Source organism: Ziziphus jujuba, chromosome 1, assembly GCF_031755915.1.
Source record: "Ziziphus jujuba cultivar Dongzao chromosome 1, ASM3175591v1".
Classification (NCBI taxonomy): Eukaryota; Viridiplantae; Streptophyta; class Magnoliopsida; order Rosales; family Rhamnaceae; genus Ziziphus; species Ziziphus jujuba.
The window spans coordinates 4,581,021-4,650,250 of NC_083379.1; the positions used below are offsets into that span (position 1 = coordinate 4,581,021).

At 33.2% G+C, this 69,230-nt stretch overlaps 9 protein-coding genes, 2 non-coding genes and 1 pseudogene across 18 annotated transcripts; all 12 read right to left on the reverse strand.

Annotated features, from left to right (window-relative positions):
- Positions 1 to 12,046: 12,046 nt before the first annotated feature.
- Positions 12,047 to 13,203, reverse strand: LOC112492816 (senescence-specific cysteine protease SAG39-like). The gene is made up of 2 exons (XM_025077219.2): positions 12,771 to 13,203; positions 12,047 to 12,639 (listed from the first exon to the last, which is right to left on the reverse strand). Exons 1-2 carry the CDS (start codon positions 13,201 to 13,203, stop codon positions 12,047 to 12,049), a joined length of 1,026 nt encoding a protein of 341 aa, XP_024932987.2.
- Positions 13,204 to 14,861: 1,658 nt separating this feature from the next.
- LOC112492808 (cysteine endopeptidase RepA-like) lies at positions 14,862 to 15,617 on the reverse strand (annotated as a pseudogene).
- LOC125418273 (senescence-specific cysteine protease SAG39-like) lies at positions 15,550 to 16,127 on the reverse strand. The gene is made up of 2 exons (XM_048466077.1): positions 15,729 to 16,127; positions 15,550 to 15,618 (listed from the first exon to the last, which is right to left on the reverse strand). Exons 1-2 carry the CDS (start codon positions 16,125 to 16,127, stop codon positions 15,550 to 15,552), a joined length of 468 nt encoding a protein of 155 aa, XP_048322034.1.
- A 615-nt stretch (positions 16,128 to 16,742) lies between these two features.
- LOC107411312 (uncharacterized protein YNL011C) lies at positions 16,743 to 23,160 on the reverse strand. Its single transcript, XM_060816948.1, has 14 exons — positions 22,887 to 23,160; positions 22,685 to 22,801; positions 22,457 to 22,589; positions 21,527 to 21,623; positions 21,354 to 21,397; positions 20,951 to 21,107; positions 19,967 to 20,038; positions 19,333 to 19,416; positions 18,964 to 19,065; positions 18,704 to 18,751; positions 18,421 to 18,546; positions 17,962 to 18,054; positions 17,223 to 17,415; positions 16,743 to 17,037 (listed from the first exon to the last, which is right to left on the reverse strand). The coding sequence occupies exons 1-13, from the start codon at positions 23,077 to 23,079 to the stop codon at positions 17,296 to 17,298; spliced, it is 1,386 nt and encodes a 461-aa protein (XP_060672931.1). The 5' UTR covers positions 23,080 to 23,160; the 3' UTR covers positions 16,743 to 17,037; positions 17,223 to 17,295.
- A 587-nt stretch (positions 23,161 to 23,747) lies between these two features.
- LOC107410678 (uncharacterized) lies at positions 23,748 to 28,133 on the reverse strand. Of its 5 annotated transcripts, XM_048470855.2 has the most exons (6): positions 28,034 to 28,051; positions 26,326 to 26,384; positions 26,169 to 26,242; positions 24,993 to 25,779; positions 24,248 to 24,420; positions 23,748 to 24,075 (listed from the first exon to the last, which is right to left on the reverse strand). In XM_048470855.2, exons 3-6 carry the CDS (start codon positions 26,238 to 26,240, stop codon positions 23,920 to 23,922), a joined length of 1,188 nt encoding a protein of 395 aa, XP_048326812.1. In that variant the 5' UTR covers positions 26,241 to 26,242; positions 26,326 to 26,384; positions 28,034 to 28,051; the 3' UTR covers positions 23,748 to 23,919. The 5 variants fall into 5 exon arrangements, with proteins under 5 accessions (XP_048326812.1, XP_048326808.1, XP_015873632.1 ...); XM_048470851.2 differs by having other exon boundaries at positions 26,169 to 26,384; positions 28,034 to 28,133; XM_016018146.4 differs by lacking the exon at positions 26,326 to 26,384 and having other exon boundaries at positions 28,034 to 28,117.
- A 1,343-nt stretch (positions 28,134 to 29,476) lies between these two features.
- LOC107411269 (UBP1-associated protein 2C) lies at positions 29,477 to 33,339 on the reverse strand. Of its 3 annotated transcripts, none has more exons than XM_016018821.4 (2): positions 31,974 to 33,339; positions 29,477 to 29,658 (listed from the first exon to the last, which is right to left on the reverse strand). In XM_016018821.4, the coding sequence occupies exon 1, from the start codon at positions 33,214 to 33,216 to the stop codon at positions 31,975 to 31,977; it is 1,242 nt and encodes a 413-aa protein (XP_015874307.3). In that variant the 5' UTR covers positions 33,217 to 33,339; the 3' UTR covers positions 29,477 to 29,658; position 31,974. The 3 variants fall into 3 exon arrangements, with proteins under 3 accessions (XP_015874307.3, XP_048327907.2, XP_015874301.3); XM_048471950.2 differs by having other exon boundaries at positions 29,477 to 29,727; XM_016018815.4 differs by having other exon boundaries at positions 29,477 to 31,635; positions 31,974 to 33,337.
- Positions 33,340 to 33,873: 534 nt separating this feature from the next.
- Positions 33,874 to 37,405, reverse strand: LOC107410964 (U-box domain-containing protein 4). The gene is made up of 2 exons (XM_016018470.4): positions 36,632 to 37,405; positions 33,874 to 34,982 (listed from the first exon to the last, which is right to left on the reverse strand). Exons 1-2 carry the CDS (start codon positions 37,141 to 37,143, stop codon positions 34,133 to 34,135), a joined length of 1,362 nt encoding a protein of 453 aa, XP_015873956.3. The 5' UTR covers positions 37,144 to 37,405; the 3' UTR covers positions 33,874 to 34,132.
- Positions 37,406 to 42,207: 4,802 nt separating this feature from the next.
- On the reverse strand, positions 42,208 to 42,293 carry LOC112490340 (small nucleolar RNA snoR114). Its single transcript, XR_003054590.3, has one exon. It is a non-coding gene; the product is annotated as a small nucleolar RNA snoR114 (small nucleolar RNA).
- A 9-nt stretch (positions 42,294 to 42,302) lies between these two features.
- TRNAG-GCC (transfer RNA glycine (anticodon GCC)) lies at positions 42,303 to 42,373 on the reverse strand. The gene has a single exon. It is a non-coding gene; the product is annotated as a tRNA-Gly (tRNA).
- A 371-nt stretch (positions 42,374 to 42,744) lies between these two features.
- Positions 42,745 to 47,282, reverse strand: LOC107411233 (ubiquitin-like modifier-activating enzyme atg7). Of its 2 annotated transcripts, none has more exons than XM_016018786.4 (14): positions 46,879 to 47,282; positions 46,205 to 46,422; positions 45,864 to 46,055; positions 45,710 to 45,764; positions 45,474 to 45,568; positions 45,147 to 45,336; positions 44,941 to 45,046; positions 44,689 to 44,833; positions 44,458 to 44,616; positions 44,147 to 44,335; positions 43,746 to 43,946; positions 43,543 to 43,658; positions 43,210 to 43,369; positions 42,745 to 43,113 (listed from the first exon to the last, which is right to left on the reverse strand). In XM_016018786.4, the coding sequence occupies exons 1-14, from the start codon at positions 47,012 to 47,014 to the stop codon at positions 42,943 to 42,945; spliced, it is 2,133 nt and encodes a 710-aa protein (XP_015874272.3). In that variant the 5' UTR covers positions 47,015 to 47,282; the 3' UTR covers positions 42,745 to 42,942. The 2 variants fall into 2 exon arrangements, with proteins under 2 accessions (XP_015874272.3, XP_015874266.3); XM_016018780.4 differs by having other exon boundaries at positions 45,474 to 45,577.
- A 701-nt stretch (positions 47,283 to 47,983) lies between these two features.
- On the reverse strand, positions 47,984 to 52,028 carry LOC107411250 (transcription factor bHLH106). Its single transcript, XM_048467554.2, has 3 exons — positions 51,558 to 52,028; positions 51,160 to 51,460; positions 47,984 to 48,783 (listed from the first exon to the last, which is right to left on the reverse strand). The coding sequence occupies exons 1-3, from the start codon at positions 51,674 to 51,676 to the stop codon at positions 48,307 to 48,309; spliced, it is 897 nt and encodes a 298-aa protein (XP_048323511.1). The 5' UTR covers positions 51,677 to 52,028; the 3' UTR covers positions 47,984 to 48,306.
- A 6,711-nt stretch (positions 52,029 to 58,739) lies between these two features.
- Positions 58,740 to 61,260, reverse strand: LOC107410513 (cytochrome P450 714C2). Its single transcript, XM_016017948.3, has 5 exons — positions 60,940 to 61,260; positions 60,587 to 60,813; positions 60,128 to 60,381; positions 59,404 to 59,758; positions 58,740 to 59,180 (listed from the first exon to the last, which is right to left on the reverse strand). The coding sequence occupies exons 1-5, from the start codon at positions 61,235 to 61,237 to the stop codon at positions 58,755 to 58,757; spliced, it is 1,560 nt and encodes a 519-aa protein (XP_015873434.3). The 5' UTR covers positions 61,238 to 61,260; the 3' UTR covers positions 58,740 to 58,754.
- Positions 61,261 to 69,230: the final 7,970 nt, after the last annotated feature.

Sequence of the window (69,230 nt, forward strand, 5' to 3'; positions counted from 1 at the left end):
ATTCTTTTATGCATTGCCTGTTACCATGATTTAAAAAAAAAAACAAATTGTTAATTTAATAAGTTGCTTAAATATTTCCACAGGGCTTTTGATGTTATAAAGAAAATCAAATTGAGTTAAAAAAAAAAAAGAAACAAAAAAAAATTATATTTGATTATAGGCAATGCATAAAAATGATTCCGCGTCGCCTATTACTTATAATTAAGAAAAAAAAAACCCTAGTTTATCTTGTTTAAATATTTTCAATGGTGATTTGATGCTGAAAGAAAATCAAATTGATTAAACAGAAAGATCACACAAAAAAAAAATTTATTATTTTCTAACAAGCGACGCATAAAAATATTTATGCATCGCCTGTTACCATGAATTTAAAAAAAAAAAATCATTAATTTAATAAGTTGCTTAAATATTTCCACAGGATATTTGATGTTGTAAAGAAAATCAAATTGAGTTAAAAAAAAAACAAAAAAAAATTATATTTTATTATAGGCGATGCATAAAAGTGATACCGCATCGCCTATTACTTATAATTAAAAAAAAAAAAAAACCCCTAGTTTATCTTGTTTAAATATTTTCACTGGTGATTTGATGCTAAAAGAAAATCAAAGTGATTAAACAGAAAGATCACACAAAAAAAAAATATATTATTTGCTAACAAGCAACGCATAAAAGTATTTATACATCGCCTGTTACCATGAATTTAAAAAAAAAAGGTGAATTTAATAATTTGCTTCAATATTTTCACAGGATATTTGATGATGTAAAGAAAATCAAATTGAGTTAAAGAAAAGAGACCAAAAAAAAATTATATTTGAATATAGGCGACGCATAAAAATGATTCCGCGTCGCCTATTACTTATAAATAAAATAAAAAAAATAAAAAAAACCATAGTTTATCTTGTTTAAATATTTTTACTGGTGATTTGATACTGAAAGAAAATCAAAGTGATTAAACAGAAAGATCACACCAAAAAATTTATATTATTTGCTAACAAGCGACGCATGAATACTTTTATGCGTCGCCTGTTACCATGAATTTTAAAAAAAAAAATGTGAATTTAATAATTTACTTCAATATTTTCACAGGATATTTGATGTTATAAAGAAAATCAAATTGAGTTAAAAAAAAAACAGAAAAAAAGGTATTATATTTGAAAACAGGCGACGTGGAAACATTCTTATGCGTCGCCTATTACTGATAATAAAGAAACAAAAAAAAACACTAGTTTATGTTGTTTAAATATTTTCACTAGTGATTTGATGCTGAACGAAATCAGATTGATTAAATAGAAAGATCATACACAAAAAAATAATAATAATAATTTTTGCTAACAAGCGACGCATAAATTCTTTTATGCGTTGCCTGTTACCATGATTTAAACAAAAAAAAATGTTCATTTAATAAGTTGCTTAAATATTTCCACAGGATATTTGATGTTGTAAAGAAAATCAGATTGAATTAAAAAAAAAAAACAAACAAAAAAAAATTTATATTTGCTTATAGGCGACGCGGAATCATTTTTATGCGTCGCCTATTACTTATAATAAAAAAAAAAAAAACCCTAGTTTATGTTGCTTAAATATATTCACTGGTGATTTGATGCTGAAAGAATATCATATTGATTAAACAGAAAGATCACAAACCCAAAAAAACAAATTATTTGCTCATAATATTTTAATGCTTCGCTTGTTATTTGAAATGAAGAAGCAAATGTAATCTATTATTTTATTTGAGTTCAAATAAACTATCACTAATAGCCAAAAACATGAAAGTGCAACTCGTTGAACATACTTACGTCGAGCAATTGGACTATGGGTCCTTGCTTTAGATCAATTTACAATTGTTATATCCTATCTCAAATTATGTCGTGAGATGTGTTTTTGTGTTTGTGTATACTCATATATGTGAATAATTGAAAAGAGCATTGATAGAACTGTTTTCTATTTTTAGATTAATTGACTTGGTGTTCATTGGAATGCTATGTGGAAATATTTTTAGATGTAATTTTAAAAAAAGTAACTAAAATTAAAAAATAAATTTTAATTACTATTGGATAAGGCGACCCTTTTATATGTAAATGCGTCGCCTGTTTATCTCAATGAGTCGCTAGATCATCTAGTTTTTTAAACGAAAAATTACAATTTTAGAGTTATTGCCAAAAGTTTAAGAAGGAAATAAACAGTACTTGGAGAAACTTTTTTGTTTTAAAAGAATTAAAAAAAGGGCATCTATGAAACTGTTTATCCTTTAGCGACACAGTTTATCTCAATACATTGCCTGTTTATCCATTTTCTTAAAATTTTTGGCGCGTTTTCAAATTTTACGTGGGATTTTGAATACCATTTCTTTTCACAAAATATGTGTTAGTACACTTCATAATAGGTGTTAGAATTGGAAGCAATCTAAAAGAGACTTAAAGAGTGGGATATTTCGTGTTTAATTTTCCATTTGCTTGTGTTGCTATCTGGAAGTTGGATTTCTCTGTGTCGCCCTTGTGGTTAGCTTGGCTTCTTCTTTCTTCGTCTCCATGGTTTCGGTGAGTTTCTTTTCGCTTTATGATTGGCGGTGACATGTGGTGGATTGGGTTATTTTTTATTTATTTATTTATTTATTCATTATAACCGAAGGTTAGGTTCGCTGGGTTTTCTTAATCTTGTTTTTGTGGATAATTTGTTTGCGATGGGTTTTTTTAATCTTGCTTTTGTCGATAATTTGTTTGCGATGGTTTTCTTAATCTTGCTTTTGTCGATAATTTGTTTGCGATGGGTTTTCTTAATCTTATTTTTGTCGATGATTTGTTTGCGATGGGTTTTCTTAATCTTGCTTTTGTCGATAATTTGTTTGCGATGGGTTTTCTTAATCTTGCTTTTGTCGATAATCTTTTTTGTGATATTGTTTGATATTGTTCTGCTTAGATTGGTAGGGAAATGGATAAATCGTGGATAACAAAGTATAGAACCTCAAGCGATTTTGCTAAGGGGGTGAGTGAATTTTTGAAATTTAGCATGGAGAATGCCAATGATTGTAATGCCATATGGTGTCCTTGCATACAATGTGGGAATATGAAAATCCATACTATTAGGGATATTAAAGGCCATATATATTGGAATGGGTTTGATGTCAACTATCGGCGATGGATTTGGCATGGTGAGTCATGTGCTGATGGGATTGGACCATCTTCTCATTTTGGGAATATTAATGTAGAATATAATGAAAATGATAGTAGTAGTAAGGAAAACGTGGCTTTCAATAGCTTAGACATGACCCGTGCTGCATTAGAAACTTTTGATAATGATCCTAATGAATTTGCTACCTTATTGGAGGATGCGGAGAAACCTTTGTACCTAGGTTGTACCAAATTTACCAAGTTGTCGGCCTTGGTTAAATTGTACAACTTAAAGGTAAGATATGGATATTCTGATAAGAGCTTTGATGTACTATTGCAATTGTTATCCGAGATGTTGCCCAATGACAATGTGTTGCCAACCTCCATGTACAATGTTAAGAAGACTTTGAGTGCTTTGGGAATGGAGTACATCAAGATTCATGCATGTCCTAAAAGTTGTATTCTGTTTAGGAAGGAATATGTGGACCTTAATGAATGTCCTAAATGTGGATCTGCTAGATGGAAAATTGATAAGAATGGAGTTGCTAGCAATATTCCAAATAAAGTTTTATGGTACTTTCCTATTATTCCCCGTTTTAAACGAATGTTTCGTAGTGTTGAAACAGTTAAGAATTTGACATGGCATGCCAATGGGAGAAAGGTTAAGACAGGGGAAATGCAACACCCTACAGATTCTCCATCTTGGAAGTTGGTTGATCGTTTATGGCCAAACTTTGCATCCGAATATAGGAATTTGAGACTTGGGACCACTGCCGATGGAGTTAATCGATATAATATGTTAAGTAGTAGGTATAGTTGTTGGCCTGTGATGACGGTTGTGTATAATCTTCCTCCTTGGTTGTGTATGAAGCGGAAATTTATGATGTTAAGTCTTCTAATTTCTGGACCGAAGCAACCCAAAAATCAAATTGATGTATACATGGAGCCGTTAGTTGAAAACCTGCAGCGGTTGTGGAATGAGGGTGTTACGGTCTTCGATGCTTACCGTCAAGAGAAATTCATTTTGAAGGCAGTGGTGCTATGGACAATAAATGATTTCCCAGCTTATGGTAACTTGTCCGGTCATGCAGTGAAGGGATATTATGCTTGTCCAATTTGCAGTGAAAATACTTTTGCTACAAGGCTAAAGCATGGAAAAAAAATGAGTTTTACCGGGCATAGAAGATTTCTTCCTCCAAATCATCACTATAGAAGGCAAAAGAAGGCTTTCAATGGATTTCAAGAATTTGGAGTGCCTCCAAAACCGTTGACTGGAGAAGAAATCTTAGATAAGCTTAATGCAATGAGATTTGATAACTCAAACAAGAGGAAAAGGACTGTTGATTCTGAAGAATGTTGGAAGAGGAAGTCCATTTTTTTTGAATTGGAATATTGGAAATTTCTCCATGTGCGACATAATTTAGATGTCATGCATATTGAGAAAAATGTTTGTAAGAGCATATATGGTACATTGCTCAATATTCCTGGTAAGACGAAGGACGGAGTTAATGCTCGCTTAGATTTACAAGAAATGGGTTTACGGAAAGACTTGTCCCCTAAGCCTCAAGGCAATCGAACTTTCCTACCACCGGCCTGCTATACATTATCAAAGCATGAGAAGAAATTGTTTTGTAAGTGTTTAGCGGACTTAAAGGTTCCAGATGGTTATTCTTCAAACTTTAGGAATCATGTTTCAATGGAGGACTTAAAGATGGTAGGATTGAAATCTCATGATTGTCATACATTGATGCAACAACTCTTGCCTCTTACAATTCGTGCAATCCTTCCTAAACATATGAGACATGCAATTGCAAGACTTTGTTTTTTCTTCAATGCAATTTGCAAGAAGTCTATCATTGTTGCTGAATTGGAAAATATTCAAAATGATCTTGTTACAACTTTGTGCCTTTTAGAGAAATTCTTTCCACCATCGTTTTTTGATATAATAGTTCATCTAACTGTACATTTGGTTCGAGAGGTAAGATTATGTGGACCAATACATTTCAGGTGGATGTACCCGTTTGAGAGGTACATGAAAGTATTGAAAAGTTATGTTCGAAACAAAAATCGGCCAGAAGGTTGTAGTACCAAGGGTTACATATGTGAAGAAGTGATTGAGTTTTGTAGTGAATTTCAGAGAGGATTAGATGCAGTTGGAAACCCAATTGGTAGATATCAAAAGTTAAATGATAAGGATGATGTTAGTGCCCCCATTAAAGGTGGAAAAAAATCAATCAATTGATCAACAACTTTGGAAGCAAGTCCATAGATGTGTACTTTCGAATACACCAGAAATAGAACCGTATGTCAGGTGCATATATACATGTTAATGTATAAATTAGTTGATATTTTTAATATATATAGATATATATATATATATCAACATGTATAATTTAGTTGATATTTTGAATATATTAATATGCATCAATAAGTTGATATGTTGGATATTTTTATTAATTACAACAACTTTTATTTGTGTTAGTATTCATTTAGAAGTCTTGAAGTCAAGCAAAAAAAATCGAGGAAAAAAAGCAAAATGGTTTCAAGACGAACACAAACGTACATTTATGTACTGGTTAAGTGATAAGGTATGGGAAAGTTAAATATTCAATATATAATATCATTGTTTCAGCTTTAATTTTTCATATTTTTTTCAATTGACTAGATTGCACAAGAGCGAAGTCAACCTAATCACACAGTTTCTGAAACATTAAGATGGTTAGCCCATGGTCCGCAATGGGTGGTAACGAAACATGAAGGATATGTCATTAGAGGGGTTAGATTCAACACTATAAATATGGATAATAAGAGGGTCATCCAAAATAGTGGTGTCAAACTTATTGCCAAAAGTGAGCATTTTGCTAGTGCTAAGGATAATAATCCAATTTTAGCTAAGATGGCATACTATGGGATCATAAGAGAGATTTAGGACGTTGATTACACTATGTTTCGAATTCCAGTGTTCAAGTGTGATTGAGTTGACAGCAGTGGTGTGAAAGTTGATGAGATGGGGTTTACATGTGTTAACTTTAGTAAAATTGAATATAAATCTGACTCATACATCATGGCTTCACAAGTTCAACAAATATTTTATGTTGAAGATCAACTTAATTCGAGATGGTCTGTTGTTTTAACTCCACCACGACATTGTACTTTTGTTGAAAAAGAATTGGTTGAAGAAGATGTTCTTGGCGATACTACAATGGCTCACAATCCATTTGCCATACAATTGCCAAGTGTTGATGAAAATGATCATGAGGATGAATGTGAGAGTGGCTATATTCGTAATGACTGTGAGGGGATATGGATAAACAATATCTTCTAAATAAATTGGTATGTATATTTATTAACTTATGTTTTAAGTAATATTTATTTATTCATTATGTGTTTTTCTCTTATGTGTTTTCCACTTTAATTAGGAGAAATGTGCCACGCCAAATCTTAAGAAGGTAAATATTCATTAAATTTTCATTTACCAAATTACAAATTAATTTATTAATGATTAAGTTTTTATTAATTTATTTTGTGTAAGTGTTAATAAATTTTTTTATTTTTCCATATGCAGTATGAGGGTGTAATATCGTCAACACGAGGACATCAACTTCCATCTTAATGAGTATGCATATCTAAAAATATGTCAATGAGATGATATTTAATTATATTGATAATTGTTTTGTTATGAACAAGTATTTATTTTAAATTTTTATATTCTAATTATTTTGGACGAAGCTAGTTTGGGTTTTTTGGTATTATAATTACTTTTATATTTTAATAAATTTTTAAAAATTAAAAAATATAAAAGAAATGGCGACTCATTAAGATACTAAAAAGTCGCCTAAAATATATAACGACATATAATAAGATAATTTAGCGACTCATAAATTTTGCGAATCTACACAAAATGTTGCTAAAAGTATTTTTCCAATTTTAGCGACATAAATATATAGCGACCCTAAACGAAAACGTCGTTAATAAATTTTTAACGACTTTTTCGTAAAGCATCACTAAATCAATGAGTCGCTTTAAGTTAATTGCTGCATATGTCGCTAAATGAGAAAATGCGTCGCTAAAAATTCATAAATATGCGACTCTTATAATTTGTCGCTAAACCACGGACGAGTCGCTAATTTGGAGACACTAAAAAATAGTCGCTAAAAATATATGGGTCGCTAAAAAAGAGACTCACATAATTCGTCGCTAAAACATAATGCGTCGCTAAATTGGCGATAAAAAAATGGGTCACTAAAAATGCATGAGTCGCTATTCAAAATGAATTTTTAGCGACAAAAATATTTTGCGACGGTTTATGAGAATGTCGCTAAAAAGTTTTAGGGACAATATTCTAAAGCGTCGCTATTTTATGAGTCGCTATAAGTATATTATTGTATGCGACGCTAAAAATTAAATGTGCGTCACTAAAAAGTGTTAATAAACGACTGTTATGATACATCGCCCGTTGTCTTACATATTTTGCGATAGGATATTTGGCGACTCTGTCGAATGCGTCGCTGTTTATTTAGTGCGACGCAGTACTTGCGTCGTGTATCAGCTCGATTCTAGTAGTGATTGGATATACAATAATGATATACACATGTCATTTTCATATATCTACACATAATGATTTTATTACTTTATCAAAATCGTATGTGGTTGAGCTCTTCTATCATTTTTATTGCCAAAATTTTCATATATAACCCGGTAGGAGACCTATTTTGGCGCTTCATTAACTAATCAATGATTTCGATTTTTGAATTAAAATTATGATTTTTCCATAGCCCCATTAAATAGATACATTATATATAATTTGTCTATTGATGATTTCCTTTTGAACTGATCTGCATGTTATTTTCATTCCTTTTAGATTAGTCAACAAAAACTGAAAAAAGGGGCAAAATAATTATTTCTAGATAACCAATATTGAAAATTAAAATAACGGATCTAATTTTTCAATCTAATTTCTTGAAGCTTCGTTTACATGACTAATTTTAGAGGAAGCTTCAATCATTTTGTGCAAGGATTCCATGGTAAAGATAAAGGCATGTACAATTGAAAGCGTGTGTGTGTGTGTGTGTGTGAAAGCATCTTTTTTTTTTTTTTTTTTTTTTAAATGAAGTTGTTGAACTTTGGAACTTTCACATTTATCAGCTTTAAACACCCAGTTTATGTACTTTCAATCAAACAAAGTCAGACCTTTCTATTTTTGTTTGTTATTGTAACACCCCGTCCCAAATCGCACCGGAATCCGTGCACGTTGACCGTTGACCGTTGACCGAAGGGGTCAAAAGTTGACTTTTTGACTCGGTGGGAATTGCGAGATGACTAGGGTACCGTGGCGAAGTGCACGATGCCACGAGTTCGTAGACTGGTAGCACGTCGAAAACGGAGCTACGGTTTGGAAGTTATGGACGAAACAAGTTGCGGTCCAAACTGTCCAAGGGGTGCCGGAGTTGACTTTTTGTTTATGGGGAATTGAGCTTTGACTCATGCATGGTTGTGAAGTGCTCGTCGATACGAGTTCACAGACTAGCGGCACGCTCAAAACGGACATCCGGTTAAAAAGTTATGGACGTTTGAAGTTTACCGGATACCGTATTATTTTAATATTTTTTTGGGTCGGTGAACAGTGAAACGCCACGTGTCAGTTTCTGATTGGTCCACGTGGCATGAACAGTGTCACAGGGGTTTTATTTGTTAAAACACTCGGGAAGAGAGAGAAAGAGAGAGAAGAGAGAGAAAGAGAGAGAGAGAGCCACCGCCGGCCACCGGAGTTTTCCACTGTTCCGGCCGAGTTACTGTACACGCGCCGGACAGAAAGCTTGCCCACCTCATTTCCGGCAAAACCTCCAAATTTCACGGCGAACGGCCGCCGGACGCGCCCGGATCGGACGTCCGAAGTTTGGCGGTGATTTTTCCCCTCCATCGCCGGCCACCTCGAATCGGCACTGTTCCGGCCATTTTCCAGCCACACGCGCCTGACAGCCTTGATCCTCTCCTCAAGTCCGGCCTACCCACCAAAAATCACGGCCATCGGACCACCGACGCGCCGGGATCGGAGCGGTTTCCGGCGAGGGGTCGAAAATCTTCAAACGGTGATTTCTCCGCCGTACGACCTCCGTTTTGCTCACCGTCGGTCCCGTTGGATTGCTCTCCTCACGATCTACAAATCTGCAAAATTTCACAGCAAACGGCCACCGTCGGAAAATACTGTTCCGGTGACGTGGCGGCCCGCCGGAAAATACTGTTCCGGCGAGTACCCGAAAATTCCGGCCAGCTCCAGTCCGCAGTGTTCGACCTCCTGAACCCAAATCCGACTTCCGTTTCCGCCAATTCGCGACGGTTTGGGAGAATTGCGGAGCCGAAACTCGAAAAGCTTTCCGGCGAGATTCCGACCCCGTCGGGTTCGATCACCGGAAAGTAAGACCGAATCCGTGATCCTCATCACACGAGCTTCGATTCGGTATATAACTCGTAACCCTTAGATGTCGCTTGGTGTTCGCTTCCCGGGTATCCATTTGGGAATTACCCGAATAAAATATTAATATTTTTGGTTTGTGCACTGTGGTTGTTTAGGTGTACGCGCGAGTAGTGGAGTGGATCCCGAGGAGGATCTTAGTTGATTTGCGCTCTCCAGGTGAGTGACCCACCTTCAAAAATTATTTTGGGCAATTAATTAAATTTAGTTGGTATTTAATTTAGTATTTAATTATGCTCATGTGGTGTGGTTTAATTATGATTTTAATGCGGTTTAATTTAAATTAATTGTTATGCATGAGCAAGGTATGTTCGGTATTAATTTCACGTGGTTTCAAATGTGATTTCTCGGGCATAATTAGGTTAAATATTTTATGAAAACATTTGGTTAAATTTTATAAATTATGCCCGCGGTATTTTTATGGTTGCATTTCGTATTTCGAGAAATTGTGGTTTGTTGGTTATCAATTGATTCGTACCGGGTTATTAAATAAAAATATGTGGGATGGTGTTTGTGAAAAATTTGGTATACTTCCCACGGTGGTTTTTGGAAAAATGGTACGATTGGTTATGTATGTTTATTTTTAGACGCACTCATACAGTATTGGTGTTCTGGTGTATGGTGTATGGACACGTGGTTTAGCACGCGGTTATTATATGGTTTAGCGTGCGGTTATTACTTCACCCGTGAGTTGCCATTGGACCGTGGGCAGGCAAGGTTATTGTTGCGCACAGCCGCCCCCCTCCTTGGCCGGGTGATGGTTTTTAGCAGTTGGTACTGTCGGGACGCCGAAGTGACCGCTGCAGGTTTCTCTCTTTAACCTCCCGCCAGTCGGTGCTCGGGACGCTGGGTATCGAAGGGCATCACCGGTATATGGTGTGGTGCGTCAGGTGTAGTCAGTGTAATTGCAAATAATGGTTTAAACCCCAAAGGTGTTCAAAATTTATTTATTATAATTTATTATATTTTTATTATATATTTGGGGTATGTATTTATTTAATTGTTGTTGTTAAATTATTTAATCCCTTGGTTTTTGGGAGGTATGCACATTGGGTTTTGCGAAAAAGTTTTAAAAAGGGAACATTTCAAACGGAGCGATTGGTGAGAGTTTTGAGGGAAATCATTATTTTCCAAAGGTTATTATTATTTATTATTAATTGTTGGTATTTGTTCCACTCCTTAATTGTTATTATTTTATTATTATTATCAAAAGGTGTTCAGTAGTTCGGGTTACTCACGGAGATGATTAGCATCTCACACTCTTAAATTCCGTTCCCTTAGGTGTAAGTGGTGGTAAACGTTCTTCCGGAGCGAACCAAGTTTTCCGCTGCTGTTGTGTTTCGAGGAGTTTCTTTGTACTCTTTCATTTCAGTGTATTATTTCTTTTCAGCCTTGTTGTATTTCTGTTGTTTAGCACTTCTTAAAGCTCTGTATACTATTGGAATACTTCTGTTTTATTTATGCACTGGACTGTTGTTGCTTTGAGAAGTGCTGGAATTTGTGGAATCATTTTGTAGTTTGTGGGAGGAATAAGGGGATATTTTTAGAAGTGTGTTTTCAGTGCAGGTAATTTGTGGTAAGTAAATCCCTTAGGGGAGGCTCTGTCGGATTTTCCTTTAGAGGGTCCGGTAGGGTTTCCCTGGGATCAGGGCTGTCTAGGGTTCCGGGGAAGGAATTCTGGACGGGTCCTGACAGTTATTCTACCTCTCAACCTTCTCTATTTAATATTAAATTTTCACAATACCCTTTTTAGTTAAGTGAGAAAAAATTTAATAATGATTATTAATCCATTTCTCAATTTCTTTTTTTACATATTTTTTTAAAATTATCATTATTATTGACATTTGACATGATAATTAACAGTCGCACATAAATGTAAATGACAAAAATCATGAAATTTTTTATACATATAGTATTTTATAACATTTTAAACTTAAAAAATATTCAGTTACATATAAAAAAGTTTATATTTTATCAGAACATTTTTTTTTTTTTTGACAAGTTTTACCACATCTTTTTGGAAGTAAAGTTTGTTGACCGAATATCAAGTTTTTTTTTTTTTTTTCACTGGCATACTTATAATTTTCTAAAATTAAAAAAAAATTGTAAAAAGTATTAATGTAGAGGAACTATTCTGCAATGTACCAAAATTATGGATGTCTACAGTTTTAAAGTTGTGAATACAGAATCACTTTTGGAATAATGCCTAGCTAGCTATAGTTGTGCAAGTACTTATGCTCAAATAGTAGTTTGTGAGTAGGTGGAATTGGAAATTGGAGTAAGATCAAGAAATTTCTGTTACGAAATTTAAAAGCTTTAAGCATATAATATATTAATTGTATGCTATACAAGCAATTACAAGATCCATCAAGTATAGGTGCAAATAAGTATATAATTTGGAAATAACATACATATAATTACTATATTCGTATCAAGTGAAAATTAATTATTCACCACCCATAGAGTTTCAAGCAGTTGGATAGGAAGCTTCCATGGCAATGCCACAAAGACCTTCATTAGCATCAACATCTCTCTGCATTCTAATGTATCCATTCTCACCCCATGAAGTGCCCCATGAATTCTTCACCAACCAATACTTCGTTCCATCATCTGCCTTTCCATATCCAACGGCTGTCACACCATGATCCAGAGCTGTTCCACATTCTCCAGTGAATACCCCGCTCGAGTAGAACTGGAAGGCCGATCCACTGGCATCGATTGCAACAGAGACTGGTTGATTAGCCACCGCCTTTAACAATGCCTTCTCGCTATTTGCAGGAACATCTTCATAGCCGGTGATTTTGGCGGCATGGGAAGCCTCTTTATTGGTGTTACAAGTACCATCAACTCCTTTGTAAGGATAGTTTGCTTCTGTGGCAAGTCCTTTGTTTTGAATGATAAACTCAAAAGCGTCGTCCATGAGACCCCCCTCGCAACCTTGATCTTCACCGCTGGTGTCGCAGTCCACTAATTCTTGCTCAGAAAGAGATATCAATTTCCCAGTTTTCAGCTGTGTAATTCCTTCTGTGGCTGCCACTGCGGAAAATGCCCAGCAACATCCTATATATTGGACATATATATACATTACAACAACCACAATGCAATGTTAATTAATATATATATATATATATATGTAACATATAGCAAAGAAAATAAAGGGCTAATTTGGTATGATATTAACTAATTAGTACCACATTGACCCTGGTCCTTGATGGGGGTGACAGCTCCTTTCTTCCTCCAATCTATGCTGGATGGAACTGCACTCACATCTTCGTATCTAAACGATGTTTGAGATGACTTGGAATTGGAGGATCTTTTGTATCCATTGCGAGAGGCTCGGAATTCTTCATTGGTTTGGTCTGCATATTCATTGACACTTAGCTTGTAAGGCCGATTGCCAGCATTGTTAAAATTCTCAATGAACTCCACATTGTCCTTGAATATCTTAAAACGCCTTTCCTTCTCAGCATTGTTCTCGTACGTGCGCCCATAGCGAGCCATCCACTGTTCATGTCTCTCTGACATGGAAACTTCATTCAATGTGCGGCACTTGGCTTGAGAAGCCCACACTCCTAAAACTACAAGTGCTAGAAAAATTGAGGACCTTCCCAGTGTCATAGCCATTACTTACTTTTTGAATTTGGCAAGAATTAATTACTAGGATTTTTGGTATTCTATTTTGGTTAAGATGTATATGAGCATATATACCAGGAAAGTTGGGTATATATAGAATGGCTTCACCTGCCCACAGCACTTTTACTTTGTTGACCTTCCAAAGTGATTGCTCAATTTCCTGGTCGGCCTGGTTAGTTTTCCGGGAAAATTGTGATGATTTAGACAACCTAGTCCATGCATATACGCTGTCCTGTTAAACGCCATAGTTTTCGTGTAACTAATTACAAAAAGATTATATTATATCTCATACAAATTTATCAGCCATACTAGTTTGAAGCCTTGTTTTGGAGCTAGCTTTATATATTGTTAGTGGTGTTTACGATATTTTTATTATATAATGTATTTTCGATTAAGCCAAAATTGAGACCTTTTTTTTTTTTTTTTTGGCTGTAATTGTCTACAGTTGATATTAAATAATATTTATTACTTAACATTTTGGAGTGCGCTATTTTAGAATTTTTCCATAAAATGATGGCGTTATAGGTGTTATAATGATATAATATAATATATATGTTTCTTTCACGTTGTGAACATTTGAATGTCCTTGTGTCTGCTGGTGCAATCCTTCAATGCGGTTATATTATCTTCATCTCATTAAAATAAACTTTCCCTGTCCAATTTAACTCCATTGAAAATGATCTATCCTTTTTTTTTTATTTTACTTTTTTTAATCCATTTCTTGTAATTTGTCTAGAAGTGGTACAGATTAATGAATGCATACAAGCAGCAAATCAAGACAAAATGCCTCCGTTTTAGGAAGGAGAGGATAATCAACATTAAGGCCAATATATTCGCGCGCACGACATAGGCTTCAGGACATATATTCAAGTGAAGCCTAGATCAACATATCCATTTTAATTATAATACTTAAAGTTTATAAAAGGTTCCTCCAAGTTAATTGTCACCTTCATCAATATTTTTATTCCAAGTGATTCATTTTGCATATTTATGATACTGTCCCCAAAAAAAAAAAAAAAACTTATATCTACTAGGCCTTCTTTAGTATGGATTTTAAAATGCTGTTTTGGTATTTGAACAGTTGTTTCGAAGTGCTTCAGGCACGTAAAAAAGCTTTTAACCAAAATAAGTAATATTTTAAAAAAAAAAGGCATGTAAAAAAGCTTTTAACCATAATAAGTAAAAAAAAAAAAAAAATTTACTGACAAATAAAAACTAAACAAGTAGAAGCAAAATTGATCTTAAACAGAGGTTTACACTTCTTAAAGTACTCAATATATTAGATAGGATGCGAAAATTAATACCTATATTTTGCATCCTGTATGCGCTCAATTTCATACTGAATTGACCATATTTTACTCAATCTAAAGAAATAAACAAAATCATCCCTTTTTTTTTTTTTTTTTTTTTTTTTGGTGGCACTAACGACTCAACTAAAAAGAATTGAAGTTATTAATTATAGGCTTTTTGGTGGATGTAATGGAATGAACCCTCATCAAATTGTGTTAAAACAGAGAGTTCTACAACTACCTACTCCAGAGATTATTTAGTTCACGAAATGAAAAAAAAAAAAATTTAATTCTGTGCAGTTATAGTACTGTTCTATACACTGAACTTCAAGCTCAACCAGTCTCAGAGGAGGTGGAGAATTTGGGACAAATTTTCATTATTACTAAATTCCAAGGCTTCAAGCAAATGAAAGGTACAAATACAGGTAATGACAAGATCCACCATGCAGGGCACATAGATGAACATATGTGAAAATTAACATCTATCATTTACAATGTTCAGGTCATTATTCTCCAGTTCTTATAATTAAGCTCAAACAGTAGGATACGAAGCTTCCATGGCAATGCCGCAAAGACCTTCAATAGCTTCAACATCTCTTTCCATTCTAATATATTCATTCTCACCCCATGAAGTACCCCATCACCAAACCAATACTTTGTTCCATCATCAACTGTTCCATATCCAACCACAGTCACACCATGGTCCAAAGTTGTTCCACAGTCTCCAGTGAATACCCCGCTCGAGTAGAACTGAAAGGCCGATCCACTTGCATCGATTGCTACAGAGACTGGTTGGTTAGCACTGCCTTCAACAGTGCCATCTCGCTATTGGCAGGAACATCTTCATAGCCTGAGATTTTGGCGTCATGAGATGCTTCTTCTGTCTTGTTACAAGTTCCATCTACTCCATGGTATGGATAATTTGCTTCAGAGGCGATTCCTTCGTTTTGGATGATAAACTCAAAGGCATCGTCGATGCTACCACCTTTGCGGCCTTGGCTTTCACCACTGGTGTCACAGTCCACTAATTCTTGCTCTGATAGAGACATCAATTTCCCTGTTGTTTGCTGGGTAATACCCTCCACCGCAGCCACTGCAGAAAACGCCCAACATCATCCTAGGTAGCGTATTAACAAAAGAACAGAAGTAATGATATTGGGAAAGATTTTTCACATCCAAAAGAACATGTTTAATATAAACATGGACATCGTTAATTTGATAGAATACTAGATTTATACTTGAATTACCACATTGATTCTGGTCCGTGACTGGAGTGACACCTCCTTTCTTTGTCCAGTCTATGCTGGATGGAAGTTCGCTCACATTCTCATATCTAGATGGCTTTTGAGTAGATGGGCGACTAAATGGCCTTTTGTATCCATTGCGAGATGCTTGGAATTCTTCAATGGTTTGGTCCGCATATTCATTGATATTTAGCTTGTAAGGCCGATTTCCTACCTTGTTAAAAGACTCTATTAACTCCACATTGTCCTTGAATATCAAGAAACGTTTTTCCTTCTCCGCATCATTCTTATACGTGCGTCCAAACAGAGCCATCCATTCTTCATGTCTTTCTGACATGGAAGCTTCATTTAAGGTGCGGCATTTGGCTTGAAAAACCGACATCCCTAACACTAGAAGTGTCATAAAATCAGAACTCTTCCAAGTGTCAAAGCCATTTCTTATTCTTGAAAACGGCCTGAAAGAATGGTGTTCTATGGTATTTTAGATCAGATGTGTACGAGAATACAATATACTCCTACAGATAATCGAGTATATGTAGAAAAATTCATTTAGCTATAGCTCTAAAATTTTATTCTATGGTAATATGGACCTTCCATGTAAAAGCTTTTTCCCTGCTTTGACTGTGAGTTTACGATGATTTGGACAACCGATTAGAATTTTGAATATTTTGCTGTAATTAATTAGAATTTGATATTGTTTTATATAAACTTACTTATACTTTCTGGAGCTTATTGAACAAAAGATGTTACAATGATGTTTGTACCACATATTCGATGTAGCCTCTATGTATAAATTTCCGTATACGTCCCTCTAGACCCAAAAGTAGAGTATTTTCCGTTAGGGTAAAGCATCTCCTTCCGTCTGTTAGCATGTCTTTAAAATATGCGTGTGCGGGCGCCTGTGCAAGCACGTGTGTGTATTTTCCCCTTCCAAAGTAAATTCTCCAGAAATACAACAGAAAATATGACGAGCAATGTCTATTAACTTTATAAGAATGTACCCAAAAAAAAAGACAAAAAAAAAAAAAAAAAAAAAAGTGGGGGGAGAGTATACCTAAATAAACTGCAATATGGGTCCAAGATATATACATATTAAAAATGAAACGGACACCTGTACATGGACATCCTCATGAGGCTTTCTCAGAAGTCGCAATCACATGACGCCTAGCCCACCTCTTTCCTCCAGTCCATAGAAACACCTGTTAGATGTATCACCAGTCTTGATATTTTTAGAACAGAATTACACCTATCCAACTGAATGGTGATTCCATTTGTGCATCGATTACCTGTAACTACATAATATTTAAAACTCAAAATACAACAAAGGAGGATTGCAGCACAAAAGCTAGTACATGATATGAAAATGAATTGTCAAATGTCTCTTTTCTGTTATATGTGTGTGTGTGTGTGTATATATATATAGATGTATTCTTTTTTGGACTGAACTAGGAAATGGTTGATTTGCTTAAACTTGTACCTCAGTGAACCTGATGACGAAAAAGTAATAGCCACGTGAAAATACTATGCTTGAATATCATCTGCACAGCCATCTAAACCACTGTAACATTTTTGCTCTCATATCTGCCTGCCAAAGCGGCTAGAGCATGTATCAATGACTTCGGGTCAAACATTACACCAACACTGGGGTCAAGTATAGAATTGACCGGGATCTGTAAATATCACTTTGTTAAAGCATCCATATCGACAAGTAAATTCATTTGAACTGTCAAATCAACAATGAATTTACGGTAAATAAATCATTGCTTAAATTTCAAAGCGTAACTATTTAGCAAGGCAAATAACAACATTATTATCAAACAGAAAAATGGGATATTATGCATTGTCTTCAATTTTCAACCAGTAGAAACCTCATCAAGCATTAAAATGACACTATCAACCTTAGATGTGAAACCTCTATCGAAAGGGCAAAAATAGTTTGACTTAAGAACTTAACATTAAGGTCTAGTTTAGTAAAGAAAAATCCAAGACTCTGAACCAACCTCATAAATCGAAAGTGTTAATACAACTTCATTGTTTTCACCCAAAAGGCAACATTGTGTGTGTGTGTGTGTGTGTGTGTGTTTATGAGAGAGAGAGAGAGAGATTATAGCCTATGCTATTTCTAGAGTAAAATTTCCCGTTGGTTTGATTTATTTTCATTAGAAGTAACGAGAACTGTTTGACCTAAAGTTCAAAATGTATTATAGGCTACAAACCACATCAAAGATTCCTTGAGCAGCCAAGCGTTGAACGTCTACAGGAATTTCACCATCTTTTGGTACTAAAATGGTGTTTATGTATTGATTGGCCTACATCAAAATACAAGTGACAATCAGTGCTCATTTCATTTGTCAGGTTAAGCAAGAACTTCTGTCAGCACACTAAAATCTAAATAATACATTCCAAATTGAAGACAAACCTTAACTACTCTAACTATTTAGTAAATTATGTAATCAAGCATTTTCCCTTTTTAACAAGTATTATCTTGCTACTGAATAAATAATCATGTGGAATGTCCAATAATAAATTAATAAAAATTGGCTACTTAGGGCATATAATTTACCAAGTTTTTTAAATGCAACTACTTTTAAATATTATATTTTCAAAACGAGTTTTTTATTGCACCACATTTATGCAAGATGTACTCAAAACTATAACTGAAACTTCCGACTTACAAGGTTTTTCAGACAATTATGAGGATTTCCCCATGTTCGATTTAATGCATCTGTGATAGCAGCTACAAAGCAAGAAGCTGAGAAGCCAGTTGTTTCTCGATCATAAGTTCCATTCAACAGAAGTACCTAACATGGGTCAGGACAATGTCAGTACAACACAAATAATTCTAGACATATAAACATGAAAAGATTAAATATCAGGAAGAAACTCAGTGACAACTTTTATTCAATAAGTATTTGTACCATATACATAATATACACCCCAAAAGTGATGAAAAGGTACCTTGGGGCAGGACCTTGAAGAAATAATCTCCCCGATGCCAATCAATACCTAAAATTAAGGCACATTCACATTCAAATAAAATTATCATCTGAAAAACTGACGAAAAAAATTACATGAAACAAAGATATATTAAACTAATAATAAAATCATCACCATCAAAAGTTGTCAGTAATTGTGCTAACGTATAAGATTAATTACATCAAGCAGAACAACAAAGAAAAAATAGAGGCAGCATGTTCACAGAAGGTCAAGTATGCTACCAATGATGGACAGATAGAAGTAAAGAGTGAACCCATGGCATAAACAATGCAGTCCACATTACTCAACTGCTCCAGGACAGCTGGGTTCACTGTGGGGAAGACCTAGCAATTAGGAGAGCTCATCATCAAAGTTTTCAAATATCAGGACTTAAACAAATATATAAGAACCAATATATAAATTTCAAGCAATCTGAAAAATGCAGTCATTAGAAACATGAAAGGCACATAGTTCATCCTTTTCAAAAAAGGCCTCTAATGCTTGTTAATATCTATACATGCATAAATGAAGAAATAAATTTAAAATAAAATAGTGAATTGACACAAAAATTAAAGGATTATCTCTCTCAGCAACTTAGATTTGACATTCACCTCATGCAGCAGATTTTGGCCCTCACTTGACATGTAGAATACCCTCTTTATTCTTGATGGAAGTCCTGGAACTAGAGAGTTCACCTATCAATATGAAACCAGTATCCGGTGAATAACAAAGTGAGAGATTTGATTCTGCAAGTATCAGCATAATGCCAAAACTAAATACACCATTTACGATTTTCCCCTGTCCAACATTCAAACTATAATAATAAGGGCAGTTTCATTAACTGCTGATTTGGTGGAATGGGAATCAAAACCAACACCTGAATAACCATATAATCAAAGATTTCCAAGAAACATCTTCAAAATATATATATATATATATATATATTCAAGGAACTCAATTAATTTAAACTACTTATCATATGTTAATTTCAAAAACCACCAGAACTTATGTAGTCTAAAAAAGTATCACTATTGCCCCTATCATGTCCAAATCATTGCCATCAGCTATATAACCATGCATACACTGGTCCACCACATTAACACCACAGCCACTCTCATCACCAGCTCACCACCAAATATATTATGGATTGAGGACCAGACATTTTACCAATATTCTGCTGGAAATCTAGAAATGTTTCAATAGACAAATCATGGAACCAGAATGATTGCAATCACGCAAGCATACCTTATTGACAGGTTCCATGGATCCCTTGGTTGGATGAGAAATTTCATTCTGGCCTCGTATTATTGTTCCATCCTACAGAGAGAGAGAGAGAAAGGAAAAAAAAAAAAAAGGCTACAAAATTGAGGGCTAAAATTATGGGAAAATATCTGGCTTATTGATGATAAAAAGAATGAACTCTAAGTTGAACTGAGTTGTTAATTACCTGAAAACAGCATTATTCTACAAACTATAGTAACATCACATCTAGAGCTGATGGAAATCAAGGTGCACTATAATATATATAATTTGAATCATTTAAGTTTGAAAAAATTGATTATTAAATTGAACATCTTTCAAAACTGTAAAACCCAGAAGAGAAAATTTATGACAATGACTACAAACAATCAAGTGGAAGAGTATACAGTTATGAAATTTTTAGAAAGAAAATGGCAGATCTGAGTTCTTTCTCATGCTAGAAGTCTAAGTACCTCTAACCATATTTTCATGCATGTGCATCCTTTTAGGTTAGTAAGGACAGAACTCCATAATCATACCAACCAAAATTTCCTTTATATAGTCCAAATAACAATAGAGTTCAGTCTTCCATGACTGGCAGATTTTCAAGCTAAGTAAATCTTTTATAGCCACAGTGACAGATAGAATTCTAAAAGGTATAGCAAAAGGGAAGTCATCATCAAAATAACAATTGGGTGTCATGCCTAGTTTCCTAAACCGCAATAAGACTTTTGAAACTGTGGAAGACCCCAGACCAAGGGTTAGATATAGGGCATATAACAAAGATTTAGCTAAGACCAAGCAAGATTATATGCCTATATTTTTAACCTTTTTTTTTTTTTTTCATTTATACTAATAAATTTTATAAGATGCTTAACAGAAAATGAATCAACATGGATAAGGTGAAAGAGTGTACTGATGCAAGATTAAAAAATATATCCATGCATATATATCTGAACATTCATCAGAATTGTAGATTAAAAACAATACCCATAATTCACATCCTAAAGTAAGCCTGTCATTTGTTGAAATCACTGGAAGAACCAAACTTTCAGAGGGGATATCTGAAACACGTGAAAACAAAAATATTGCAGCATCTAATGACTGAAAAAATATGCGTGCTCCTGCAAAGAAGAAGTTTCCAATACTGCAAAATAATGGAGAGTCAGTTAAGCTGCAGCAATATTATCACTTAGGCAAACAAAAAAAGTAAGTGTAAACCTTTAAAGGGTTAGTACATAGATTTGAGTCATCAAATTCGGTAAAATATATATACATATATATAAAGGAAATACATTTGACAAAACAAAACAAAAAAAATATATACAATAATAATCTTTATATTCACATAGAATAAAAACAGTAGGACCTAACTATAACAAGAATGCACTACCTGCCATTGCTGAAGCAAAATGATTCGTCAGAGTGGCGGAGAATCTGTATTTAAAATGTACTTAAGTCAGACCAGCAAAAGGTAAAGAAACAATCGAAGGTAGCAAATATGATAATGCAAAAATATAGCAAGATAATTAACAAAAATTATGGCATTAGAACCACGTTGTTAACCTGGTTCTGAAAATAAGCCAAAAATGCTCTAATAGTTTCTCTGTAGGGTTTTGATACACCTTTCCATAGAGAATGTTCTCCTTCCACAATATCATACCTGTCAAATTTCTCAACTCAGCAAAGTGTTACTCAATACTTCCATCATAGTAACGCCTATCAAGTAACCGAGAGATATTCAGGATATTAAAATTATCAACAAGAAAGGTATATAACAACAAAACTCATTTACATGTTATATTTAATACTCTTGTCGAACTTCATGTTTCAATATAGAGCTAACAAATGCAATGCAGGTAAAATCTTACTCATATATAGCATTTTCGCATCATTTAACATTCTTTTATTGCTATTTTATTTGATGTATAGAAAATAGTCAGTCAGAAATTTCCACTGTTGTCACTGACATCATCTAATGCATGTGATGATTCATCTGGCAACACAACCTTTTGTATAAGAGATCTTATGAATATTGAGTTGTGGCTCCTTTATGCCTGTTTCAATGTTTATTAATGGAAGTGCAGTAGCCAAACGAGTTTTTTTTTTTTTTTTTTTTTATGGTGATCTTAAAAAAACCATTTGTGGCAAACTCTTCCTCTTCGAAGATTATCCTTATAGCTTCTTTATATTTTCAACTTCTTCAATAAAAATGTTAGACAAAGAAGGTAAAGGGAAGCCATCTAATTGCAACAAAGACCAACTAGCAGATTAGAACAACACTCACAAAAGGGCATAGTTTCAAACAAATGTATGCATCACGAACAGAATAACCATACTGTATTAAGAATTTCACTCAAAACTTCCACCATTCTACAATTAAATGCTAAATATTGCTTCCTTCATATTCTTCATGCTAACAAAAAATAATAAAAACAAATTAAAATAAAAATAAAAATAAAAATTAGAAGCACCACTAAAATAGCAAGATCTTACCATTCCAATTTAGCTTGTCGCGCATCGAGGGGTAAACGATGACCCAGCAATGTCCGGACGGCAAGAGCCTCAGAAGTACTCTCATCAGACAGTCTCAAACATCTGGACCGTATATCTCCAACAGCTGGACCTCCTAAAAACCAAAAAAATCCAACGGTTAGAAACTTGGAAAGAAAGTCCACTCGTTGAAATTGACAAAAAGGAAGCAGTAGGAATTGAAAAGACTACCAAGGACTCGAACAATCTCGGCCGTGCTTCCTCCATCATCAGAAACGGGAAGAACATGAGCGACACGTGTGGTGAAATTCTTGAGCTCCTCCACAACGCCATTGAACGCAGTGCCACCTGGAAACAACAACAAAATCCAAATTAAGCAAGGAAGGAATTTGGCATAAAATTGAAGGAGGAGGAAAGAGAGAGAGAAAAAGACCTGAGAAGACGAGCAAGGATGGTTGAGAAGGAGGAGAGTGGTTAGGGTTAGAAGAGGAATGGCAATGGTTAAGGTTAGAGATGGAAGAGGTAGCCATGGAAGGAGACCTACAAGAAGACAATGGCAATGGGATTTGACAATGGAAGCCAGGTGTCTTACACAGTGCTGGAGGACCTAACCAACTGTGCGCCATATTCCCGCGTCCTCCAACACAGCCCCACCTAATTTTTGGGAGAGAACCTTCCCCCTACACTGCTCACCCCGCCCCCATTCCTTTTTGTTTTTTATTTATTTATTTATTTTATTTCTTAATAAAAATAAATTGCCATTTATTAATTTAAATCTTTTTTTTTTCCCCAAATTCACATAATTTAAAATGATTGTTTTCCAAATTAAATTGTTACAATAACAAATCAATACTTAATTAAACGTAGCCAATTAGCCAATTATCATGTTACCTTGAAAATAACCATTTAACATGTCACCTTAAAAATAAAAATAACAAATTAAATCTTTGTATGGTGTAGATATAAATCTGCAAATTAAAAACTTGTAAATATTCACACAATAAAAAACTAAGGTTATATAATAAATTGTTTATATAAAAAATAAAATAAAATAAAAACCTTAGTTTTTACTTTACCATAAAATTAATTACAATATTTAAAATTGACTTATGTATTGTTCAATATATGCAAAAATAAATAAAACTGGAAAAGATGAATTTTTTTATTTTTTTTTTTAAGTTGCTAAACAATATGGTAGAGCATATGTCTTAAAGCATTGAATCCATAAATTGCAGAAATCCCAAGTTGGAATCTCACCTGTTTTCAAATTAGACAAACTAGACAAGCACAAAAATATGTAATATATAAATTTACTATTGATTTTAAAGTTTAAGACAAAAAATCTAAGAAAAAAAAAACAAAATTATATTCCAACGCAAGAATAGATTTCTAAGTTATAACCATTATAAAAGCAACTCATTATCCCTGAACCTCTAAACTTTCTTCCTTTCAGCCACAAGCTTTATCTAAATTATCTCCCATTCATATTGACACAACTTAGAATTTTCATGTCCTTGTTGATGATCCATTGCTCCATTGATGTCCCCACGCTGTTTAGCTTGGGAACAACAGTCCTGCTTCTTTGCCAACCTCAATTTTGAAGCAACATACCGAATCTTCTTCTGAAAAGCCCAGAAAGTGAAACAAAATCAGTACAGGAATAATCCATCTAGCCAATCCCAATTCTAACTTGAATATTGTTAGTGCCTACTAGTGCTTGAACATTTCCAAAACAAATAATTCCCAGCTTCAAGATATATGAATCATGCATGCACCGAGAGAGAAAAGACAAACCTTGTAAGACCAAGGTTTCTCTGCTTCATAAGCGCTTGAGTCAACCTTACTACTATCTACAAGAATACAACTTCCATCAAGCTTCAAATCATCAGCAGATTTAACAACTAGGAAGACTTCTTGGTTGATGTCATTATCACCGCCCTCTTCTAATATACAACCATCGGAACTTTCTGAAGCAAGCAGAAAACATATATTAAATTAAAACTACATTATATCTTTCAATGGCAAATAAATAATCACAAAATGACACCAAGAATAACGACTAGACTACTAATTATAGTAATGAAGTAAAAAAAATCTTAACGGACATTTTATTCTTTAGTTAAAGTTGATATGTCAAGACCAACAGTATAACTTTAAACAAGGATCAGTACTGCAAGATTGAACTAATGAAGACCATATTATAGAAGTCTACATTTTAAAGAAGTGTACCAAGTGACTTATAATTACAACACAAACCAAATAAAGTGAAACGGAGAAGACTGGAGAAAAATGATAGTTATAATCTTCTGCATAAAATATGAGCCTCCTAATTCGTATGGGCTTCACAGATATGATGACATAGTTTGCAAAGTTGTCTGGGCCAGCCAATGCATAAATTAGCAGAAAGCAATACAAAAAACACAAAATATAGTCACTATTTACCAGATGAAATCTGTGCTGGCAGAAGGAAAAGGTCCTGCTACTGCCCCAGCTAAAGCAATTCAAACCAAATTAACAGAATTGGAGGATGGTATGTTACCTGGAACATGAACAAAGGCTTCTACAAGGTCACTATTGTTTTCCCCTGTTTTCACGAAAGCACGATACACTCTACCATCTGAGGCTGGGGGTAACATCTCAGAGGACTCAGATTCAATGTTCAATTCTGTTACGAGATCAACAAGGTGGGTTTCATTGAATAATGGTTCCTTGCTTGCATCTTTTTCTTCAGGGAAGACTACATCAGACTTAAGTAGACATTGTGACTTTACAATATCATCAGGTTCCTCTAAATGAATTCCATTAACAGATTCCACAGAAGATAACTTGAATGTCTTTCCTCGGTTATCCGATTCTGTTTCAAGATTCACATGATGGCATTCATTGCTTGTATCTTTTCCTTTATGGGATATTACATCCGACTCAAGTGGACGTTTTGCTTTAACAATATTGCTGGTTTCCTCTGAAAAAATGCCCTTAACACATTCCTCAGGAGAAGACTGAAGCATCTTAACTCCGCTACCCAATTCTGTTTCAAGATCCATATGTTTGGGCTCAATGAACAATAGATTGCTTGTATTGCTTTCTTCAGGGAAGACTTCACCGGACAGAAACAGGCATTTGGGTTCTGTAATATCAACAGTTTCCTCTGGAGATCCAGAAGGAATGCCCTTAAGAGATTCCGTGGAGGATAACAGGAGCAGAATTCCTTTTGACTTTACATCATTAGTGTCTGGTACAAGAGATGAGACAGGATTTTCCACTGCCTTTACTACATCCTTCATAATGTTTGTTTCCAACTGGCGATGAGACAATTCATATATTTCCTGTCCAACAATAAATATTTTGTGACGGCAAAATTAGCAGCACTAGGGGATGGCATACTGTAGCTAAGCCAGCATCAAGCAATAAATTTGCCTTAAGAAACACCCACATGAAAACATGGTTCAACCCTTTGGAAAGACATTGGAGGTTTGGGTTATTGCATATCAAGTAACTTTGGTCATAGTAGCATTATTATCAATAACCAGGTTCAGAAATTTAAGAAGCTTGAAACTTTTGTTCCTTCACCACTTGAAAAGCAAGCATCAAAAGATGTCCAATAGACATAAAAACAGGAGATTTTTCAGAATGCCAAAAATAATAAGAAAAAACACTGACAAGTTGAAGAAAATAAAACCAAAACACCAGGAATTGTGAAACAAAAGGAAAATACCTTCTCTATGACCTCTTCCAACTCCAAAAACGTAGCTTCAATCTTCTCATATATGTTTGCCATCCAGTCCATGCCTAAGAATTTGTAATTTAAAAATTTTAAAAAAAAAAAAAAGAAGTAAAACAAAAAAACTAGATTCCAACTTTTAGATGCAAACAAGGTTCATTATCTTCCAGCTCCAAATTGGAAAACTATATAGCTGATTGTCAAAGCAGTCTGCAATTTGGATAACATATATTAGACAACTTCCAATGAGGCGAACTAAAATTATCTAAAAGCAAAAGAAAAACAATATAGCACAAACATTTTACCACAATTCACTAGTCAAGGTCTCATCAAGTCATACCTTAATTCAGAAAATACAGTACACAAAAAAGAAATTCAAGCATTTAACAGATATAAATGACAAAAAACCAAATTGTTACCATGTCCCAGAAAAAGTAAATCACCGTTACATTAAAACAGTAGGTATAAATCAAACTTCAAAAACAAATACTGCCTCTATGCCCTTGTATTGAATCTTCATGTTGAGCACACAGGAGGAATAGTACGAGGCAACTAAACCTTAATAGTTAAGAATATTTAGTGGCAAATGTGGGAGCAAATATAGACAATAAGCAACTATTTCAATTTTCATGTTCTAATCTCTATAATTAGTTTTTGATCACCAACCTCTAGATTTTGTCAAATTAGACAGACTAATGTGACGATTAGCGATATAAGTACAAAGAGTGACATGTGCGCAAAATAACACTTGATATAACAACTAGTTACAATTTGAAATGTCCATCATGAAAAGATGTGTCCGTCTTTGATTTAATGAGGTTGCTTTCCCCAGTGGGATACCCTAAATGGTTCAGTTCAGTCCTTGTGTTACCAAGCTCATGATCTTGTTTTCAAACATCCGCCCAGTCATGTGAATCAAGTTGCTTAATAACTATATCAGTTGGCTATAGAGCAGCCAAACAGACCCTCACAAGAAATCTCTCTACCCACCGAAAATCAACTGGGTTCGTACAAAATTTAAGAGGAAGGAAGAACATGCCCAACATTAACTTGTCATTCTCACACCAATAGTTTCATCAATATTGAACGATGATCACCTTCACCACTTCTTTCACATGTTGAACAACACAGCTCCATACCAATGTTAGCCTAGCCTAAAACAAAAAGAAAAGCTTAAACACTCCCGGACCAGAATGTCTTACTTCGGGCTAACAATTACTGTATCTCCACGTGAAGTTGACTACGGAACTCCTGGGGTTCTTAAAATTTCAACAACATTTTCTAATATTGAATCTCGTAATTATAAATTTGTTTAATGGAAACCTGCCAAAAGGTATGACGAATATAATAATGACAGAAACTCTCGCTGAATAAAATATGATTATATAATAGTTAAACTATAATCAATATATTGTCAATCATAAATGGTCAAAATATTGTTTGTTTTTCTGTTCTCTATATTCCCAGCAACCAAACACTTGATAACTAAAAACCATAAAAAATTCATAAGAAACTGTGACCCAGGGCAAGCAACGCTAGAATGATCAATCAAGAGTTAACAAAAAAAGGACACCATGACATTTCAAAGAAACAAAATACAAATACAGTAATCAATAATTGAGAAGCAGCTTTCGTGAAAAGAAGCCTGAATTTCCTATAACCAACAAGGTCTATAAAATTTCTATCAAAAAAAAAAAAAAGGGTCTATAAAATAAAAACGGAAAAACCCAGAAGCCAAAAGCTTGAGAAATAGAAAATTCCATCACATTCAATTCAATTAAACATAAGCAAAACCAAAAAAATCCCACAAGTAACCATTAATATAGAATTGAAGAAAAAAGGGTAAGAGAGCCGCTTACAGAGGAAAAACAGTGGAAACTCAGAGAGAGAGAGAGAGAGAGAGAGATGGAAAGGACAGACGTTTATGCTGCTATATATTTTAATAAATAAAAAAGAAAACGTACAAAACGTTCTTTTCTAATTCACTAGACATAGCTCTGACTTTGTTGCCTATTGAAGTACTACTTAGAGTTGACCCCTAAAAACTAAATTAATGTTTTTTTTTTTTCCGTTTTAGAATTATTTTTTAAAACTAATTACCATCATTGATTTTCTTCTTTTTATTTTTATTTTTTTTTATTTTTTTTTTTTGGGGCAACTACCACCATTAATTTTAATCAGTACTTTTATCAAACTCCAAATCAATCCGCTTTAGCTATAAATTAGATGGAGAATGTGTGTTTGGCATGTTTGATCTTGGAATTGGGTTTTAAGTGGTCCACTTTTCAGGAGAAAATACATGGATAAATTATCGAAAATCATACTCTCCACTAATATAAATTAGGCTTATTTAGAGACGATAACGAAAGTTTGGCTTTTTTTTTTTGGGTAAAAGATAACGAAAGTTTGGCTTAGAGAAAGAGAATGACCGACTAGAAATATGGATTGGGCTAATTATCTATCTTGTATGGTTGGGCCTTATCAAAATCGCGAGGACTCCTTAAATAATAATAACATTTTTATAAAAATAAAAAATATTTGTTCATTCATGCTTGAAAAAAGTTTTTAAATTAAAAAGTAGAAAATAGAAAATATCATTTTTCATATTTTTTAATTTTTATTTTTTTAATTTATTTTCTAAAATTGTTTTGAAAATTAATAGCTAAATAGATTTTTTTATTTTGAAAATAATTTTCTATTTTATAAAACAAAAAACTACTTTAAAATCAATTGACCACCCATAATGTCTAGAATCGCCGTCTAGTTATTTATGGTTTGTTCATGTTACTTGTAAAATTTTGTATTTCAAATGAAATATGTTCTGTTGAGATCAATCCAAGGTCATGCTTATCTTACTTGTGGATCATGAGCCACAAATATAATGTTCATGTAACCAACTCATATGGCTATACCATGATTTTCTAAACTTAAATAAGGCCTTCACACCCACATCATGATATTATGAGTTCAAAACACACCTCCTTTACCTTCTAGAATAGAAATTATTGTAGACTGATAAATAATAAACACAGTGCTAGTGCAAATCATTGTAACGTTCTACAATAAATTATTTAATCCAACTATGTAAAAAAATAAAAAAATAAAAAAATTGCAGTTCCTAATTTTATATTATTCCATTATCAGAGCCAAATATCCTTCTATTAGATAACAAAGCTAGCCTACGTATCAAATATAGCTCCAGGCGAAGATAAAAGAGCTAGAAGCCAAGAATATGTATTTTACTTTCGCCACGGGAAAAAGTTAAAAAGGCTAAGAAGATGATGATATTTCGTGGAGTAATATATTACTAATGTTTTGTTATTTTTTATTTGGTAGATGTTAGGCAACTGTGTCAAATGTACAATTAGAATTAGATGGCTGATCAGTGATTACATATCCAAGTCATTGGGTCAGATCAGATGTTGCTTATGGCTTCCTTCATCCTCCTCCAGACAGCATTTGGCACACCAAATCAGTATCCCAGCTTCCAAAAGGGCATTTGTTTTTTGTTCCACCAACAAAGAAAAGGAAAGCCAGCTCCAAAGTCATTAGTCTCGCCAGCCAACAAAGCAAAACATGAGCCATAATATATACAGAAGCAAAAAAATCTCACAAGGCAGGGCATACATAGGCAAGTATGGCTTCCACAAACATCAATGCCTCCCAACTACTATAGCATAAATATTTAAAGAATTTTTCACTCTATTCTGCTTTTGAAAAGGAATCGACGAGTTGGACAAAAGGTAGGTTTCATTAAACATTAGATCTTACATTGTCACAACATCTATGTATAAATTCCATAACCACTAGAAATATAGTGTGAAAGAACAAGTTCAGTCACCTATCACTTGAACCATGCCCAAAAATTTAAAGATTATAACTAAGAAGAGAAGCACTTGAACAATGTCCTAAAATTTAAAGATAAAACCTAAGAAGAGAAGTATCAGTCTGGCACAAATAAGCTCCCAATGAGGGAAATACAATATGTGCTCGAACCAAGGCCACAAAAAAGCTACATAGTATCAGAAGAAAAATGCTAATTTGGGCGTGTCTTTAAAAGGAACTCAAAAATACAAAAATGTAGTTGCTGATCTCTACGGGAATATTAATAAAGTATACGCCACATCCCAAATAAATCTCTCACAACACCAGAAAATATATAACGAGTGGATGAATGAACATGGGAAAAAATTAAGTTGAGACAGTACAAGTTTTTAGATATTTGACATACTCTACGTGCAACAAAGACCATGCTGTGTCAGACTAAATAAATGGTACAAGCCAACACAAGAAGGAGCTGACCAAAAGGGAAACCAAAACTAGGTAGGTAGAACAATATAAAATCATCACTAATGTAAAGGCGCATCGTAAAAAGTATAATCGAAAGCCTCATGTTGAGCAATCCAACCCAAACATTTTACGATCAAAGCTTTAGTTTAGTCTAGCTTAACTAACCCAAATAGACTTGACATTACTTTAATATGACATGCCGGTTAACTCTGAAAAGGTAAAACAAAAGAGGGAAAAAAAATGGAAATAAAAAGTAATAAATTCGGCATGTACTCCATAAAGGTATGCATTTCAACATTACCATGTCATCTCTTAAGCAATCGGTAAATTCAGAAAGTAAAGATATCTATCTATTAAGCTACCAGCAAAAAATTATTGAATGAACAACAAGCTATGGAACTGAGTCACTGGAGAAAAATTTAGTGAATTAACATAAGGGCAGCGAGTTCAATCATCACATTACGCCCACTCAGGAAAGTAGCATTCTAAAAGGGTAAACTATTCCACTTCCCTAAAGAACATTCCTTAAAAATAGAATTTAAAAAAGAAATTTTTGAGAAAAGCATAGACAGGAAAGAACAGGATCACAAACAAATATTGGGAGGAAGAAGAGGGGGGGGGGGCGGCGGAAGAAGGAGCTTCCAATATTGTTAGCTACCTCATAAACAAATGGAAACTGGAGCGTATTAGTTCAGATAGAAGGATATAGCACATGTAAGACCATATTAGATGGAATAATTGTTGCAGATTGTGATTGGTCATAAAGGTTTTCCTCATAGAACATAAAGAATGAATCACAAGATATCACATGAAAAACATGTAATCATATCTTAGTTCCTTGTTTGATCAGAGAAACATACACTATCAGGTAGCAGTGTTACAGCATGTGACAGAACTAACACTAATGCTGAAAAACAGGTAAGTAAAGGATTCTCAATTATAAAATATAAAACTCTTTTAAGTAAATCACTTAATAACAAAAGTTGCACTACGCCTTCAAATACAGATCAAGGTCCATTAAAAATTAAAGCACAGCTTATAGAGGCAGACGAAGTGAAGCACCAACAAATTTACAGCAGTCCATATAATCAATCCAAGAATTTCACTGTCTGCATTCACGAAATCACCATAAGCATTTAAAGCATTTGCTCCCAAGAAGCTTGTCATAGACCTGAACCAAATATCCATTCATAACTCAAACCAGTAATCAACATCCAAGCAAACAATATAGAGATTTCATCTTGCAAAAAGAAAATACGACCATCCAACCTCTTATGAAGTACTACGAGGCCTTCACAAGCAAAGATGTGCCATCATAAAACCAATGCAGATGTTTATGCAATAAAAACAAGTAGAGGCCCCAAAAGCAAGAGTAAAAGTTTTGCAGTTATGCAAATACAAACATATAATTACCACAAAAGACAACATTTTGCAAAACAATAAAGGAGTTAAAACCAAAGTAAAGGACTTAAAAGACCACCTAAACAAAAATATAATGGAAAGGATTACCTCAATAGTAATGTGGCAAGCTCTGGTACATCCCTCCGGGCGTAACTCTTGGCACAGGAGGAGGTTGGTTATGTTGTGCTGGAAGCGCTGACGATGTTAAACCATAATGCGAACCATCTGGGTATCCTCCAGAGGGCATAGAACTCGGAGGCAACCGGCCACCAAACTCTCCAGCAGTTGGCCCGCCATATGCACCACCATAATTTGCACCATACCCACCAACAACATTATTCACTGAAGATGGTACCTGGTTCCCAATGGACGACAATCCCACCCCACCAGCACCGATAGATGAAGGCATTGACGAATAATTACTAACAGGCAGTGGGGGAGGACCTTGCCCATGATGCCCACCAGGAAATCCCGAATATAAACCAGCCGGTGGCGGTGCACCATATTGGGAGCCCTGATATGAACCCTGCATAGAAGAATGAGGCCCTGGAACTCCATCCCCAGTAAGCCCACTTGGGGGTTGAGCTCCAATTTTGGTCTTCTTGTTATCTACAGCCAATTTACAAGCCACTTGATGCCCATCAATATTCTTCATAGGATCGACAAGCGCAGCCTTTGCACCCTCCTCTGTCTTGTACACAAAGAAAGCAAACCCCTTTGACTTTCCAGTAGCCTTGTCGAACCCCAATGGTCCTTCCTCTATCTCCCCATACATCAAAAAATGGCTCAAAAGCCTCTCCGAAGAAATATCAAACGGCACGTTCCCAACATATATCTTTCTGGCCGAGACATCGCTCCCCGACGCCGAGTTGTTCACTCCCGCGGCCGCGAACTGGGTGACGGTGATCCTACCGTCGATTTTCTTGCTGGGTTCTTTCAGGGCGAGAAGGGCACCATCGGCGTGCTTGAAGGTCACAAAGCCATAACCTTTAGACTTTCCTGTGGCCTTATCGAAGATAACTATGGCCTCGTCGAGGTCGCCGTAGGTGGAAAAGAGAGCGCGAAGGGACTCGGAGGTGGTCTCGGCGCCGAGGCCACGGATGAAGAGCTTACGGAGGGTAGAATCACGATCGGCAACGGAGCGGACGGCGTCGAGAACGTCGAGGTGTCGTACGGCGGCGTTTTGGAGGATGTCGATGAGTTGGTCCTGAGTGAAGGGCTGGAGGAGCTTGCGTGCGTCTTCAGGGGTGATGGTTGTGGTTGTGGTTGTGTTTGTGGTGGCGGTGGGCGTGTTGTCGGCGCCGACAACGATGCCGTTCTCTTCGGCCTTGCGTTTCTTGCTGAAATCCATGGAGTCAGGAAAGAGGGGTGATAGAATCGTAGGTTAGACAAACACTGGAATAGTGTAATATATAAACCCTAGGGACATCCCACGCCTCTCTTTATCTCTCTATCTCTGCTCCCTCTATACTATTAGAACGGTGGACTCTTCCTTCACATTACACGGTGTGTCGTCCAACTCAAATTTGTCCTTTATAATTCAATAATACGACTTGTCGTTTTTCTTTCTCATTCGGATTTTTTTTTTTTTTTAATTTTTTTTTTAATAATTTTTATGGATTCTATTCCCTTTTATCGGGATAAAATAGCTTTAGAGTTACTGGCATGAATTATGGAATAGAATGTTAAATTCCACTTTATTTGGTTGACAGATATTCAAAATTTGAATTTTATGCATATAAGAGATATTTATCTTATTCATTCATGCCTTGTATTATTTTTCTTGATCATTTTATATCCTGCATATTTTCTTTAAGAAATACAGATATCTTCTCAATTTTTCTCTTTATTCAGCCACTATTTAGTGAAAAATGTCCAGCTTAGCATTGATTTTTAACTTTTGAATACTGCAATTTATTTTTCATACCTGTAAGTGTAGAATTAACTTTTCTCTTGCTACAATTTCAGAAAATAATAACATGTTAATTGCAACTATTTTACTTGTATATGCAGGAAGGGATAAATTACTAGTCCAATATCTCTGAGATTTACAAATTGTGACCATAAGCTGAAAGCTTTACATGCACAAGAAATGCATTCTATTTTTTCAAGGACTTTGTAATTTGTTTCCTTCTATGGAAAATGTTCGTAAATCCTTGCCCATCAAATATATGCTATTTGTCAAAGAATAGCATTTGTTTTTTAATGATACAAGTCTAAAAAAAAAATAATTAAAAAGTATGTTAAAAATTTGTGTATACTTCCAATTAGTAAGGCAAACTCTTGGAGCTTGTGCTGATTACCAATGCCTTGAGCTTAGAAGAATCCTCAGCAGCATTAGCTCTTCTTGTTATGATTTCCAAATTCTTATGGAGACTCTGTTTCACCAAATTCTTCATCATTTTCTTTCCTTCTTGAGCTTCTCTTTTGTTTACAGGTGAACCCATTGGAATCCTTCCTGTCTGTGGCCCCGAATGAGGCCCCATTTTTGCTTGCCTCTCATCCTTAAACCACTGTAATAGTTTTAATGCTCTCTTTTGAGCTAATGGGCTGCCAAGCAAAACCACTTGAAGCAGTACAGGGATATTTCCTGAATCAGCCATTTTTTCTCTCTGAGCTGAGCTTTGGTGGGCTAAAATCATTAAAATATAAGCTGATAACTCTTGGCATTTGGGTTTCTCTTCCCATGTCAAAATCTCTATCAAGCTCTCTGGCAAAACTGGACTATGTTCCATGGCTTTCTTTCCCATTAATGTCACCACCAAGTTCCCTAATGTTGCAAGAGCTTTCTCAGAAAGTTCCTTTACTAGCAGTAGCTTCAAGAGAATTTCGACTACTCCATTAGAGACTAATGGTCCTGCATTGTCTAAAACTGTGGAGAGGTTGTGCAAAGTACCTAAACATGTCTCTTTTGTTTCAATACTTGAATTAGCTGACCCCAGAATGCCAACTAGAAATGGGACCATTTCCGAAGAGGCTAGAGGAAACGATGTATTTGCTAATGAAGATAACATCAGCAATAATTCACCGAATTCGCTCCTTGTTGATTCATCTAGAGCATCAACGTTTTTGGGTAGTTGCAATAAAATTCCTGCCTCCACCATAAGTGCCTTGTTCCTGAAGACAAGATGACAAACAAATTGATTTCTTTTTATCCCAAAAAAAAAAAAGCATATTGTAGAAAAAGAAGCAAGGAATATTTCAACTCTTAACACTTGTTTTGAAATCAATAATATATTGATTCCATGTCGATAATGGCTTTGAAATCCGATCCATAAAAAATAAGTACCAAAACAAGCACAATAATTCAAAGGCAGATAGGAAACCAGAACTGCCCCCATTATTGAATACTTAGGAAAATATTAAAAGGGATTTCCTATTGTTATAAAAGTCATACAAGCACGCCAAACTGACCAAATAAAGATAAAGAATTTTACAGCAAAGGGAAGTCAACGAGATTCTAAGATTTTAGATCTGTTGTTTGAAAGTAAAGGTCAACAAATGGAGTTTTAAAATCTACCTAAAAAAGATCAGATGGAATCTGAACAACTACCAAAAATCCCACAAGCTGTAATTTATCCCTATTTTAAAGACAATATGTTCGCTTTGATAAAACATTGCTGCCAATTCCCAACTCTTTCACAATTGAAAACTTGAGGACAGTCAGCGCACGCTGCGGCCACTTCTAAATACTTTTTTTTTTTAATGCGATTTTTTTAATTATTATTATTTGCTACAAAATAATTGCTCAACCCATTTGCCACTAATAATGGTATCTATTGTATTTCCTTTTCCATCTAAATCCAGATTTTCTCAGAAGAAAAAGTTGTATTCCTTGTTCTTGGTTAATGAACTTGGTTTATATTCTTTAGTGGTGTTCTGTTTGTTTCTCTAGATTATTGAAGAAAGAAAAATGCAGTCATAAAAACTGCAATATTGAATGGATGAAATGAAATCACTTTGTAGGATGAGACCCACTAACCCATTTTAAAAAATTACAAAATTAGGTTTCATTTTGGCAGGCTTCTAATTTCTAGAGTCTAAGTTCAAAGAACTGCAAAGTGGCCAGTCAAAAAACAGAATTCTCCCTTTCTATCCCTTTCTATGTACAGTCAAACACCTAAGTCCTGAATGAACTTTAAAATGCCATTAATTACAATTAGAATTGAAAATACTTAAAATGGTAGGAATGAATTAAAAGCCCTTGTTGTTATCATTATAAAGTCACTATCGTACTTGATTTTTTTGTTGAATTATTTGTTGTCCTCATCGTTTATTTTCTTGAGAGAGAGAGAAAGAGAGAGAGGCATTCGTTTTGTGTCAACTGGCTCAGAATTTAACAAAAGGTGGGACACTACCAACCATTTACGGCCAAGACCGCAGCTACCACTGAATGATGAATGCTCATATGCTCAATAGTCACAAAACGCTACTATCCAAAATAGCACTCCACTACTTCTCTGTTATTCTATGATCTATCATGTTCTGTCTTTTTATAATTGGAATTTTGATTAAAAAAAAAAAATTTGTCCTTTTATCAAACTTCCAAAATTTGTTACAGAACATGGTCACGAACCCACAGTTACAAACTTTTAATTGGTTTCACGGAATATATTTTCTCTTAAGAAAAAAAAAGAAGGAATTAAGAGTTTTCAGTAATTTTTCATACTCCTAAGAACTTTAACATTTCAATTCCAAGAAAGAACCCAAAAAAATAAATAAATTGTTTTGTATGAGTGAATTAAAATTAATCAATGAAAACTTACGTGTAAGTCCCATTGGCAAGCTCGATGAGAGCCATGATTGCTTCTCGACGGCGATCGATCACATCAGAAGCAGCCATGTTAACCAACACAGGTATAACACCAAGCTCTGCCACCAACTTCTTGACCTTGACGTCGTCTTTGGCTAATCTCTGAATCTCCTTAGCCGCCATCTCTTTCTCATCCCGGCTCCCGAAGTGAAGCCTCTTCACGGCCCTTTGCAACCCCACCATATCATCCTCCCTACCACTGATCATCTCCGTCTCCATCTCCATAGCCACTTCAGCAACTTCTGCTACTTCGTTGTTGCAGGTGATGACACCTTTGCTGTTGGGTTTTGGCGTTTGGAATCCAACTGTTGTCATGCATCGCTTGCGAGCAGTTTTGGAACGCAGGAACCGTCGGATTCGATTAAAGAATTTAAGCTTTATGTAAGAATACAACCATATAGGAGAAGAAGATGAAGAAGGAGAAGAAGATGAAGAAGAAGAAGAAGAAGAAGAAGATTGTGACATGTTTGGTATTGGAGAGGTAGAGAGAGAGAGAGAGAGAGAGAGAGATTGAAAAATTGTGTTTGGTTTTTGTTACTTTATGTAAATTTCAGCTAAGCACTGACCTTTTAGGGGAAGAGAGAGAGAGTTGGCTGCTTCGTGGGATTAGTGGGACAAAGAGGGAAGAAAGACTTTGGGAGCTTATAAAACGGAGGAAGCACAAAGCACATGCAGAGGAACAGTACTGTCCCTTTAAAAACTCACAAACCGTGACAGACATTTAAAGAGAGATTGTGATCCATATAACAATATTATTAATTAATTAATTACTTAAGAGTGTTACTTATTTTAATGATCCCATGAGGTTAACATTATTTTTCATAAATCATTTTCTCGCAAATCAGTTTAATTAAGGCCTAGGATTTGATAGAGTAGGGACCTACTTGTCACCTACTCCATATTTAGGAAGTTTCTTGGACTTGATTAATTATATTAATCACACGGCTTAAATGATTATAATTGACCGTTCCCAATAAACATTACTTTGTGGCATTGCCACTGTATTGTTTCCTTTTTTTTTTTCTTTTTTTTCCTTTAGTAATAGCAAAAAGATTATATTAAAATGTTAATGAATCTAAGCTTTTAATTAATCTTCGGTTCTGATGCAAAATCACATTTATGGCATGTGGGTTTTTCAGAGTCTGAGACGGCAAACCAGCATCGATCTTCCCACGAAGGCTCATAAATTTTGATCTTATATACACCTGGCATGCAGGCAGTCATCTGGGTTTGTTGCACATTCATTCCTCAGATCTATTTCATTTTCTGTTTAATATATATTTACCTCTTTTCTCTCCTTTTTTATTGGCAGCAAAATCTACACTGTATCAATATTATCACATGCTGCATGTTGTCTCTGAAATTTTTCTCTGCTTTAAATGATAAAATCACTATTTATTATTCATTTAAATTGAATTTTGTGAGAATGAAAACTTTTTTAAAAAAAAATGAAAAGAAGTTTTGCATTAAGAATTGAATAGGTTGTGTGGTGAAAGCTGATCTTCTTATAATCTCTTATTTGCACTGTCTCATTAAATTCAATGCTGCAAAGATGTGTCATAGAGATTCGGAACATGTTATGGCTTATCGTTATGGGTAATTTAACTAAACGAAATCCAGAATGATTAATGCACAAAAGGCAAACTTTTCCTCTTCTTTTTCAGTTTTTTTTTTTTTTTTTCAACCCCTTTTTTGGGTGTTGAGGATTATTGGTCTGCGGCTTTGAACAAAAGATCTTAATTTTCTTATGTAAAATGGGTGGATTAAAACCAAATGCCCCCAAAGCACTTTCTTAGCCGTATTTGGACTATCAAATTATGGTCCATCTTCAACAAGGTTTTGCAAGTTTCAATGAGAAGTCAGATCAAGTTAGGTTATACCACATATATATAAAAATAAAAAATAAAAGGGATGGGTAAGTGTTTTGAGTATCCTGTTTTTGGCTAAACTTAAAGTATACATAAAAGAAGTGTCAAAACTGTAATCTTTGATCCATATTGCAGAAACACCTAACTAAACATGAATCCTATCTAATACATATATAGGCTGGCCTAATAGCATCCACAAAAAAGTTTAACATAAAAAGATTGCTTTGCAGAGGCTTAACTAACATATTAATCCCTTGTCAAACCGTGAAGGAAATGCGTAGAGAAATCAAAATAGTGGTTCAGTTTATCCCCTTAGAATAAGCAACCGCTGTCCATAATCCACTGGGTACAAAATGCTTCTTTTTAGTGCACCACTTTGACATACTCTGATCACCATTATTGACCCATTCAAAACATATATATATATATATATATATATTTATGATACTGTATGTATAAATAAATAGAAATAAGGACTTACAGGTAAAAATGCATCCAAAAAGATCCCAAAACGAAGACGTGGCAAATCCACGTCGGATTCCACCAGAAAATGAAGATCCATGCTGGAGGGCTTCAGGCAAATGAATTTTGCCATGTGTGAAACAGGGTATATGAGAGGCCAGTGCAGGAGGGCACAGACCAGAGAGCATGGGATTGGCTTGGATTTTAGTGTGGCTGACATATTAGAAGGTGTTGGACCCAAAAACGCAGTGCTTTTATGATGTGTACCGCAATGGATGCTTTTACCCACAAGTCTGATGCACGTTTGCACATTGCCATGTCCATCTACAGTATCAATATCTAAGCTATCAAGTGCCATATTTTGATTATTGACAAGAAATTGATTTTTTTAGTAATCTTCTAATTGCTTAAATTGACTTGGATTATATTTGTAAATAGAAGTGATGAGGGGAAAAAAGAAAAAAAAAAAAAAAAACAGAGAGGATATATCTGTTTCATATCATGCTATTATTTATTTATTCATTTATTCCTTCTTTTATTGATTATTATTTTTCAGGAGACATATAAACTAACTGGTAAATACTTGTATAGGTCTGTAAACATGTAAATACTTGTATAGGTCTGTAAACGTGTAGTGTTAAATTGTGTTTGTGTTGTGTTGTATTGTATTCATGTGGAATTAAATTAACTCAGAAACGATCTGTTAAGCTTTAATGTGAAAACAGATAAATCCAAACCCATTTAATAAATTGTCATATAATCCATCATCTAACCTATTAATATAAATACAAATTTAAAAATTTAAATTTCACTTAGTTTTAAAATAATAAAATAATATTTTTTTAAAAATTATAAAATTTTTGTTTGTTTTAAAAATTTTTTATAAATTAAACTAAAAACGATCAAATTAATATATGTTTAACAATAAATTAAATAATTTTAATATTATAAAAATTTATGTAATTATCAAAATACATTTCTTTAATAGATCTAATGGGTTTATCGTATTTATTGTGTTTCACCTATTAAAACTCATTAATTTATTGGATTTTATTGGATGAAACTGATATGTATTCGACATGATATTGTTAATCCAAACTCATAAATTATGAAATTTTTCCAGACCTATACTTGTATTATAAAAACTAAAATATTAAAACTATGAATCGAGGTGGGTTTGTTTAAATAAATGTTTAATAATATCAGGGAAAAAAAAAGATTTCTTTAGTTTTTATTAATAAATTTATACACAAAATACAGATGTGTTTCTCATACACTGGGGCTAAATCTAGAATGCAAATGAAAAAAATTATCAGGTGCCGCTCTATCAAGGCAATTGTCAAGTACTTGCTAATTCATCAAAAGAAAAAGGATCATTTGTACTAATGCTCAAATTACTCATGAACTAAGAAATCAGCAGTAGTATCATGAAATTTCCAAATAGTGCTCGATGATATTTGTTCAATTTTTTTTTTTTCCTTCTGTTTTATTTTATTATTATTATTTTTTTAAAGATTATATAGTGGGAAAAGGTGGAATACAAAAATTCTGACAAAATGACCTTAGTTTTCAACCTCTTTTAACATGATAATTCGAAAAAGATGAAGAGAAACATTATAAATTGTTCGTACATAGCAACTATTTGGAAAGGTCATGGCTGGCTAGTATCATTCATGAGGCAATATACAAAAAAGATCATAGTTCATAGGGCATTTGTGCAAACAATCTAAAGGGCGAAAAAATGTCAAGAAGCTGCTTTTAGCAAATAAAAATAAATAAATAAAAGAAATTAAAATTATATTAAAAAAAAAAAAAAGAAGAAGGGAAAATTGGCCAAGTACACTTGCTTTTTGTTGGAAGCAAGAAGGAAAAAGAAAAAGAAAAAACTTAGCTTTTTTGAGGCAACCTAGAAAGAGAGTCGCCAAAATATTTCCACTGGCTGTATCCAGAAGAAGTAAATTTGATTCGCCCACGTGGCCTTACATGCAACTCAGTGCCACATGTCCTGCCATCAACCTAAAATGAAATTCCCTGCACGTAGGAATAAAACATCCAAAAAGGACTCAAAATGAGGAAACAACTGAATAAGTTAGAGAGGGTTAAAGGGTGGAAGTACTAACCATAAAAGGGTCAATTTCCACAACCAACAGCAGCATTAGAACCAAATATATCAGAGATGTGTACAATATATCTTCCCACTATTGCATTTGACCATGATGGTTTCTGAGACCCAACGAGACAAAAAGTGCAAAAGCCACTTCCGAGAGAGAGAGAGACTTTTAAGACCACTTCCAATATTCCATGGTTTGGTCTTCATTTGCCACAACTACTAACTGTTGCTTTTTCTGCTGCTTCCTTATGCCCAAACTTTATTTATTGCTGATCATTTGAATGTTGATACAGGAGAGAAAGTTGTCGTATTTCTTCACCACGTGGCTCAGAAATAAGAGAGGGAAAAAAAAAATTGAAAATCAAATTCAAGGTCGTGGTTGACGAGCAATAATACATTATTCAAAGTCCTTCCTTAGATGATCAACAAAAGGTTTAAGTAGTTGGAAGGAAAGCTAGAACCGTGTCCGAATATGACTTGTAAGGCAACTGCCAACTTATGCCTAATGTTGGTTGAAACATTATCTTCCGCCCACATACTTCCCAATTATAGTCTGTGACCACACTTTTCCAAATACTAATGTATTTATTCTGTGTTCCGAACTTGTAAATACAGGTTCAACATCTTTATCTTGTAATGGAGTTAACAGAAAAAGAAAAGATAAAGACAACTTTATTGAGACGCTAGCTGTGAATTTGATCTTGACTAGTTATCATTGGCAAGAAAATCAAATATAAACAAATTTATAGTTTCGTGCTTCATAAGGATGAAATGGCACAAGTGTGTCATTCAAAGATTGAAAGTATATATTTTCTAAAAATAAAAGATAAATATTAAACCTATGCTCGAAAGCAACTGGCTTTACATAAAAATCGAGACGGCTATCTATGCATTTCCAAAGTGAATCAAGCCCTTTAGGAAAATTTGAGAAAATAGAAATAAGAAATTACATTTGCACCAGCCGGGAATCGAACCCGGGTCTGTACCGTGGCAGGGTACTATTCTACCACTTGGTGCTGGTTGGCAAAAGGTTGGCACTTCACATGATATTAGTTTTTTACAAAACGAAAGGACAAAATGTCAATGGAAGAGCTCAGAAGCGCCCGATTTCATCCGCAAATCAGTTGATCATGATGGACCCCACCATCACAGGGGCGCAAGAATCCTCATAGCTCAGTCCGGACTGCACCAGCCGGGAATCGAACCCGGGTCTGTACCGTGGCAGGGTACTATTCTACCACTAGACCACTGGTGCGTTACGATCGAAACGAATACATTATTAATCTTTATTAAGACAAGGTTCAACAGTGCCTTCTCCTTTAACATTAGAAGAGCTAGTTGTAATCTTAGGGAGATCTGGGAGAATGGATCAGAATTGGCTTGAGAGATGAGCTCCAGGAAGTTTGCTGCTTTCTCATTTGGGTATTCGATACAACATATTGCCTTCTTACATACCAAGACTAGTGTTTTCAGCTGAAGCCCATTTTTTGAGTTTTGACCAATGTCCACTTTCAGCAACTATAATTATACCAGTTCCCGATTTTAAAACAACAGGCTTCTCCACGACATGCGAGCCATCCGGTAATTTTCTTTAGGAACATTTAGAAGCAGTTATTGTACTCTCGATTAAACTCATTTTCAATGGGATGCAGCAGTAAAATGCTGGATCTTGATAACTACTTGATTGTTTATATTATAGTGTGAGATCAAATCAAAATGAAAGATAAATTTAACTACAAATATTACTTAGTTATTCCTTAATTAGATTACTTTTTGTACAATTAAATGAGGTATTGCAGCTGAAGCAACTTGTAGAAAGAATCTTTAAATTTCAACACAGTCATCATCATCATCCACATAGTTATCCCAGTCCAATTCGAAAGAACTAGCTGATTTCATCAACTCTGTTAGTCCAGTAAGATCCTCCAGATAAGTGGGAAGGTTAATCGCTTGGAGAACAAAATCCATTCCCCTCGCCCTATATTCTGATACCACCTGGAAAATTTCATACCAACAAGGGTCAAGAAATCTAGGAATCGTATCAATAAGGGCACTAGTGGGGAACAGTTACCAATGGAAAGAAGAACTTACAGTGCTGCAACAAGCTGTACAACTGTCTGAAGAGTGACCCACAAGTGTCATCTGAGAAAACTGTGAGAGCGATCCTCGAATTTGATGTGGTAAAATACCAAGAGGCTGCTCAACATTTCCACCAGTACTGGAGCTTGCAATCTCACCTTCTGCAAATACCCTGTAAAACATGGTGGAACACCAGAATGAAATGTCAACCCCAAGAAAGCAAACAATTCAGAACTCCATTAATCCCGCAACTTGAGGAAAAAAAATTCTTTCCTAGAAGAGAAAACTTAGAAACTTGGATAATTGTAGAGTTATGATTTTGGTTAAGATAATTTTAAAAATTACCCATGAGGGTGATGTAGGATCCCCACTAGGAGCTCCACCGCAAGTGCCGAAGCAATAGGAGCAAGTCCTGGGCGTGTAACAGTGCATTGCTGGTCCAAAGTGCGGTTTGCAGTCGACTGCACAAAGAACATAGGGTTTATGGCTGCAATTGACATGCATAAAACAGCTAGTATATCAAAATATATTGCAAGATAGAAAATTACATCAATAGGTGCAACCACATCATTGCAAAAGTAACAGCCTAATCTCTGCCTTCCACCCTTGTCAGCCAGGTTAATGTTGCCTAAACCAGCTGATATAGCATTCACAGCTTCATCTTTTAGGTCATGGTTAGAGGAAAAAGGACCTGCTCCATGGCGCATAACCAAGAAGCTATCAAATCCTAGAGCTGCAGTTATGGTAATCTGCAAACAATAAATGGCAGGTATAAGCAAACAGAAAATAATAAAACAAATCCATCTTTACCGATCCAATATTCTATGGTTGGGGAAAACAGATTATCTAGATCACAACATAATACAAGTTTGACACAATAACAAAGTGAAACTTAAACTAACAATTCCACATGGTGCGGCACAAAGAATGACAGATTTGGCAAGTAGACCTTGTTAGAATTGGCACACAGAAGTGTAGGTAGCCAACGACTTTCTCTTGTATCAGTCAACAGGAAAACTGCATCATGAGAATCAATAAGATCATGCAGGAGTCTACAATCATCAAGCACACTAAGCTCTTGTTGGCTAGGAACTGGATGTCCAGGCATTGGTATAGCCATCACAACACCATCTGCTTCCTGAGAAAGAAAATATGAATAGCAGAGAAATAAGAAAATCAGTTTTGTCTATTTACATTATCTTCCCCTTTTTCCATACCAAGCCCTGTACTTAAAGAGTACAAAGGGATCAAATGAATTACCACAGCAGGAAATATTCGCTTGAGACTTTTAACTGCTGCTGTGGCTTTAAAATCACCACCATTCAGGCAGTCATCCAACGTATACAGAGATTGCCTTAAGGGATTAGACATAGCCACCCTGCCGTTATCAAGTAATGTAATCTTCCGAACACCCCATGCCTACAAAAGAGATTTCATTGTAAGTCTAAGAAATAACAAATGAAATCTCAATGTAACTTTCTGAGTAATTACCATGAGCATCCGAGCAACTTGGCATCCCAGTGTACCTGCTCCAAGGAGAAGACACTTGAGAGTAGACAAAATGTTTAAGTCCAAAGAAGGCAATGCACGCCATCTCATTAGTTTTAAATTCAAATCTGCGGCAGATATGGCCAACCTGTAAAAGTAATCTTAAAAGGCTGAGATGGGATAAAAATGAAACATACCACAAAGAAGTAAGAAGTTTAGCATGCAAAATACAGAGTAGTAACACAGAGAACCCACCTAGTTGGATCCATGGATTTGGCAAGGCTTATGCATCGAGGTACCTTTCTCCCTTTGTTAAGTTCCCATCCCACTGCATTAGGAACACATTGATGGTCTTTCCATCCTGATATGATACTATTCAAGTTAGAAAAGCTTATGGGAGTAAATTGCAAAGGAAGAAAATTTATCAGAATAGAGCTGTTAATGAATTTCCATAGCTTTACCTTGTGGAACAGCAATAAGGGCTTCACCAACAAGGGACAACGCTAGATCTGCAAAACCACGATTCTCTCTATAGCAAAAAAATCGAACTGATTTGAGATTCCATCTTGAGCAAATAAACGCAAGGAAGTTGCGGAGAGGCCAACCAGGATTGTTTGGAAGATGGCATGGGTCATAAAAACCAAAAAGCAACTGCCAATAGCATTTGTTGTAGCTTTAACAAAGAGATATCTATAATTTCGCGTTTACACATTAATTTTTAGTCTCCCAAATTTAAATATTTCACAAGTCACTAGCCTTTTAGCAATTCAAGAGTTTTGCAGACAGACCTTCTGATTATTGCTTTTACAGGTGTCCCAATCCTTCAGATGCTTAATGGTAGCATTTGAATTTGAATCAACACTGACCAAAAAGAATGGAACATCTGCAGCAGCTTCATGTGACAAAAGTTAGATCAGTGGCACTACTCACGTGTGAACATTAAATATGCATAAACCATAAAGATATGTCAAACATATTTACATAGACATATACATACACCATACAGTTAAGATATCATACTTACCTGCAGTGGAACTTGAGTTACGCCACATGTTACATGCTGCAGAAACAGATTCTGCCTACATGATAAGACTAACATAGTTATAAAAGCTGAAATAATAAATAACTAAATAAATTGTTAGCTTCCATATGGGCAAGAGAAAACATATTCTTAGCACCTCCTCCAAGCTAAACCACTGCGAAGCTGGCCTCAAATCAACCAAAGTTGCTGGTGGATCAAGCACCAAGGCAGGGAAGGCAAACCAGTAATGGAAGCTCCATTTTTTCAGGTCTGCGAAAGAAATAAGAAGGAACCTCAAAAGCACGGAACTGTCCTCCACAGCTTTGCCAATATGAATGTCTTCCCAAATCTAATTATAAGTAAGAAGTAAAGTAGTTGATCATATCAATTTTACCTACAAAGAATTCTACTAGTTTGATGATACCATTTTGACACAGAAAATTACAGATGCGCCGCATGTAAAGTCCAAAAGTAAACCCATTTTTGAACGAGATATACCTTCTTTGCTTCAGCCTTAAGCAAGCTCATTTTGTCAAGCGAGTGGAAGCCTTCCACTGTGTTGGTATTGTAGAGGATGCCAGGGACAGAACACCTATTCCGGTTGCCTTGACTTGTAGTTGGTACTGTCGATTGTTCACTCGACTCAGAAGGCAAAGATTCAGCTAGAAGAGTCAAATGGTTTGATACTTGAGAATGCGAGCATGGCGCATAGAAACCTGGAACAGCTTATCTCAGATTACATGAATATTGCCAACTTTATGACAGAATTCAGTTCACAATTACAACATTAAATTCAATAACTTCATATGACAGAAAAATCGAACTTTTGCTTTGAATAATTGATATTGGTAAAAGCAATAGCTAAAAGTTAACTAAGCGTAGCAGAAAAATTGAAATTTCTTGACCACAAGACACACAAAACTTCTAATTCGTAAGAGAAAAGAAAAACTAACGGACTTTCTCTTAATTTTCTTCTATAAATTGCGCCGTTTTAATTTCCTACCTTTTTTTTTTTTTTTATCTTTTCTAATTAATCGAACAACTTTCTCAGCGAAAACTGACAGAGAATCTACAATAACCACGATCATACCAGCCTCGCAAATAATCCATTTAAAAAAGAAAGAAATCAAAATCAAAAACTGATTAGGCTACAAACCAAAAAAAAAACAAACCAGTGATGGGAATGGGAGAGTCGTCGATGCCAAGCTTGTTTAGCTTCAAGGAGGAAAGTCTGTGCCAGAAACCCTCGTCCACGGAGCTCTGAAACGGTGCGAATTGGAGTACAGATCCATTACCTTGCTCCGCCATTATTGCTTCAAGGTTCGTTTCTTTTTCTTTTCTTTTTTTTTTTTTTTGGGGCCTATGCTCCCTCTTTTCAACTTTTTTCTTCGTTATTTTCGAGTTTTCTAGCAGATTATTATTAACAAACTGCAAAACAGAAGTAGAAAGTCAATCGAGTTAAAAGACCAAATACAAAGCGAGGCTGGCTCAGTTGTAGATTCAAATTAAATAGGGATCGGCTAGGTGGTCTGGGTTTCTGGGTCTCTCGGTCTGGTTCGGTGTCTAACTCCGCCAGTTCTCTTCATCTCTATTATGTCTCGCCATGTCAGCCAGTATTGGACCCACTTTTTCTTCTTCTTCTTCTTTTTAATTATTATTATTATAATTATTCTTCTTTTTTCGCTTTAATATTTTAATTATTCTTATGTATAAATAAAATTTATTATCTAATATTTACCCCCCAAAAAAAATTATTATCTAATATTAAAATATCATGGTATTAGTCATTTTCATGGCTTTAGTTTATGTTGCCATAGAGTGTGAAAAACCAATAATAATAATAATAAAAAAAAGTTTTCTATTATTCAATGATCATCCTATATAAAAAAAGCGAATCAATACAAAATTTGAACTAATTTTATGCTTTTTTCTCTTTTTTTTTTTTATATTATTGGAGGATATTTTCGAGGGAACAACTTACTTTATACCTACCAAGTTTTGGGCAACATATAATGCGTTAATCTCACTTAAAATCTATTAATTGTGTCACATCATCGTTGATAATTGAATCCAACGAATTAAATAACAATGAGCTACTTTCTAGTTTGGATTATAATATTCATTAATAGCAATATGCTACTTTGTAATTTGGATTATAACATTGAATAGTTGGTTTTAAACTTGTGTTTCTATATAATATTAGATCGAAATATTATATTATTTTGTATCATAATTATAACACACGAAACAAATAATCGAAACAGAAACCAAAAGATATGATCCCTGAAATTAAAATCCATAATAACATATGAGAGTCTCTGCATTCGGTTGATTATTCATAATTCATAGACAGCCAACGAATTTTGAACCCACTCCAAACATGTCCATCAGACCATCAGTAATAGAAAATACCGATATATCTTTTGGACAAAGAAAAAGTGTCTCTGTAATACAGCGAACATACCATATGTATCACAATTGGTTGGCAGTTCCACACATCCATGTATGCACACACACACATATAAATATATTATATACATACATAACATATATAAAACCACTATATGCAAATTTTCAGGGTCCACACTGACATGATCAAATCATGAGGATGAGCTTGAGGAATCAAAGTAAGAGATCCTCCTTCTTTTGCTTGGCTGTGTTGTTCTTGGTGAATATTCTGCCAAAGCACAGGCCTTATCCAGTACAGAACTCAGGGCACCGTGCACAGAACTTGCAAGAATTTGGCATTTCTCACCATTACTATTCTCTTCTTTATAACAGCTGAAAACAAATATAATTTTCACTCTGTCTCCCAAGGTTGATATTTCTGTCCTATCCATCTTCAGGTGAAGAACATCCAGAGCTTGTCTTATGTCAGACAGGAGCTCAGATCGGTTACTGGCGCAGATAGTCGCTTTGAAAGAAACTCTTCCGTCCCCTGTCCTGTTGTTGTATGGTTCAACTCTCACTTCATCAGCATCCATCGGAATAAGTAAGCCTTTACTGGCTTCTGCAGCATTCTTCTTCAACTTTTTCACTTGGCTGATAACTTCAGCAAGCAATGTGGCTTTGTCCATCTATGAAATTGTAATTAAGTAACAAGGTTAAAATCTTAAATACATGGATATTGTAAGTAACATTCTATCCTATTAAAGATGCATTTAATCAAGATAAATAAAGCTCAAACTATTGCTTTGCATTGACATAGACTCTTGACTTGACAAGAAATCTAATGTTATGTTGAAGTGCAGGTCCATTTGAAAACCAATAATCCTAAACAATTATATTTCCCATGCTTCACGTGTAGATCTTCCAATATGGAAAACGAATTAACATAATACATAACAGTTATGAAATTTATGGATGTGTTTGTGTTTCTATACATGTGTATATATATATATATATGTTTGTGTGTTCGCTTGTGTGTGTATATGTACGTAAGTATGATTTGTATATCTATGAAGGTTCATTATCCAATAATTTTTTTTGTCTCCTGCTGAAGCTGTTTGCTGCACAAGCAAGACATGTCTTCTTCGCAAATGTAATAATAGTTAATTAAAAGGTTTACACCCCACCTAACCATCTATTTCAGTAAAGCTTGCTCTGTTGACTTCTAGACTCAGTCCCTCATATAACACTTAATTTCATAGCAGAACAAGCAAATCATACTTAAAGACAAACTATATGGAGCCTGTCAAATGAAAGAGATAAATGACAAAGATCGTGCCCCAAAAAAAATAATAATTTAACAAACTCATAAACATTACTTCATCAAGCTTGAAATATAAATATGCAATATGTAGTGGTTGTTATTCTCCCAGATGTATATTTCTAGCTTACAAACTTATCCAGAATAAAAAAATCAAATTAATCAGTCGTGTAACGCACATCTATGCCATACATATAAGTGGTCATGATGTAGACATTCTGACCTACACAGCTGGCACTGTGCCGACCATCCAATTATAATCATCAGTGCTTACTTCCTATGCATATATCATATACAGTCTCTAATTAAAAACAGAGATTAGAAATCCAAAAATTAAGTATCTATATATACACAAATCATCCCGTCGATATTCTTGATATTTAAAATAAATAGGATTATCAAATGACAAGTAGGTTGAAGTTAGGATCAATGACAGGCTACCTTCTTAATTAAAGGTGCCTTTGACTTGATCAAAAACATTAAAATAGAATCACAGATTTTCTATGCCAGCTACTGAATTTCGGTTTTCTTTCTATCATACATAGCTCATATGGAGTAATAAACATGTGAAAAAACCTTTCCTTCTTGTAATTATTCTTTGACATTTAAATATTAACTGTTGGTGCGATTGAAAAACCGAGTTAAAATAAAGAACCAAAATCACCTAGTCAGGACTACGAAATACTGCTGATTGCATACAAATGCGACATTGCATTCTACGATATATAGTATTCTATTTGTACATATGGTTACCCCAGATGCCACTGAGGAAAGATATTCGAGATTAACAAGAATATCATATTCACATCCCACTAAGAACTTTACAAGTTCTAAATTTGATCCCATATAAAATACTACTTCTTCCAGTTGACTTTTGTTACTTTAAGCTAACATCCAGAGTTGACTCTCTTAAATTAAAATACACAAATAATGCATCCAAAAACTAATTTTTCTAATTTGAACAAGGTCTACAAAATCTAAATACGAGACTAGTTGTTTGTAGAACTCCAGAACATGTTAATAGGCTTTTTCTGAGAGAGAGAGAGGGGGGGGCGGAAGAAAGAAGAAGAAGAAGAAGAAGAAGAAGAAGGAGAAAGCAACTTACTACTTTTACATAATCAAGTAAGATATTAGATATTATATATCATGTTTAATCTACAAACTGAAGTATCTTTAGATATTATATATCATGTTAAATCTACAAACTGAAGTATCTTTTTTTAAGTTCTGAAGTCTATATTAAAACTGCATATAAAATTCTAAATCTAACACCGTATGATAAATAGCACATCTTCTAGTTGATTTTGGTACATCAATAACCAGATGACTCCCCAGATGCACAAATAAGAGGAAAGGAATTTACTGGATATGAAATTTGAAAATTTAGAAACGGATTTCGATTCTGGCATAGCTTCAGGATTTCTTGATTACAGCAACAAGAAATAACCATTACCAAAGAAGTTTTCAAATTTAAAATTCAAATAAGACCAAGAGTTTCTTTAGTTTGATGAACACGTAGAAGAAGGTAACATTTACTGCCAAATTAATTTGTCACCTATATTCTTTCTCAAGTACTATACCATCTGGGAATTATTGCAAGAGCTTAGACAAACATGCTATAAATCTAATAATAGACGCCGACAACCAAGATATAAGCATGATTACATTCATGATATTTAACTACTGCTAATTAAAAACAAATAGATGTATAATTTGATTATATAACTATTGTAAAACGATCTACCTTTTCAGTGCAGGGCACGAGACCACGAAGCGTAGCAAGATGGGCATTAATTCTCTCTCTCCTCCTCCTCTCTGCCTCGCTATGGTTTTTCAAAGCCGCCAAAGCCTTGGCCTCTGATACCCCTTTTTTCCCCACCTTCACTGGGGCTTTCACAAGCTCACCCTTCCTACTATCCAAAACCAAAGAATGCGACAACCCAGTTCCTCCACCTCGCAGAACACCACCAAACCCTCCTGAACCATGCAAAAGCGGGTCGAACAGGGCCGGATACTCGGACGCATATGAAGAATTCGAATAAAAACTGAAGGAAGCCATGTTGTTATCAAAATGTTCAATAAAAAGCTTAAGAACCAAAAGTAGAGAAAAGCAGACCAGGCGGGCGAGTAGTTGGAGCGAACCAGAAAGAGAGCTTTGGAAAAGGGAAGTTTAGTAAACCAGCTACTTTGTTAGTCAGAACGAAGATGGTGATCGCTATGGTGACGGTAACTGTTTTAGTAGGTTTGGACATACCTTCCATTACGCAATAAGACAAGGTGTGGGAACGAGGGGGTTCGGGAAAGACGATCAGTGAGAAAACATCCACATTTTCTCCTTAATAATCTTGAACTCGAGCATTTCTAGGCGGATAGGGAAAACCAAACACAAACAAATTAATAAAGGGCTGAGAGGTTTTATTAAGACTCCGTGAAACTAGGCTGGGATTTCGATGGAGTTAAAAGAAGAAAAGGACAAAGAGACTGAGAGTCAAAAAGAGGGCTCTTTGTGAGGTTCACAGAGAGTTGGGAGAAGAGTGCTCTCTCTGGCGTTGGGAGGAGAAAAGAAGGTTTTTGATTTGAACACCAAAGTGTTTCGAACTTTGAAAAATATTGATATGGAGATGCCACGAAGTTCCTTATATATTAGTAGGACCATATATTAAAATTATAAAAAAATTAAAAAAAAAAAAACCAATAATTTTCAACTTAAAAAAGTATCAGTTAAAAGCATATTATATGTCAGATGGGGAAGAAGACTGAATCCTGTTCATCGAAATGACTAAATTAACCTTCTACAAGTATATTTTGGTACTATAAAGAATCCAAACTAGATACAACAAAAGACGTTCAATTTTCTGGTTTTGGATTGGGTAGTGGAGAAAAAAGTCTTGTTCCTCCGATTTTCCTTTATATAGACAAATCCAAATTGTGGAACCCATGGACTTACTATGGCTCCTTTAAAATTGCTTCTTTCAGTTGTTAAAAACAAACATATGATTTTGGAAGGAAAAAAAAAAAAAAAAAAAAAAAAAAGAACAACTTTTAAAAATTTGATGTCTCTATTGTGTTTTTGCCAAATTGAGATAAGTGTCCCTTTTTTTTTTCTTTTTTTTTTTTCCAAAAGTCACAGCCTGCTTTTCTTATAGTAAACCATCCAGATCCAACAAACAAGCTATATTGGCATGCTTTTGTAGACTTTATTTACTGATTATTTTCTTTGTTATTATTATTATTATTTTATTTATTTATTTATTTATTTTGTTAGGATTCTTTTCTTTACTTGGTGTAGTCTTTAGCAGGCGCCAAATTTTTGCTTAATTAATCCACATCTCTTGACAAATTGTGGCAATGTTCATTGCAACTATATGGCATATTGTTTCTCTTCATGCATAGTAGCACATGTAAATTGAGGAACATATTTTCTCAGTTGAATAAAATAAGAGAGAGAAAGAGAGAGAAGGGGAGGGAAAGAATAGTTTAGTTTAGAAAATAATTTTGAAATGTATGCATAAACTATGGTTCACCATTTGTACAACGAAATAGAATTGAAAAGTATTATACCATGAAAGGGGATGCAACTACAATTGTGAACTATATTTATTAAACTACAGTATCTATGAATTTTTTATTCATCGTACATAAAAGGAGAAATAAAAGAGAGAAAAATAGTAAAAGCAAAAATTCATCTTTCCTAAACTTCTATATCAAAGCTTATTTAGTAACGTTCTATTTTTTGTTATGTTGTTTCACAATAAATCAATTTTAGAGACTGATTTGAGACATATTTTTCTTTACTTAAAGTCCCTTCAAGAAGTAAACCCAAACGAGAGAATTAAATATAAGTTTTGAAAGTCTAATGCTTTTGGTATTTTGTTGGCATTAAATATAAGTTAGATTTTATCAAGGTGTCTTCTCAACTAAGGCCAAGAGACAAAATAAAGATGTAAGCTGAGAGGACAAAGAAGAAATTAAGTGCCCCAATCCCTTTTATGAGAGCCAATATACGAATATACGAATATAAATATTTTGCTCTCAACTACTTTTATCGTTGACATCAGGATTCCAACTAGCTAGTAATTAAACAACAAAAGTAAAAACAAAGCTTTGCTTCCAAAATAGTCCAAATTACTCGTTGGAAGACTTACTTTTCAGAGGCTGTAGATGTCTTTGTTATCATTTGCCATTTGATTGTGTGGTCCTTATCTTCCTCACCGGCCTTTTCACCATATAAAATACTCGAGGGACTTTTCATTTTATTTTATTTTTTGTGAATATTTTATTTGTTTGTTTAGATCGTGTCTTTTTTTTTTTTTTTTTTGGTGAATATGTTCAATTTATGCCTAGATTCAACTTATTGAAGATAAGACTTGTTTTAATAATAAAAAAATTAAAGCAGAATTTAAAATATGAATTTTTCTCAAAGTTTGTTGGCGGCTATATCACCTAGACTTAAGTTTAGACCATATATAGTCTGTAATTGGATAACCAAATTTGGTGGTAGGAAAATACACATTTTATGTAAAATAGATATTTATATAGTTTTGGACTAATTAATTTGTTTGTTATTTCTAATGTAAATTTTTAGACATATATGGCCGTCACTTTTCTTGTCCAATTTTTTCTTTTCTTTTTTTGTTTTTTATTTAAGATACAATACAAAAATGTTATTAAAAAACATAAAACCTAATATAGTAAAAGATTGAAATGAAGTCATGCAGTTGTTTGTAAGTTTTTTTTTTTTTGGGGGGGGGTAAAAGTTGTTTGTAAAGTTTGCAGACAAGGAAAGACTTAAAATTAAAAATAAATAAATAAATACATAGAACACTGTATTTATTGGACCAACGTATTTATTCGATATTAATTTATTGATATTTACTGACCAATAATCTCTAATAATATTATATAGACTAATAACATTATTCTTACATACTTAATCAATATTTTATTTTATATTGGATTTGGTTTGTATTTTATAAGCAATTATTCCCGAATTCAATAATACAACCGACCGACAATACGAACATTAAATATTTATTTCTTCAGAATTATTATTAATGAGACGAAACATTTTTTTCAAAGTGATGATCTGCCAACAGAATATATATTTTTTCAAAGTGATGATCTGGCATTTCTGTTGGCGTAGATCACTCAGTGACACGTGTAATGTAATTGTAAGTACATATCAACAAAATTAAATGACTTTTTGGCCCAGAGATGTCTAGGATGACTTTATTGTCTATAACATAGTGATTATTTATTTTCAGCAACGTGACTTTTTCCACAAGGTGGCCATTCAAAACAAAATTCATATTATTAGCAAAAACAAAAAATAAAATAAAATAGAAAGAAAAACAAAGTTCATATGACTAAAAGGATGCCATGCCAATCTTGTTATTCTTCTTCTTTTTATTTTTTATTTTTTGATAAATAACTCTTCATATTTCAAACATGTATAATTTTTATTTTTAAACTATGGTTTTATTTATTTATTTCTTATTCTGAGTATCCTCTCAATTTTTTTTAATTTTTTATTTATTTTGTTTTGCTATGTACAATTTTTACTAAGAAAAAAGAAAAAATGGCACGTGCTTCAATCGATGACCATGCCGCTGCACACTGGCAAAGCGTGCGTGAAAAAAGGAAAATGATGCCATTTCTTTTATGAAAAATAATATTTGTTATCCCGAATGAAAATCATCTGTAAAATTTGTGTTTATATATCAGTTATTAATTAAATTTTTTATTTTTAAATTTAACTTTTTAAAAATTAAAATTGATTTAAATATAATTAATTAGTAATTAATATATAAACTAGAGTTTTATTGATAATATTTACCCGTAATAATAAATAACAATATTTTTCTTATACAATCATCACTTTTTTAAAATCATGGGTATTGTCATTGGTTAATGATGATGCAAATCCAAAATTTTGTTGTTGGAGTTGCCGGTTCGATTTCTAATAAGCTCCATCTGAGTTTTGGTGTAAATTTCACGTGTTGAATACTGAGTTCGATTTCTAATAAACCCAATCTGAATTTGGTGCGTGCTGAATACTGTGGAAGAAGGCAATGGACAGCCGCACGGTGATAGATTGGATAGTTCGTAGATTCCTATATAATTAGATAGATTGGATAGTTCGTAGATTCCTATATAATTATAAAGCTACAGCTGTTAATAGTCTACAGTTTCCTAAAATCTGGACTGAAGACAATCACTAGGAGGTCCATTTTTTATTCATAAAGAAAAAAATATATAAATAGCCTCTCATCCCTCAATGCTTGCAGGGCAGAGCGAGAAAATAACCTTTGGTAGGGGGCCCCTTTTTTTTGTAACAAATATAAATTTACTTATTGAAATTTATATAAATTTATGTACACACGTTTAATATAAAATATTTATTACTTATTATATGTTATATTGATTAATTACAATATTATATGGAGGCCATACAAAAATTTAGGTCTTCTACTTAATTATTTCAATATTGTTATGAGGATAAATTTTTTTATTAAAATTATAAATCAAATGGTATGGTATATGGTATGGTTATTTATTACTGGATTTAAATTAATGGTGCCCTATAATTATAAGAGGATAAATCAATAAACAATGCCAACGAATGGGTGATCAAAACTTTGATTAACAAATTTGATAAATGTAGAATTATCGTAATTATTTTATTTGATCCTCTAAAAAGCTTAGTTATTTTGTTTTATTTTTTTTAGTCAAATGGTTGTTAAGCTAATTGATCGGTTAACAATACAGTTTGTCTTTCTAGATAAAAAAAAGATATATATATATATATATATAAATTTAGATTAGTTTTGTTTTTATATACTTATTTCAGTGATAAAATACTGTTTCCTAGTTGAACTTAATCTCAAGAACGTCTGAAAACTATATATTAAAAATCAAAAGCATAAAAGGAAAAATAAAATAAAATATTATATATATATATATATAAACACTTCAATTTAATAACTAATTACAGTATAAATATTTATTGCTAATTTACTATCAAAATTTTCATCAAAAACTAAATTATCTAAATCAAAAGATTATAACTACCTTATTAGATAACATACTAATCTAATTTGAGGGACCAAAATATTATTTTCGCAAATACTAACTCGGTTTCCTTTAAAATATGAATATATGAAAAATTTAAAAACATAGGGCGGGGGCCCCAATATCGCTCCGCCCCTGTATGCTCCAATAGTCTTGGGTTCCTTTAATCATTGCAAGGACATCGTTTCAATTGAGACCTAGCTATCCGTAGGAGAAAGCCCTATTCCCAGAGCCTAGACAGTAGGATGATGCATTCATCCATCAAAACTGAGAGGCTTTGCTTTGTTAGAAACTTAGAGCCGACCTGAGCCGACAATATGGGCTTTAGGGCCTCATAGGCTTTTTGGTGGCTGAATTGAGCCAGTTTGATAAAAGGACTCACCCTTGTGGGTTGTGGTGGATTGTGATAACTCTATTTTATAATGGAATCAATTATTATTATTATTTTTAAATTATTTGTTTTGCTTTTATTGTTTGTGGAATTGATTATTTTGTATCTATGTACTGAACAAAAAATATATCTATATATATATATATGTATGTACATTATTTCATATCTTTTGATTTTCTATGCTTTAATTTTCCAAACTATTTCTATTTATCCTTGCAGCATTCTATAAGAAGTTTTCCTTTGAGTTTTGAATAAAATCAGACCAGCATTACTTAATTATATATGATCAATCAGTGCATTGGTTCTTAATTTATATTTTCTTCAAATCGAAATTTGTGCATCTACACAAAACCACAAATTTGTTTCGTCTCTCTATGTATATTTTTAAATATCTTAGTCACAGGGACCATTCCAAGGGTCAGTCACGAATGTGTAATTAGGTATTTGGTAATGAACCTCCATAAGATTTTAGATTTAAATATTTTTTAGATTATTTGTGAACGTTATTACTTTTTATGATACACATCTGACTGATCAGCGAAGGGAAACAATTTCACAATGATCATGGGCTCTTACAGAAATCTGGTAGGTGAATTAATTCAATGAAACTCTGAATACGTATGCTACACAAAATTAATATGCTCATTTTCCTTACCATTATTATTCTACAAATTGTGACTGATTGTATTATAATTGGGATAATTATTCATGACAGAATTAATGGAAACTTATTGTGAATTCTAATCTCATTATAAAGGAAACATAGTAATACACTTGAAAAACTATATAAAATACAAGTTAAAATGTCCATAAAAATCCAAAAGAAATGAAAACAAACTAAAATCTTAAAGCTTTCTGATGATCAAATTCATTCCATCTTTAGGCTCCATAACCATCTTGATAACAGGAGAATGTTTATACTTTGGTGATAAAGAAATGAGAAGTTGGACAATATCAAAGCAAGAAGAATTTTGAGTTCTGCCATGGCAAAATGTTATCCCAGACACGCAAGTGGTCCTGCACCAAAAGGAACATACACATGGGGCAGTTTGCATGAGCCACTCACACCATTAGATTTGAAACGGTTGAGATACCCTTGTTTGCTAGTCTCCACAGGAAAAATTTGAGCCTTTCGTGCAGCTTTAAGGACCAAAGTAACTTCCACCAGGGGGACACGGAGTGTTTTTCTCGAACTCAAGCTTGTAGGCTGACTTGACAGAAAAGCAACCATTAGTATTTCCAATCATCCTCCAAATTCCTGTTGGTGCAGGGGATCTTGCTGATGTTAGCAATGGTTCTTCTATCGAAAAGGCGTAGCAGTTTCTCCATGTTCCAGCTTCCATCTGGATATCTAAGGGAGTTCACCATCCCCCATTCAGTGGTGGCGGAATCAAAGGACGGAATGGATTTAAAGTTTGGATTAAGTGGTATCCATGGGTCCTCCCAAATATTTATTTGGTCCCCTTTACCAACTCGATAACAAAGACCATTAGTAAGCAATTTCCTGGCTGAGAGAATGCTGTACCAGGTCCAAGAGCAATGTTTCTTACGGCTGCATCTTAAGAAGGAGCTCCCAGCAAAATACTTGCCTCTTAGAGCTTGTACCCACAACTTTCCTGAATCAGTAGCTAGGAACCAACCCAACTTACTCAGCAATGCAAGATTCATGTGCTTTAGTTTTCCTTACCGTTATTATTCTACAAATTGTGACTGATTGTATTATAATTGGGATGATTATTCATGACAGAATTAATGGAAACTTATAGTGAATTCTAATCTTATTATAAAGGAAACATGGTAACACACTTGAAAAACTATATAAAATACAAGTTAAAATGTCCCTAAAAGTCCAAAAGAAATGAAAACAAACTAAAATCTTAAAGCTTTCTGATGATCAAATTCATTCCATCTTTAGGCTCCATAACCACCTTGATAACCGGAGAATGCTTATACTTTGGTGATAAAGAAAATGAGAAGTTGGACAATATCAAAGCAAGAAGAATTTTGAGTTCTGCCATGGCAAAATGTTGTCCCAGACACACACGCGGTCCTGCACCAAAAGGAACATACACATGGGGCAGTTTGCATGAGCCACTCACACCATTAGCGAACCTTTCGGGGTTAAACTTGTTAACATCAGGCCCCCATATTTCAGGATCATAGTGCAGTGCTATTGTCAAGATCCAAATGTTGACCCCCTTAGGGACATGGACACCGCAAAACTTCACATCTTCTAGTGCCTCCCTGGTTATAACTGGCGCCGGAGGGTAGAGGCGTAGAGACTCTTGAATTACCATTGTCAACTTCATTTAAAAAATTGAGTTCGTCAATGATAGATAACAAGTAGGTTTGGTAATCATTTATCACTATTATATAAGTTATTGATTGTCCAAAACGTATGCTTCCTTTGTGTTAGCAAAATTTGATATATATAATAATCTTCATCCTGGTAGATTAAATTTATTTTTTGGATCATTGGTAATTATCCATAGCTAGCAAACCAGGATTAATATCAATAAAGCTTACTGTTTTCATCTTGGGAAGCATTTCGTTATCGGGCATTTGTCCTCCACAGATTTGGAGCACTTCTTCTCTAGCTTTCGCTTGCCATATTGGATTGGAGGCTAGCAACATCAAAACCCACATTGCGGATGAGGCAGTGGTATCGTATCCAGCCAAGTACATTGTCTTGCAGTTGTCAACAACAAAGGATTCTGTTGCATCTTTACTCAGACCGCTTTTTTCAGCAGCTTCAAGTATCAATTGTAGCAGGTCTTTATCTGTTGTCTTGTCTTTTCTTTCATTTATCATCTTTAGAATTAATGCTCGGCTCTCTTTTTTTAATTTGCTTGTTTCTCTGTTACTCTCGGTAGGAATATATCTGAAGATAATATACATTTAAATTTGTAATTCATAATTAAAATGTTTTCGTCGCTAAAACTTTTTTGTGTTTCAAAAATAAAAACTGAAGCTAGTTTGTTTCTACAGCTTCGTTAGATAAAGCGTTTAGCACAAATTTTATAGCTTTCAGTAACAAACATATTTATTACCACAAATCTTAATCATGAATTTTTTTTTTTTTTTTTCTTCTTTGTGGTCACAAATACATATTTTTGAAGGCTTTTTATATTTTCAGCTTAGAGTTTTGTCCCTGAAGATTAAACTTTTTTGTAGTGTGAGTATCATATGTCAATATATATATATATATATATATATATCTTAGAAAATAAGAAAAAGAAAAAAATCAAACCTCAGCTTAGGAAAAGCTCCATATAATGGGCCTTGCTTAGACATAATTTCTTCAAGAGCCTTAAGCTTTAAGAATATTTGTTCCCCGTCAGAATGATTGTTCCCGAAGCATAGTCTTGAGATCACATTTCTGGAGAAGTTAGTCATATAGTTATCAATGATAACGTCAGCAACTCCACCCTCTATTTCAATGAGGCTATGCCACGGCTTCACTACTGTAGTTGCCGCCGATTCTACCATCAACTTCGTCATACCCTTCAAATGAAAAGAAACAATATTATCTAAGTTTTCAACGATATAAAGACGAGGTTAATATTTTTTATCAAAGGGTGGTGCTTGACATGAAATGGGATCGGCTAATATTGTGATTATAAATTACAAATTCACATTTCTCGTTCAGATTTTGTTATTACAAATTCACTCAGAAATATATATATATGTGTGTGTGTGTGTGTGTTACCTTGACCTTATCCATGAAAAATTCAGGGGCAATGAGTTTTCTTTGATGAGCCCAAGCTGTCCCATTTGCATGAGCAATGCCTGTGCCAACCAGAGGATCAAACATTGCCTTAACGTAGTATGGCTTTCCGATGTTCAATGGAGTGTATTTGCTGAATTCCTTGAGCACCTCAGGTTCGTTCAAGTACAAAAATGGTATGTTTCCAAGGGAGAACACAAATTTAGGACCTATTTATATAACCATAATTAATTAGATCAAAAAACTATTCAAGTTTGCTATCTATCAAAATATACATACACGTTTTAAGGGGTACGTAGTGAAAATTGAGGACAAATATAAAACAAACACTTTACCATATTCTTTGCTCCATTGGACCAAGTGTGGAAAGATTAGAGGAGGACAATTGTGGATCATCCCCTTGTCTTCATCTTCTTGTGGTGGCTTTGAGACTGTAGGTTGTTTCTTCACCATGTCCGGGATGTTTCCAAGCAAAAACGAAGGGGTAGGACCACTAATGCTTTGCTTTTGAAGAACTGAGCGAAGCCTTCTTGGCTTTAGAGCGAGAGCGTCGCACAGTTTGAACAGAACGCTAATCAGGCCTAGCAAAGCAACTGTGAGCATAACTCTCAGGAACAGCATTAGCAGCTCCATAACTTGTACTATCTCACGCTGGATCGCCGTTTCTCTCTCAAAGTATTCAGTATATATAGATCATAATATATAGCACCATTAGTTTTGCTAACTTCGACGAAGATTTTTTATTTTTATTTTTATTTTCATTCGTGGTTGATCAATAAAATAATCTCACGTTACCAACATGTTTTTTTTTTTTTTTTTTTTTTTTTTGGGGGGGGGGGGGGTTCATTTAATTTATTTCTTTACTAATATTTTTAAATCATAAAATAAGGAAAAAAATGACCCAACTCGCTAAAGCGTGAAAAGAAAGTTGTTACTACTTGTTCTGATCTCTATTTTTATCTGGTCCCGTTTCAATTTTTTTTATAGAAAGAGATGCGATCTTGTCGGGCAACAACGAGATTCTTCGTGGTTTCTTAATTTCTCTCAATTTTCTCACCCTCCGGTTGTCAAAAAGCCACCACGTTTTTATATCCCACTCGACTCCATGGGAAATTGTACAAGTTCTTAGTCTTAAATGTCGTCAAGATCAAGTTCAGCGGTAAGATGTTAGAGGACATCACAATGACACGTATTCCTATGATAATTTGAATTGATTAATATAAGTCGTTCAATGATTTAGGAAAAAAACAAATAATAATAATAATAATAAGATGAAAAAAACAAACACACGCTAACCAACACACACTGCGATTTGGTTCCTGGAAGAAACCCATCTATAATAAGATATGAGCCACGTGCAATGCACGTGGACCAATATTTAATAGTATCGAATATTATTTTATTTAGTTTTTGTGTTGTATACGAAATTGATCAAAGTGGTATTTTAATAAAAATATATTAGATTTAGATTCGGGTTAAATCATATTTAGAGTGGCACAAATTATACTATCAATTCCAAATATGATTTGACCAAAAACAAAATATAAATATTTACAATCAATGTAATATACTCATTTGGATTTTTTATCTTAAAAAAACTTCACGCAAAAAGTATTGTTTTCCAAAGAAAAAAAAATTGAAAAAGAAAAAAAAAATTAGCTATCTATTCCGACCGCTATCGCTTTTACCCCTAAACAATTTATTAGTCCATAAAAAGGTTTATGAAAAAAATATTGAGATTACAAAAAATAGAAATGTAAGAACAAAATGAGAATTGACATATAGGGGTCCAATCGCGGTGGATGGTGGGAGGCCTTTTATCGTTTCTTGTTTGCACGTTGAATCCAAATCGGTTTACATTTAAAAAAAAATAAAAAAAAAATTATTATTATTATTTTTTTGACTTTAAAATATGTAAAATCTGTAAAAATAAATATATATATCCATAACTTCGGGGTCCACATGGGGCATTCGTATGCTTGTCAGATGTTAAATTACAAACTTAGGCCTCTCATGGTATTCCGTTGTGCGAGTGGAGAGAATTACGACACTGCCTTTCCTGATGTAAAATTTGCAAAGCTGAAGGGTGTTTTGGTAACTTTGTAACAGTGTGGGCATTCCGCCATGCGACCCCAAACAATTTTTTGCACTGAACTTGATTTTGCACTTGAAAATTTTTCTTGCTCCCGAATGTTTTAAAATATATATAATATATATATATTTTATTAATAGGGAGCAAAACCCTGCAAACCAACAAACCTACCCTTGATTTTGCACTTAAAATAATTTCTTGGACCGCGATTTTTTAAAATATTAATTGATATGGGGTTTCGGAAATAAAAGCCTAAAAGATTATAATTGGACTTAGGAAATGATCTCCGGGTTCGAGATCTGTATTCCACATAGTGTTTTTAAAACAAATTTGCTCCCATTGATGTTAGTGAACCTAGATTCGTTTGTCTTTTAGAATACAATAAATTATAAAAATTTCAAATATTATATATTTAAGTTTTTCTTAATGAATTTGAAATTGTCTTCTCTCTACCACACTAATAACCCCTAAATAAACCTAAGACAATTTCAAATAACACAAGAAGAGAGCTACAGAGTTTTTTAAGTTGTTTTCCTTCTGCTCTGCCTCAAATTCCATATCAAAATTAAAAAAGAGAATCGGCTATTTTTAGGGTTCAACCAAATAAGGGATTAAATCCAGTATTTAATATGGTTTTTACTACTTTCAATAACTTTCGCTATTAAATTTTAGATTTAATTGACCATTATAAACATTTTACTATTAAATTATTGTAATTTAATTATTGGTTACAAATTTATTTAAAATTTATAATTCTTTTATTAAAAAACTAATTAATAAATCATTAAAATAAACGTTACAATCGTTAAATTGGTTTTTAATATAAAAAATTTTCAACACACCTTTCGATTAATGGAATGTGATTTGAGACGCAATGGAAGTTTGCATGCCTGAGAGTGCAAAATTTGCTCCATTTGCTGCCAGCTGATGCACATTATTTAATTTCTTTTGGTTTCTATGGTTCAATTTTCAAAACTATTTTTAGTCTTATTTTTATCTTCCTTCGAGTTTTGACTAAGACCAGCTAGACCTGCATTTACTTATATATATATATATATATGATCAATCAGTTCAGTGGTTCTTTATATTTTCGTCAAATCTAAATTGTATATATCTCATGTTTGTTTTCTGTGAATATAAATGCTATGAAATTAATATGCTCATTCTCCTTACCATTATTCTGTAAAATGTGACTGACTGTATTATAATTGGGATAATAATTATTCATGACAGAATTAACGGAATTTTCATAATGGTGCTCATTATATCAGGCAAGTGAATTCTAATCATATTATAAAGGAAAAATGCTAAAACACTTGGAAAAAAGTACAATATCAAATACCGAGTTAAAATGTCCCTAAAAATGCAAAAGAAATTAAACAAACTAAAATCTTAAAGCTTTCTGATGATCATATTCATTCCATCTTTAGGCTCCACAACCATCTTGATAACCGGAGAACAGTTATATTTTTGTAGTAAAGTAAATGAGAAGTTGGGCAATACTAGAGCAAGAAGAATTTTTGAGTTCAGCTATATATGGTGTAAAGTGTTGTCCCAAACAAACACGCCAAAAGAAACGTACACATGGGGCGCTTTGCAAGAGCCACTCACACCGTTAGCCAACCTTTGGGGGTTAAACTTAACATCAGGTCACCATATATTCCAGGATTATAGTGCAGTGCTATTGTAAAGATCCAAATGTTAAACCCTTTTAGAGACATGGACACCGCAAAACATTGCATCTTCCTGTGCCTTCCTGGTTATTCACTGGTACCACTGTCAACTGCATTTGAAAAAAATGAGTTTGTCAATGATAGATAACAATTAGGTACGGTAATCACTAATCATTATTATATATGTTACTGTCCAAAATAACATGCATCCTTTGAATTCCAAATTCTTGTTTACATAATGATATATTTGACTCATAATTGCAAAAAGGATTATCAATAAAGCTTACTGTTTTCATCTTGCGTAACATCTCATTATCTGGTACTTGTCCCCTGCAGAAATGGATCACTGTAAAGAACTTTGATCAAGGTGGACTTTAGTTGCTATCAAACATAAAGTGCTTATAGGTTGGGTTTGCTTTCGTTTTGTTTATGTGCCATTAAGTTTTTTTTTTTTTTTTTTTTTTTTTTTTTTTTTTTTTTAAGTTGAAAAAAGAAAAAAATTGAAAAAAATAAAAAATAAAATAACTGTGTTAAGAATCAAAAGGATATACTTTTTGTTTTGCTATGTACAATTCTTACTATGAAAAAAGAAAAATGGCACGTGCTTCAATCGATGACCATGCCGCCGCACACTGGCAAAGCGTGCACGAAAAAAGGAAAATGAGGCCATTTCTTTTATGAAAAATAATATTTGTTATTGCGAATTAATACCATCAATAAAATTTATGTTTATATATAAGTTATTAATTAATTTTTTACTTTTAAATTTAATTTTTTAAAAATTAAAATTGATTTAAATATAATTAATTAGTATTTTTTTTTTGCTTCAATAATTAGTAATTAATATATAAACAAGAGTTTTGTTGATAATATATATCAGTAATTTATAAATAACAATACTTTTCTTAGACAGTACTATCACTTTTTTAAAACCATGGGTATTGTCATTGGTTAATGGTGATGCAAAACCAAAACCTTGTCAAATAGCCTCTCATCCCTCCATGCTTCCAGGGCGGAGCGAGAAAATGACCTTTGGTGGGGGCCAAATTGTTTTTTAACAAATATAAATTTACGTATTGAAATTATAAAAATTTATGTACAGACGTTCAATATAAAATATTTATTACTTATTATATGTTATATTGATTAATTACAATATTATATGGAAGCCATACAAAACTTTAGGTCTTCTATTTAATTATCATTATAAGGATAATTTTTTTATTAAAATTATAAATCAAATGATATAGTTATTTATTATTGGATTTAAATTAATGGTGCTCTATAATTATAAGAGGAAAAATCAATAAACAATGCCAACCAATCGGTGATCAAAAGTTTGATCAACAAATTTGATGAATGTAGAATTATCCTAAATATTTTATTTGATCCTCTAAAATAAAATAAAATTGCATGGTTTGCCTTTCTAGTTGTAGAAAAAAGATAATATCGATATAATATATAAAAGAAGAAGTGTATGCACCATATGTTAGTATACTTTTCTTTCAAATTTCCTCCAAAAATATTTTTTATTTTATTTTATTTATTATTACTTATTATTTATTATTTATTATCTTATATTTTATGGATATAATTAAATGTATATAAAATTAATTTTTGATATAAATATCCATAATTATCAAACAATTAATAAAATTGCATATGGTAATAATTTTAAAATAAATAAAATATTTGATTTTATCTTATTTACCAAATATATATTTATGGCCTAATTAGTATACATATATATTATAACGCAATTATACATATATATGGCCTAATATATATACATATATTATAACAAAATTTTACATATATATGGACTAATATATATTATAACAGAATTATGGTCTAAATATATACATCTATATAATATATAAAAGTAAAAGAGTCAGTAAAATTTTTTTACTATGTGTCATCCTCATATTTATTCTGTTCTCTTCAAAAATATTAAAAAAAATTAAAATTAAGAAATAAAATTATCTTAAAAATTCTACAATCTTAAAATCATTGCCATATATTTCATTATATTCATTTTATTTTCTTCTGAAGGCATTATAAATAATTAAAATCCAGAAATAAAATTGTTTAAAAAATTTCACAATCTTAATAAACTTGAAAGGAATAATTTGATCTTGATTTTTTAAAAATTTGCATAATATATGGGCATAATCAAGATTTGGCTATAAACCTTTGTAATAACATGTACAACGGTTTTAGCATAATTTATATAAATAATATTTTCAAAAATAAAAATTATACAATCTTAGTAAAGTGGTAGAAAAATTTGATCTTAATTTTTGAAAATTTCCATAATACGTGGGTATGAAGATTTTATTTTTGGTGATGGAATAAAACTTGGCAAGGGAAATTTTTTTTCTCTCCTTATTTGGTTACTTTTTGAATTTTTTAAAGATTAGGTAAAAAAACATGTAAATAATAAAATATATTTTTATTATATATATACATATAAATATATATGTACACATATGACCAGATTTAATTAATATGGATCAATATAAAATCAATTTTATATAAAAAGTGGATTTTGTATTTAAAAGTATAACTGAATACTTACAATGTAATAAAAATTGTACAAGGCTAATGACCATTAATTTGATTTGTGATTATGATTGAGTTGATTTGTCTGATCTTATCAATCTTAAATCTTAATTGCTATCATGTGCTGATTTTATTTTATTAACAAGAATAATAATATTATTTAATATTATTCTACTATTTAATTATTTTTTATAATTATATTATTATATTCTTAAATATAAAAAATGGATAAATTCGATCTGGACTGATAATTATTAAATTCAAATTGATAATTATCTATAATTTTAATATTTAATATTTAATATTCAATATTAAATTATCTAATATCTAATATTTAATATAAAATAAAGTTGAAATTTTTTCAGGAATATGTTAAGACATGATTTTTATTAATCATAGATATATATACATATATATATTTGTACAGGGTTTGACTAATATTTACAAGATAAAATATTCTGTATATGGTATAAATAATTGTAAATAGAAACAATAAGTTATAAAATTTAATAAAAATAATTATTTTATCAAAAATATTTTAAAATATATATAAGAGGAAAGATCCCCTAAATTAAATATATATATATATATATATATATATTAGACAATAAAAGAGATATAGAGAATGCTGTTATTTCATTTAAATTGAATTTTTTATCTAATCAAATTAAATATAAGGATTTTATAAAGGAAAATTAATTATTTACAAAGAATGAAAAAATATATTTAAATTTGAATTTTGATCTTATAGATGAAAAATATTATATAAATATATTTGAATTTGAATTTGAATTTTATAGATGGAAAAAATTAAATAGGTAAATATATTTTAATTGAATTTTATAAATAATTTGTCTTATAAGGTAAAAATATATTTATAGAATAAATAATAATAATAATGATAAATAATTATATTACATTATAAATATTTAATATATGAAAATTAATTATATGCAAAGAACCAAAAAATATATTTGAATTAGAATTTGAATTCTATAAATGAAAAATATTATTTAAATACATTTAAATTTAAATTAAATTATATAAATGTATTTGAATTTAAATTTAAATTTCATAGATGGAAAAAATTATATAGGTAATTTTTGTATTTGAATTTCATAATTGAATAGTATTATATATAGAAGTCCAATTTATAATTCTTAACAAACTTTTACAGTATAAATTGAAAAAAAAATTTAAATATACTTTTTAACAACAAAATTTTTGAATTAATTTTTAAATATAATTAATTATTACAAATTATATTTAATATCATCTATTATAATTGCATAATTTAAATGAATACTAATATATATATATATATATATTTACATTAGTTTTGTTTCTAAATGTTTATTTTAATGATAAAATATTGTTTCCTAGTTGAAATTTTTTTTTATATTTTTTGGCAGGTGTGGCTATGGTCTCTGGGCACCCCTCCCCCCCTGACTCGAACCTCGCACCACGGCGTCGCTTGTGGTGTGCTCTGCCACTTGAGCTCCACTGTTTCGTAGTTGAACTGACTCTCAAGAATATCTGAAAGCTATATATGAAAAATCAAAAGCATAAAAGGAAAAATTTATATATATAAACACTTCAATTTAATAACTAATTACAGTATAAATATTTATTGCTAGTTTACTATAGAAATTTTCATCAAGAACTAAATTATCTAAATCAAAAGATCATAATTACCTTATTAGATAACATACTAATCAAATTTAAGGGACCAAAATATTATTCTTGCAAATATTAACTCAGTTTCCTTTAAAATATGTATATATAAAAAATTTAAAAACATAAGGCCGAGGCCCTAATATAGCTCCACCCTTGTATGCTCCAAGAGTCTTGGGTTTCATCATTGTAACGACATCGTTTCACTTGAGACCTAGGTACCCGTAAGACAAAGCCCTATTCCCAAAGCCTAGACAGTAAGACGATGTATTCATCCATCAAAACTGCGAGGCTTTGTTTTGTTAGAGCCGACCTGAGCCGACAGTATGGGCTTTAGGGCCTCATAGGCTTTTTGGTGGTTGAATTGAGCCAGTTTGATATAAGGACCAATCATTGTGGCGGGTTGTGATAAGTCTATTTTATAATAGAATCAATTAATTTTTTTTTTTAAAAAAAATATTTATTTTACTTTTATTGTTTATCGTATTGATTATTTTATATCTATGTACTGAACAAAATATATATATATATATATATATATGTACATTATTTCATATCTTTTGATTTTCTATGGTTTAATTTTCCAAACTATTTTAATTTATCCTTGCAGCATTCTATAAGAAGT

What these genes read in the sequence shown, in the direction of transcription:
- LOC125418273 (XM_048466077.1), bottom strand. Translation starts at nt 16,127, where the DNA reads ATGTCGGTTTTTCAAGCCAAATGCCGCACCTTAAATGAAGCTTCCATG. An exon ending in GTAATTCAAGTATAAATCTA is followed by an intron (nt 15,619 to 15,728) that starts GTATTCTATCAA and finishes TACGCTACCTAG; the next exon opens with GATGATGTTGGGCGTTTTCT.
- LOC107411312 (XM_060816948.1), bottom strand. Translation starts at nt 23,079, where the DNA reads ATGGCGCACAGTTGGTTAGGTCCTCCAGCACTGTGTAAGACACCTGGC. An exon ending in CGACAAGCTAAATTGGAATG is followed by an intron (nt 21,624 to 22,456) that starts GTAAGATCTTGC and finishes GAAATTTGACAG; the next exon opens with GTATGATATTGTGGAAGGAG. An exon ending in TTTTGCTTCAGCAATGGCAG is followed by an intron (nt 21,108 to 21,353) that starts GTAGTGCATTCT and finishes ATTATTTTGCAG; the next exon opens with TATTGGAAACTTCTTCTTTG.
- LOC107410964 (XM_016018470.4), bottom strand. Translation starts at nt 37,143, where the DNA reads ATGTCACAATCTTCTTCTTCTTCTTCTTCTTCTTCATCTTCTTCTCCT. An exon ending in CTTGCCAATGGGACTTACAC is followed by an intron (nt 34,983 to 36,631) that starts GTAAGTTTTCAT and finishes TCTTGTCTTCAG; the next exon opens with GAACAAGGCACTTATGGTGG.
- LOC107411269 (XM_016018821.4), bottom strand. Translation starts at nt 33,216, where the DNA reads ATGGATTTCAGCAAGAAACGCAAGGCCGAAGAGAACGGCATCGTTGTC.
- LOC107410513 (XM_016017948.3), bottom strand. Translation starts at nt 61,237, where the DNA reads ATGGAGCTGCTAATGCTGTTCCTGAGAGTTATGCTCACAGTTGCTTTG. An exon ending in TTTTCATGGATAAGGTCAAG is followed by an intron (nt 60,382 to 60,586) that starts GTAACACACACA and finishes TTTCATTTGAAG; the next exon opens with GGTATGACGAAGTTGATGGT. An exon ending in TGCTTCCCAAGATGAAAACA is followed by an intron (nt 59,181 to 59,403) that starts GTAAGCTTTATT and finishes TTTTAAATGAAG; the next exon opens with TTGACAATGGTAATTCAAGA.
- LOC107410678 (XM_060816940.1), bottom strand. An exon ending in TGGAAGAGGTCATAGAGAAG is followed by an intron (nt 25,780 to 26,168) that starts GTATTTTCCTTT and finishes ATTGTTGGACAG; the next exon opens with GAAATATATGAATTGTCTCA. An exon ending in AGAAACCTTGGTCTTACAAG is followed by an intron (nt 24,076 to 24,247) that starts GTTTGTCTTTTC and finishes TGGGCTTTTCAG; the next exon opens with AAGAAGATTCGGTATGTTGC.
- LOC107411233 (XM_016018780.4), bottom strand. Translation starts at nt 47,014, where the DNA reads ATGGCGGAGCAAGGTAATGGATCTGTACTCCAATTCGCACCGTTTCAG. An exon ending in TAACTCAAGTTCCACTGCAG is followed by an intron (nt 45,578 to 45,709) that starts GTAAGTATGATA and finishes TGTCACATGAAG; the next exon opens with CTGCTGCAGATGTTCCATTC. An exon ending in GTACAGCTTGTTGCAGCACT is followed by an intron (nt 43,114 to 43,209) that starts GTAAGTTCTTCT and finishes GAAATTTTCCAG; the next exon opens with GTGGTATCAGAATATAGGGC.
- LOC112492816 (XM_025077219.2), bottom strand. Translation starts at nt 13,203, where the DNA reads ATGGCTATGACACTGGGAAGGTCCTCAATTTTTCTAGCACTTGTAGTT. An exon ending in CAAGGACCAGGGTCAATGTG is followed by an intron (nt 12,640 to 12,770) that starts GTACTAATTAGT and finishes TCCAATATATAG; the next exon opens with GATGTTGCTGGGCATTTTCC.
- LOC107411250 (XM_048467554.2), bottom strand. Translation starts at nt 51,676, where the DNA reads ATGGAAGGTATGTCCAAACCTACTAAAACAGTTACCGTCACCATAGCG. An exon ending in TTTCCAAAGCTCTCTTTCTG is followed by an intron (nt 51,461 to 51,557) that starts GTTCGCTCCAAC and finishes GGCTTCCTTCAG; the next exon opens with TTTTTATTCGAATTCTTCAT. An exon ending in TCGTGCCCTGCACTGAAAAG is followed by an intron (nt 48,784 to 51,159) that starts GTAGATCGTTTT and finishes ACAATTTCATAG; the next exon opens with ATGGACAAAGCCACATTGCT.